At 44.4% G+C, this 72,089-nt stretch overlaps 1 protein-coding gene across 1 annotated transcript; it reads left to right on the top strand.

The window, feature by feature from the left end:
• Positions 1–22,044: 22,044 nt before the first annotated feature.
• CRTAC1 (cartilage acidic protein 1) lies at positions 22,045–63,413 on the top strand. The gene is given in 14 exon segments (XM_061637705.1): positions 22,045–22,265; positions 34,812–35,008; positions 45,824–45,954; positions 46,568–46,724; positions 47,703–47,837; positions 48,475–48,614; positions 49,548–49,684; positions 50,379–50,461; positions 55,669–55,769; positions 55,897–56,065; positions 56,947–57,095; positions 62,240–62,282; positions 62,548–62,691; positions 63,295–63,413. Coding segments are annotated over 14 exon segments (1,926 nt in total).
• Positions 63,414–72,089: the final 8,676 nt, after the last annotated feature.

Raw genomic sequence — 72,089 nt, 5'->3', positions numbered from 1 at the left:
CATTGTTAACAGGAAAACACAACTTGAGCAGGAGGTGTCCAGGCATCGTTCTTCATACTCTGGACTCCAACTCCCAGTGCCTTTTGCCATGCACTGTTCAGCCAGACATGGAGCAGTGATAGGCAATGCCAGCAAAAGAGAAATTCACTGAACCCAGCTGAGGGCCAAGGAAGGGCTCCATGAAGTAGAATGCCTTCTCTGTTAGTCAGGGACCTTGAAAATAAAAACCTTGCCTTAAAATGGCACCCCCTTGTTGATTTCTACACAGAGGTACTATAGTACTGGAGACAATGAGGATCCTTTCAGATGCCTTTTTTATTGTGCATTCATGATGATCTGTGCTCATGATGATATTGGGGCGATTACATAGCATCCTGCTTTCAATACTATTTTCCTGCAAACATTTCACGGCGAACATACCACTTCGTTTTCAATCAGTGCTGCTGAAATCCACTTCCTGCTGAAATCCTGTAACATTTTATATCACAAATGTTCTGGTTTATTTATTTATTTTGTCCTGCTTTTGTTGTGCTATTACACAAGAGTGCTTCTCTAGACAACAATAATGTGGTAACAACGGGGAAGAATCATAGAACAACTAATAAAACAGAATGATTTGCAGGCGGTCCATTGCAAATCCATCACTAATGCACTATTATTGTGTCAATGACATGTTACAGGATACAGCCAGTCACAAAAAAACCCCACCAGTCTGGAGGAGCCATGAGTGCTATTTTTTGCTGGAAACACAAGAGTGATGGCACCTGGGATGGGGAGTGAGAATGTTAGGTAATGCTCAATTTTTATTTGTTTAACAAAATTTATATACAGCTTGCTCGACAGAAGACCTCTAAGCAGCTTACAATTCAAGGAGGAAAAGGTGTGTGTGGGGTGCTTAATGAAATCCGCAAGCACTACCCCTGACTTCTCCCAATTTTAGTCAAATCCCCATCACCTTTTAGAAGCAGTAGCTTGGGAGCCATCACGAAAGGTTAGTTCTGTCTGAGCTCACCTGCATTTCCACGAGTAAACCTGGATAGTTCCAGCAACACAGCCTGACCAAATGAAGAGCTGGAGACCAGACTGTCCTTCTCAGCCAGGATATAGCCACAAAGAGACATGTCAGAGAGATCCATGTGCTAGGTATGTATCTGCGGTGCCTCCCCTTTGAATAGAGGTATGGGGTCAAATCATGCCTCTGGTAGCTTTCTAAAATAGTAGCTAAGGGGGCCATCCCAAAAGGTAAAGGGCCATCCCACCTCTCTCCTTGCCTCCCCTCCCCCTTTATTCATGCACGGATGTTAGGAGTTTGTTTCAAAAGCTTTGTCACCCCTGATACCCTTTATGGTCCTCTGGATGACCCCAGTATCCCCTAATTATAATGGGAGGTCCTTCCTAAATGCACAGTGAGAGCAGGTGACATTGGCAGATGATCTCACAGGCCAATGTGCAAGTGGGTTTCTTTGGGCTTCATCATTTTCTTGTCTGTGAATTGAAAGCTTCAGGATAGGCAGGTGGCAGATGGCAAGAGACAGGGAATGGCAGTGAGGCACTGAAAGACAGTTTGTGTGTGCCACACAGCTTGCCCGGTAAGGAAGCCTGCTGCCCTCAGTTGAGGTAGAGGGCACTGTCCCATCTCCAGTGTTGAAATAAGATTAAACTGCCTGTCCAGCTGGCAGAGGCTGGTCCGCTAGAGTGAATGGGGCACTGCCCCACCAACCTTACTCTGCCCTCAGCCAGCCGCCACCTGCCTGCCTTCTTCCTTACATCCAGTCAGTCCACTGGCTGGATATCACCCGCTGTCAGCCTCTTCCTCCTTAATCTCAGTGTTGCCATTGTAGAACTTGGTAGGGAGGAGGACGGGAGGAAACTGGACATAGGCTACATGCACACTAAACATTGAAAGCACATGGCTTCCCCCAAGGAATCCTGGGAACTATAGTTTGATAAGGGTGCTGGGAACTGTAGCTCTGTGAGAGGCAAACTACAGTTCCCAGGATTATCTGGGGGAAACCATGTGCTTTAAATGTGTGGTATATGTACAGACTGTCAGTTGGCTCTGCCTGTCACTGGCTCTGGCTCCATCTACTGGCATCTCTGTCTTCCACCCTACCAGTCCCAAAGGGCACCAGCCGCTACTGCAGTCGCCTTCTGTACATGGAACAGGAGGGGACATCACCATCTTCTCTTTTGCCTTGCTGATCGAAGAAGCAGGAGTTCATTCTGCTGAATCACATGCTCCTCAGGTGTAGGCATCATCCAACTAAGTGTCCCATTTCTGCTAGCACAGATTTTTCAGTGGATCAGATGAAAGTGCTAAACATGGGGTTTTGAGAAACAGGAAAGTATTGGCCATTATGGTTTCCTGCCAACCTCCAAAGCTAGTGACAAGAGTTCATGCTTATTGCTCCTTCCTCTTCTGTGGAGCTCCACAGCATTCATGCACCTTCTAAACTCTCCTTAGTCACCCCCAGAGGGACATGTTAGTCACAACTTATCTATGAGCCTCTGTTGTCCTCTTACTGAGATGAAACAGCAGTGGAGTCAATCAGAACATCAGAAGAAGTTAATGTGTTCCTGGATGGATGCAGAAAAATGAGTTGAAAATTAGGCAGCAGGGTTTATAGTACTTCAGAGTGTAGTTGTGGATCAGTTTTGAATGACCCCCTGTGCAAACCAATAAGCAGCAGCAGCAGCAACAACTCACTGTAAATAGAAAATTAGGACATTAAGGGAATGGCTGGGCAAGAAACATTCTCCCTGATGTGCTAATTTTCTTCTTGCAGGGAGGTTGGTGATTTTTAAGGTAGAGTGACTCAGAATGTATATTCCCTGTCTTCAATCTTAAATGGCACAGTCAATTCTATTCTACCACCTTATTCTGCTGCATTCATCAATCTAGCCTCTGTCACTGCTTGAGATTGTACAAACACACATACACTCACATGCATATCTGTGGTGGCTGTGGCATAATTATATGTGGAAGTATCTTGCAAAGTGTATGGATTTGTACGCTTCTGTATCTGTATATGTGTCTCAATACACATATTTGTTATTGTGACAATATCTCCTAATTGGTGGCTCTGCATGGTTTTTAGGTATCCTATCAGGCAGGAAAAATGAGGGCTGCTTCACACAAGATTTATTTATTTGTTTGTTTCTAAAACTAATTACTCACATTCTCTACTTTCAAAGTGTGTGAGGTGACACACAAACCAGAGTTTAAAAAGAGAGGAATTTCCTACTCAGAAATCACTGCTGTGTAAGAAATTGTGTGAATCCTACTTGTAGTTTGACAAACATGCCTGTTGCCAGTGTAAATGTGTCACATTCTGCCTATACAAGTGTGTGTGTGGGGGGGGGGGGTTGAGTGTGTGTGTGTACACACTGTCTGCGAGACGAACAATTAACTTTTCCCACTTCTGTTTAGGAACTTTCATCTTATGTGAAGCAACCTTAATTCTCCCAAGAGGATGAGAGGCCATCACTATGCCTGTACTCTGATATGCTTAACTGAGAAGCAGCAGCTCATAAATTTGTCCCCTAAAAGCAGCTGGGAAAATATTCCCTTCTCTAGTAGCTCAACTAAAGCAGAGTGAACCATTATGTTTGCAACTCAGGTGACAGGCACAGAAAACAGGTATAAGTGTTTTCATTTGGCCACCTACTGAATATAATTTATTTATAGCTGTACTTATACTCAAATATCATGTTCATGTTTGCTTTAGTTTTTCTCCAATCTTACCTCAACTGTCACTTTCCAAGAAAGTGAACATTCCAGATATATGCTGCACATCAGAGAATCCACTCAAATCAATGCAATCTTCCATTGTCTCTGAAGGAGTAAAACATTCAGGCTCATAATGCATACTTGTCAATGAAATTCACACAGATTTTATTCATATCGATAATAAAGAGTCCTGTGGCATTAAAGACTAACAGATATATTGTAGCATGAGCTTTTGTGGATTAGAGTTCACTTCATCAGATGCATGAAGTGTTATACTCAGCTGGCAGGTATATAGACATAGATATACATTTTGAGAAAAAATGTAGATTAGAATCAAATGGCAATGACATAACTTTTTTCACTATTTCTATGGATATGATGAACTGAACTCTGGTTCATGAAAGCTTATGCATGGGCACATTTGAAATTTTGAGAAAATGTCATGAGTTCCAGTTACAAAATGGTTGCCATGGAGGCATGGCATAACACAAATGGCTGCTGGTGTGGTGTGGCATAATGGCTGCCACATTTTTAAAAAAAGAAAAAGAGACACGGCCACAAAATGGTGGTGCAGGCATGTCCCCCATTAGCCTTACCATCAATGGGGGAAAAGGCACCAGCATCAGCCACTATCATGCTTACTGTTGCTGTGCACCTCTTGTCTGTGCAGAACACATAGGAGAGTGGGTGTCAAATCCTGGCATCCAATGAATCCCAATGAACGTGGGCAAGGGTTCAATGTAAGAGAGGCTGAGCCAGTGCAAACAATAACTGAGCAGGAAGAGGTCATTGAGGTCTTTCAGGGGAATCATTGTTAGTTGATCCCCCATTGCTTGGATGTACTGGTCATATTCACCAGAATCTGTTCACTGAATATTGTGGGCCCAGTTCTGCAGAATTCCCTTCCAGCTAAGATCAGATAGGCCCCCTCCCTATTGAACTTCCAGTGCTTAGTTTTATTTCAACAGGCATTTTAAGTTTTCTGATGTTATGATTGGCTTTAACTAATTTGTCCTTTTTTTAATCTCACTGTACACTGCTTAAAGACCACAGTGTTGTGGTGTATAAATGATTTAAATAAATAAATAAGCAAACATCCCCTTGTATATTGTGGATTTTTGAGGGGATATTTACTGAGACGTTTGATAGGCATCACAGGAGGTATGGTACTGGCAGGCATATGGGTACCTGCAGGTGCCACATTGGCAATGCCTGACTTATGCCATAGTCTTTAATGTGCCACAAGTCTCTTGAAAATTGTGCTGTCAACAGACTAACATAGGTACTCCTCTGAGTATCCATATCCAGGCCCATGGGGGGGGGGCTGAAGGGCTGCCCCCCTAAAAATCCCTCCCTTAATATCTATATCTATATCTATAATTAACAGAAAAAAATCCCTCCATACTTTTTTGGTCTCCTCTCCTCCCCAAACTTTTAGGATGGCTACAGGCCTGCTTTGATTATGAGATATACCAGTGTGAATTCTTTGGTGGCTGTTTTGTTCTTGGACAAGACCAATAATTGTGCTTGTATTAAAGCGAGGGTAGAAATAGAAGGTTTGATGAGCAAGGATTAAGATCTAGTCTATCTAAATACCTGTTACCTGTACATGTGACTGCCTGCATTTTCCAGTTTTAAAAGAAAAACAAATTATTGACAAATGACAAATTAGAGCAGAATTACTGCTAGGCACAGGTCATTGTAAGCTTGCATAATATATATGCAAAAAAGAAGCAAATATATGCAAATTAGCATTGGCAAGACTGACTCTGCTCTGGTTGGACGGACTTGAAAATGAAATTGCACTATAAAAGAGGTCATTGGGTACATCTCACACAGATGTTTCAAATACTGGATTGCTTTAGAGATGCATATATTACAATTTTCAGTACATGTATTCAACCACTCATACTGCCCGCCTGATCAATGTAGTTGTGAGGCAAAGAAACCTCCACTCATGCCACACTTGAAACGTCAAACACAGAGATATTTGGGGGGAATTATTATACATGAAGCAGCCCTTAGAGTTTCTGACGATATGTGACTTGAACTGAAAAAAGCACCTATTAACTTTGCTTTTTTGTTGACATTAGAGAAGCCGGATGTTATAATTTCCCCTCATTAAACTCAACACTTGCTTCATAAGAACATAAGAACATAAGAAGAGCCTGCTGGATCAGGCCAGTGGCCCATCTAGTCCAGCATCCTGTTCTCACAGTGGCCAACCAGGTGCCTGGGGGAAGCCCGCAAGCAGGACCCGAGTGCAAGAACACTCTCCCCTCCTGAGGCTTCCGGCAACTGGTTTTCAGAAGCATGCTGCCTCTGACTAGGGTGGCAGAGCACAGCCATCATGGCTAGTAGCCATTGATAGCCCTGTCCTCCATGAATTGGTCTAATCTTCTTTTAAAGCCATCCAAGCTGGTGGCCATTACTGCATCTTGTGGGAGCAAATTCCATAGTTTAACTATGCGCTGAGTAAAGAAGTACTTCCTTTTGTCTGTCCTGAATCTTCCAACATTCAGCTTCTTTGAATGTCCACGAGTTCTAGTATTATGAGAGAGGGAGAAGAACTTTTCTCTATCCACTTTCTCAATGCCATGCATAATTTTATACACTTCTATCATGTCTCCTCTGACCCGCCTTTTCTCTAAACTAAAAAGCCCCAAATGCTGCAACCTTTCCTCGTAAGGGAGTCGCTCCATCCCCTTGATCATTCTGGTTGCCCTCTTCTGAACCTTTTCCAACTCTATAATATCCTTTTTGAGATGAGGCGACCAGAACTGTACACAGTATTCCAAATGCGGCCGCACCATAGATTTATACAACGGCATTATGATATCGGCTGTTTTATTTTCAATACCTTTCCTAATTATTGCTAGCATGGAATTTGCCTTTTTCACAGCTGCCGCACACTGGGTCGACATTTTCATCGTGCTGTCCACTACAACCCCGAGGTCTCTCTCCTGGTCGGTCACCGCCAGTTCAGACCCCATGAGCATATATGTGAAATTCAGATTTTTTGCTCCAATATGCATAATTTTACACTTGTTTATACTGAATTGCATTTGCCATTTTTCCGCCCATTCACTCAGTTTGGAGAGGTCTTTTTGGAGCTCTTCGCAATCCCTTTTTGTTTTAACAACCCTGAACAATTTAGTGTCGTCAGCAAACTTGGCCACTTCACTGCTCACTCCTAATTCTAGGTCATTAATGAACAAGTTGAAAAGTACAGGTCCCAATACCGATCCTTGAGGGACTCCACTTTCTACAGCCCTCCATTGGGAGAACTGTCCGTTTATTCCTACTCTCTGCTTTCTGCTTCTTAACCAATTCCTTATCCACAAGAGGACCTCTCCTCTTATTCCATGACTGCTAAGCTTCCTCAGAAGCCTTTGGTGAGGTACCTTGTCAAACGCTTTTTGAAAGTCTAAGTACACTATGTCCACTGGATCACCTCTATCTATATGCTTGTTGACACTCTCAAAGAATTCTAATAGGTTACTGAGACAGGACTTTCCCTTGCAGAAGCCATGCTGGCTCTGCTTCAGCAAGGCTTGTTCTTCTATGTGCTTAGTTAATCTAGCTTTAATAATACTTTCTACCAGTTTTCCAGGGACAGAAGTTAAGCTAACTGGCCTGTAATTTCCGGGATCCCCTCTGGATCCCTTTTTGAAGATTGGCGTTACATTTGCCACTTTCCAGTCCTCAGGCACGGAGGAGGACCCAAGGGACAAGTTACATATTTTAGTTAGCAGATCAGCAATTTCACATTTGAGTTCAAAATTTGAGTTCAAAAGGAGCTGCCACTGTATTGCTAATGTGACTGAGTAGCAAAGCTAAGGATCTCTCTTGCTAGGGGCCTGGGGGTCTTCGTATATCTTGACCATTTTTTTAGCTAATTTGTTTGTAGCCTGCAGTCACAGCACTTTGTGGTTCTTTGCAGAATAGGCAGGATCTTGGATGACATAGAAAATATAAGAACATAAGAAAAGCCCTACTGGATTAAACCACAGTCCTAGTAGAGCATCTTGTTTCCACAGTAGCCAACCAGATGCTTCCCACTGTTGTGGGAGCAAGATCTACAACAGACATGGGATCAGTTAAAGTCATCTCATCATTTCCCTCAAGTCAAAAGGGAAGGAAAACCACTTCAACATGAAACACAATTACAGTACATCAAGCAGTGCAACACTATCAGTTGTGGACTGAACTGAGACAAAGGATTTTTAGCACATTACATATGTTCATTGGCTTACCAATGCCAGGATGTCTGCGTTGCCAACAACTGTTTTGTGAATTACTACTGTTAATTATGTAATTATCACTGTCTGTACTTCTTTTTGCATTTCATTTTCCTCTGACCTCACTGTTTACAATTCCCCTCCCCCTATATATACAGTGGGGACTGGTCCATTAGCACTAATGAGGCACTGCCCCACCAACCCCAGTCTGCCCTCAGCCAGTCCCCATCTGCCTGCCATCTTACGTACAACAATCAGGGAGTGGCTCAGTCTGTTATTGGCTCCGGCTCCACCTACTGCTGGTCTCCCTGCCTTCTGTCCCACCAATTCCAGTGGGCATCAACTGCCTCTGTGTATATACACCCATAACTCAAGACAACCATACATCTGACAAAGTGGACTGTAGTCCATGAAAGCTTATGCCATAATAAATAAATTTACTAGAACAAGACCCTTAGTTCTTTTCGCTGCAACAGACTAAGGCAGCTACCCCTCTGGAAATAAAACAATGTATTAGCCATAATCTGCCTCTTTTATACAGTTCTCAAAGTAATCCAAATGTTTGAAGAGTCCCATTTGCTTCCTTTCTTAGTTTTGTCCCTGCAGATCCTGGCTCAGAAAGGCTGTAGGGATCTTTGCCTGTTCTCAGGCGATCTCTGACAAGAACCATGTCCCACCCCAACATGGCACAAGCAACTGTTGTATATATTCTGGACTGCAGGGATGGAAGGATCTGCCAAATTCTCTCAGTTTCTCATTTTTCTAATCTTAATTTTGGTTCTCCATATTTCTGCAGCAATTTGCAATTAAACTTTTTTCCCCATGAAAATTCTTCAGAATTTGCGTGAATTTCACTTATTTTTTCATGCAGTTTTGAATAATGTACACATTGTTGCAAGCAATTTATCCTAATATAATGCACTTTGTTTATTCTTTTCATGCTTTCTTTGAATATAACATTTTTGTAAACATTGGTTGGAGAACTGCATCACAAAATTCAGAGAAGTGTAAATTTTGAAGGATGGCTGTGGTTTAGTTCTCTAATTGTTTTGGAAAATGTGAATTTGATAGATTCTTCTCCTCAAAATTCCAGCCAACAGCAGAGATAATTCAGGATTGCTCTGTAGCCTCTGTATTCTTTGGCTTCATACAATTGGCTTCATACAAAACCCAGGACTAATCTCCAGGAATGCTTCTATTGGCCTCTCAGGAGATTGTTTCTATCGTAGGAAAATGTCCTGCTAATCAGCTGCAGGAAGCAACTCTCTGACCTTTACCCATTGGGAAGTGGAAACAGGCTCTCCCCTGCAGAATGCCCCCTGCCCCCTCCATCTCCCGTTGCACCAAGCCAAGGGGAGTCCTAGGGAAAAAATCTTCCTGTAACAGCACTCTCACCCTTTTGGGTCATTTATACCTAAGCTTGTCACAACCTGCAACAGTTTCTGAGTCACACATTTTCATTGGGTGGATAGGGGACAGGGGAAAAACATAAACACAATGTAAGATCCAGATTAGCTAGATCAGCATTACCCAACCTTTTTCGACCCAACGCCCCTTTGCAAAATCTTTTTGTGCCCAACGCCCCCCTCAGATTAAGTATATGCCAATGCTTCCTATTATACTTAATATACTTAACAACAAACTCATTCAGTTTACCGGCATTGTTTCATTAAACAAGTTCATTTAAACATCACAGAAACAACGGGTAGCAAGTGTGTCCCATTCCTGAAGAAAACCAGCGAATAACTGACTGTCTGCGTCACCCATTTGCACACGGCACTCATCCGTTGGAAGAATGTGCCCTCCACCAATACACCCAGCTTATCAAACACTCTCTCATGATTGGTTCCAACATCCCTCAAGATAGCATCGGAACATTACCTAGTGCCGGGGCGTGGCTAATGTCACCATTCCTTGATATGACACTGGCCGCTATTCAGAATTTATTTACTAAAGAGTACACAATATTTATAGTGTTATTTCCATGAATTGAGACTATTAAATACATTCTAACTGGGGACAAAACAGTTTAAAAATTAATGATTTGTGTATTAAATAAAATTAAACTTAAATGCTTCAACTGTCGCATCAGACCGCCAAATGTCAGCGCCCCCCTAATGAACCCAAATGCCCCCCTAAAGTTTGTAGTCACACCAACGCCCCCCTGAAAGGCTGTAACGCCCCCCAGGGGGGCACTATTGCCCACACTGGGAATCGATGAGCTAGATCAAGGCAAGGGAACCTTTTTCAGCTCCAGAGCAGCATTCTCTTCTGGGCAACCTTGCACGGGCTACATGCCAGTGGTGGGCTACTAGGCCAGAGGCAAAAGTGGGCAGAACAATGAATGTAAATGTTAACTTTATATAGTAACACTCTCTCTATATGTATATATATATATGAACGTAATTGTGATTAACAAAACAGAGGTTTTTATTGTATTTTAAACAGAGCTTGGAAAAGTTACTTTTTTGAACTACAACTCCCATCAGCCCAATCCAGTGGCCATGCTGGCTGAGGCTGATGGGAGTTGTAGTTCAAAAAAGTAACTTTTCCAAGGTCTGATTTTAAATTGTATTTGTTTTTAGTTATTGTAAACCGCCCAGAGAGCTTCAGCTATGGGGCAGTATACCAGTTTAATAAATAAATTAATTAAATAAATAAATATTAACAAAACATTTCAGCTTCCACCTTCATCAGCTGCCAACATATAAATGCTGTTACCAAGGTGGCAGTTATAGAGCTTTGAGGATGGAATGCTCAGAGGGGCTTCATTTGCAGAAGCTAAGCAGTGGTGGTACTGTCCTCCAGGTTCAGGCCATGTGGTGCCAATGTGTCGAGTATATCCAAAAGTTCTCCCTTTTGGTCAATGCTGCTGGATGTGCTGGCATCTCTATCGCTGTTATGGAAAAGTCCAACAGGCTGTGATCCTCGATGTTAAAATGCTTTGCAACTGGTTGCTCCACTTTTTTTGTTAAGATTGCCAACTTGTGGTTCCTGAAGCGAGTGCATAGGACAGTTGTGGTTTTTCCTACGTACTGGATATGACATCCTGGTCTTTTGTGTTCGATGATGTAAATTATATTGCAGGACCTGCAAGTGATGTTCTGTTTGATGTAATAGGTCCTGACTGTCCTAGTGCTTGTAAAAGTAGCTGTCTCCCTGAGGTACACACAGGTGATACAGCATTTGGAGTGACATGGATGAGACCCAGGATTGGTGACAGGTGTCTTAACTACAGCTCTCACTAACAGTCTGCGCAAATTAGGAGGCTGGGAAATGCTACAACAGGAGGCCTGCTGATGGCTCTAGCAAGATGTTCAGAGTTGACCAGCAATGGGTAGCTCTCCCTGATTGCTCGATGATAGTTAGGAGATGCTGGATGGAAATCTACCACAAATGGAATCCTTTGCTCTCTGCTCTTTGACACCTCAGTATGATGGAAGAGTTTTTCTCTGGACAGAATGGAGGCTCGGTGGATGTTGCAATCGATAATATGTAAAGGATATCCTCTTAAAAGAAGGTGTTCTTTAAGTTCACTGATCCTTCTCTGGTATTTATCTTCAGTATTGCAAATAGGTTTGATTCTCAGAGCTAAGCTATACACAATGTTTTTTTTTATATGCTTAGGATGGCAGGATTTCCAGTTTAAATAGGTGTGGGCATCAGTGGGTTTGCTGTAGAGATCAGTGGCTATTTTGTTGTTTTCAATGGTGAGAAGGACATCCAGAAAAGGGATGTGCGGATTGTCATTTGTATTATTAAATGTAAACTTAATAGATGGATGGATAGAGTTGACGTGATTTTTAAATTGTTCTAAACTCTCTTTACCATTTGCACAGACCATAAAGATGTTGTCAATGTATCACCACCATATAAGTGGTTTGTTGATGGCCTTTTTGAGGATCTCCTGTTCCAGTTTACCCATAAAGAGATTTGCATATGATGGAGCCATGCGAGTCCCCCTACCTGTGCTTCGTAGTTGCAGGTAGTGTTCTCCATTGAATGTAAAGTTGTTACAAGTCAGGACTAGTGTAGCTAAAGTTGTGAGAACCTCTGTTGGAGGATTGTTCATATCTCTGGTGTAAGGAACTCATTTAAAGCCTGAATCCCATCATTATGTGGTATATTGGTGTAAAGAGATTGACATCTAAAGTAGCTAGTATAGTATTGTTTTGGAATTGATACTGCTTGTTTAAAGACTGAATTTTAAGCAAGAAGTCCTTGGTGTCTTTGATATATGATGGGAGGTTTTGCACCATGTTTTGTAAATTTACATCAATGTACAGAGAAATCCTTTCAGTAGCTGTGTTGTTACCTGAGACAATTGGGCGACTAGGATTGTTGGCTTTGTGGATTTTAGACAGTATGTAAAACCTTCCAGGGGTGGGATTTGGATTAACAAGGAGATCAGCAGTTTCCTCTTTAAGAAGTTTCCTACAGGAGGGCCCCGTTTATATGGCAGGTTCCGTTCTGGACTGCTGCCGTAAAGCAGAAATCACCGTAAAGCAGAACCCATTGAGTATAATGGGGCGAGTCGCGCAAAAATGACACCAAAATGCCACAAAATGCCACAAAAGCGCAAAGACGGCTTTAAAATGGGGAATTTCCCCTAATTGAAAGCCGCCGCATTAGCGGAACGCCGGAATGCGAAGCGCCAGTAAGCGGGGCCCTACTGTACTTGTAAGGTTTTGTACGGATGTAATGATACGAGTATTGAGATCTGTGGTGATGTCTTTGTCAAGAAGTCTATATGTTGTTTCATCCTTTAGTTGTCTTTGACCTTCTGCTATATAGTCTGTAGTGTTAAGTACCACAACAGCACCACGTATATACATATATACATGTATATATGTATACATACTTTATATAGTAACACTCTATACATATGTATATAGTAACACTCTGTGTATATGTATATATGTGTATATGTATATGTGTATATATATATATATATATATATATGGATTGTCACCTTGCAGTGGTGGGCTTGCGTGTTCCAATGAACCCTGTGAGCGATGCCGTGGGGAGTCATGTACTCCCAGCAGGGTCACCCATGGCGGTAAGGTCAAGGAAGAGGAACCAAAGAACAATCCAAAAAAGTCTTAAACGGCAGAACACACAGAGGATAACAATGTGTACATTACAACGGCTGTGAAGGCAGATGAAGGCTGCAGCAGATAAAGGACTTCCAATCATCGTGGTACCCATGCCATTGGATCAAAGCCTTTTTCTGTCAAGATTGTGTGTTGATCGTCATGCACCAATCTCCCCACATAAAACAAATTCACGCACAGGCGTCTTCCACGCAAATCCATCTGGAAACCTATGTCCTCACTGTGGGAGGTTGTGTGGATCCAGAATTGGCCTCCACAGTCAGTTACAGACCCACTGTTAAAGACCTTCTCTTGGAAGACAATCTTACTCGGCCACGAGTGATTGCCAATGAATGAATGACACACCCCTCTCTATCCACCATCTAGGAAAGCAAGAAGCATGATCAGTGTTCAAGGGTCTAGTCCAGCCAGGGGAAAACACTCAAGGAGGGTGTGAAGCTGGTGAAAGGTATGGTCTGGGAAGAGAAGGTATGACTGGGGAGAGGATATGGCTTGGGGAGAGTCCCAAGTGCCCCATAGAGGTCTGGATGGCAACATCCCCCCCCACAAGCCTGAGGTTCTCTGCTTGAGCTAGGTCAGGCTCTGACGTCTGGGCCATTCTAAGGTGGCATTGGATGCCTGCGCGCGCACGCACACACACGCACGCAGAAAGAGAGCGAGCGAGCGAGCCTAGATCTTCCCTGGTCCTGTGTGATGATGCTATTGGAGCTGACCTGGCTTCTATCTGGAATGGTGCTACCAAAGGGCTCCTCCCAAACTTCCTCCCCAACACAATACAATAACAACACAACACAAACACACTCGCGCTAGACTACAGAAGTGGAGGGTATACTCTCTGAACAAGACCAAACTGAAATTCCCCAAGTGACAGTGCGCTAAGCCCTTCGCGCCACCCTGATACCGCTCAAGAATTCCGTTGCCAGGACCCGCCCAAAGCAGGCAAGGTCCAGACAGGGGAGGAGCAGTTACCTGCGCGCCCTGTAACTCTCCGCTCAGGCTCAGCCAATGGGATCTCACCTACGTGTTACTAGGAGCCCTTCCATAAGGACAGGAGGGATCTTGTCAAGTTAGAGGCAAAACTTGGTGGGAGTTGAGGGTGGCGGGTGGCGGGGCGGCGGGAACGGCGCTGTGAATAAGCTCCTGCCAGGACCTGCTTGGGTCGCTGCCGTATCTTCACTGCCCTGTGTTACCTCCAGTATCCAAGGCGGCGTTACGTTCATGTCCTGCTTGCGGGTTTCCCAGAGGCATACTGGCTGGCCGCTGTAAGAAAAGGATGTTGGACTAGGTGGTCCTTTGATCTGATCCAACAGGGCTCCTTGTGATGTTGCCCTTGTCTTCCATCTCACCCACAGCACTTACACACGCAAGTTTTGTGAGCAGGGATATCTGCTTTCCCCATCTTCGACCAAAGTTGCGGGACACAGTAGGCTCCTCACCAGGCAAGAGCGTATATGGGCTAATATAGCTGCGACCTACAACAGAGGGTTTTTTTGTTCGTTTTTTTTAAAAAAAAACGGCCTAGGGTGCCAGTCCCGGGGTTGGGGGCGGCATTTAGCACAAGGGAGGGTAGTGAAAAGGGGCGTTGCCTGGAACAGAAGGAGGAGCTAGCGCTGCGTTTTCCAAAGCTACAGCCCAGATTTCCACTTCCCTCCTCTCCGCCTCCCTGGGATAGTTCCCTGCTGCTCCAGTCCATTCATCCTTTGCCCGGATAGGCAGCGCTTCCGTCTTCCAAGCAAAGCCGCCGCCGCTCATCGTATCTTCATAGGAAAGGAACAGTAGGGAGTATGTCACACAGTAGTACATATGCACTCTGCCCGCCAAGATCAGCTTCTGGGAGGCTCAGGGCGAGCTGGGGATGAAGGGGTTCGGGACATCTCAGTCCTTCCCTAGGTTTGCCTCGGGTGCGCTACTGCGCCCATCAACGGGCATCGTGTCGTCGGGGCAACTAGGCTTGATTGAGCAACTAGCCCTTGCTACCCGGATCAGGCAAGTCCCTCTCCCTCCTGAAGGTTACAGGCTCTGCTCTTGAAGAATGCTGCGCGTACCCTCCTCCTCCCCTCGCCCTCTCCAGCTCCCCTCGCCCCCGGCCAACAACATCCCCGCCCGTCACAATTTGGCTCCGTATTGATCGGCGCTGCCTGGCCGCTCATCCCCTGCAATTCCAGGTAGTAAATCAGTGCCAGGCGGCCCAACCTCCCGGCATTGCCATTGGGTGCCCGGCGCTGCTCGGCCCGCACTGATTGGCTGCCTGCGGGGCACAAGGCTTTACATAAAGAGGCGCTCGCGCTCGGCTGGACTTGCCGAAGCAGGAGAGGAACGGAGGAGAGAAGCCGAGAGCGAAAGAGGCAGCGCCAGTGTCAGTGCCAGTGAGTGGGCAGGACCAGCTACGGGCATCGGCACGGGATTAGGGCAGCTCGCCCGCCCTCCCGGGATGCTCCGTAGCCAGCTGGCCGGCATGGCGCATCCCACCTGCTCCCCGGTGAGTAGAGCTGACCCCTGCCCGGCTGCGCCACCTGATGGGGCGAAGTTTCCCAAAGAGGTGGGGAATTTGGGCGGAGAAGAAAAGTTGGGAGCTTGCAGGAGATGCGGCGGGCTTGGGCACAGGAGACGGGTCCCCTCCCTCTTATGCCAAGTGGCATTTGAGAGCCGGGCGGGGAGAAGTATGGACTGAGGAATGTGGGATGGGATTCTGAGGAGAGCGGGAAGGGACTGCGAGAGGTTGCCCGGCAATGGGAGCCTGGAAGGCTGAAGAAGTGGCTTTGGAGCAGGGGCTTTGAAGCAAGCGATGGCTGAGAGAGATGGGATGAAGGGAGCAGGTTCTGGATTTGGGGAGGATTAAGGTGGGGTGGAGGGCGCTGACTCGACTGGACATTGGCACCCTTCCCATTGCAGGTCTGCCCCATCCCTTGCTTGAGGAAGGAGCCTGCCTCTTTGCTTGTTCACCCTATGGCAGTGAGCAGGAAACAGAGGCATCCCAAAGATGCCAAGGTCTGCTTGCTCTTAAGGTGACTGCTTTTGTCCCCACATGACACCTACTGCTGCTGGCGGCTGTGCCTCAGCTTGGGGCTGGCTGGCCACCCTGCAGTGTGGCACAGGGAAAACAATAGTGCCAACTCTGAAGAACAGCTCCATGGGCCCCGAAGGAGGGGAAGTATCTATGGCTGCTTTCTGAACACCCTGAAGGCTGATCCCTATAGCTTTTGCAGGGATCCAGGGACCCAGTTTCCTGCAGCATTAATGCAGGCTCTGGGCTGGTATTAGTAGGCTCAAGGAAGACAGCAGTGCAGCCCAGAACAGAAGCATTTCCCCCCTTCTCAGCAGGAGTTCCAGAAAAAAAGAACCCAAACCAATCCTGAAAGGCTTCACTGGGACCTGAGCCCTAATCTGATGATGATGATGCCACATATTTGTCTTGCTGGATCTGTTTATGCTCAGATTGGTTGCACTATCAGCACTTTGGAGGATAATATGGTGGCTTGGCGGGGTGTGTGTGTCTCGAGATGTTTCCAGGCTATTTTGATGTTTCCACAATTCATTGGCTGTACTGTTGTGATGTCACTGAGGAGGATGTGGAAATGCATTTGGATAATGACATTGTGAGCTAGGGATGTCACTAGTCCACAGTAGGGCAGGGAATATAATGTCACTGTGAGGTTGTTGGAGGGACATGCTTTATAATGGAAGTGGCCATGCCATGGGGGCTGTGATGTCATTTAAGATAAATAGCAGGAGTTATGTGCAACAGCAGTTGTTTGCTGGTGCAGAGCGATATTACAATTAAGTTTTCACTTTTGCTGCACCCTGCCACTGGATGTCCAGAATTCGCCAAAGAAGCTGTCTTGGCCATGCTGCCATGGAGTAAATGGGAGAGAGCTCTGAAGCACCCTTCTCTCCCCCCCTCCCAGCAAGAAATAAAACTGTGCCTTCCCTTGAGAGTTATTGAATGTCCATGTTGGCATGTTATGCAAATCCCACCCTTCCCCCAGCATGTGGAGGCTTGCTGTCACTGACAGGACCAACTGCCTCCTTGCAAACCTCTAGTGACATCTGCCCATTGGGACAGAGTCTAATGGGTTAGGTGCATCTCATTTCATTTGTGCAAACCAGTGTAAATTTCATTGTAATCAACCACACCTTGCAGGAGCATGTAAAGCAAGGAAATGTGCAGCTGCTTACGTGGCCTAAGAGGTGCTTTCTCCTTTGCCTGCATGTGAACCAACACCACCATGAGCACTACAGTTTTAGAAACTTTCCATCTCCTTGGTGCCATATCACCACCTTAAACTCAGAGTCACAAGCTCTGGAGTCAGGCTGGTTACACAGAATGCAGCACAGCATGCTGCCCAGGGCAAATTTGCTGCAGGGAGGGCACCGAGTGGGCATTCTTGTACACACTGCATTCTTTACCCAAGAGCCTATTAGTGGAATAGGAAATGGTGGTGTGCAGGGCACAAAGTCATGGAGAGGACTTCCATCACTGTCCACAGCAGGAACAAGATGGCGACCAACTGCTCTTTTCCCCCCCAGCTGCCAAGGGCATTTCCAAATGCAAATCTATACCTTGGAGCCCCCTAGCAAGCACTTGCCAAGCTGCCTGACTCTGGTTCTGGGCCCTGCTTGGTCCAAGGACAGACTGGATTCAGAGCCAGGAGATGCCTTCTTAACCAGTCTGTACTCTCTCCATTCTCTGAACTGACGAATTATTAAACAACCCAGCATGAGCAGGCCTGGCTGCCATCCCTTGCTTGTTTCCCATGTTCAGAGTGAAGACCTTCTACCTGGTTTTTGGGAGGGTCCTTTTTCCTGCCCAGCTGCCTGAGACTCATGCAGACATTGGCTGCCTTTCCCCTCACCATCCTACATTTAATTCCATGGGCACATCACACTTGGAGGAGTGGGACTCTTGCTGCATCCAAAGCAAGGAGCAGAGACTAGCAGCCTGAGAACAGACGCAGTCACCAGCCACTCTGGGGCTTTATTATTCATGTTTGTCTCCCACCACCAATTCTGCTCCCTTTTGGATACTTTCCAGGCTTCAAGTGGAAGGTGTTAATCAGTTAATCAAATGAAGGGATCAAATAAAAGCTCCTTCTCTCATCACACGATTCATGGCTGGTAAAGACTTTAATGTAGGAATTTCTGGGGAAATAACACATAGGTTGTAATGTGTGATTATTGTACACATGGGGTTTTTCTTTGCTGTGTGTACAACTCCTGGGCAGCTGTGGCCAATTGTGGTTTGCTAGTGTGTACGCATAGTTTGGGGGGTGTTAGAGAATCCAGGACCATAGGTCATTGACAGAGAATCTACTTTGCATGCAGAAAGTCCTTGGCTCAATCCCTAGCATCTCCAGCTAGAGCTGTATGAAATTATGAAGAGGTCCTTCTAGTCAGTGTAGACAGTATGGACCAATATAGAGCCAGATGGACCAACGTCCTGACCAAGTATAAGACAGCTTTCTGTGTTCCATGATATAAAACTGGGATGGGGAATGTGTGGTCCTCCACATGTTGTTGGATTACATCTCCCATCATCACAGATTGTTGGCCATGCTGATGGGAGTCCAACAATATCCAGAAGGCCACAGATTGCCCATCCCTGATCTAAACAGTTGCACCCCTCTCCAGAATTTTATATAGAATACCTTCTGTGTAAGGCTATATAATGTGTTAAGCAACTCTAAGTGGAGACATGATGATGTTAGGAATGTAGGTTGTCCAGGCTCCAGTGGGAAAGCTGAGAGCCCTCAAGAGGAAGAGCAGAGGTTACAAAGATCAAGAGTGTTTGTCTGCTTGACTGCCTGTGCACAGGTGTAAGCTCTGTGTGTATGTGTTTAGGAAGGCAACTTAATTAATGGGCATTTCCCTAATGATCTATCTGGAGCTCACTGATGTATGAGTTTAATTAGCCCAAGCCAAACACTGGGAGCCCAGTGGTGGAACACGTCGTCTTTGTCACCAGGCGCCTGTTACCATCCTGTTTTTATGGAAACTTCTTTAATGACCAGTTAATCTAGGCCTGAACTGGAGGATGGTGCTGGCACCCAGGCTGCCAGCTCTGTGTGATAGATTGCTTTGATGTGGCCCAACACATGGGAGATGCATTCTACTCTTGCAGCTCCTGCCTAATCCCCGAGCCTGAAGGAATCTAATCTGTTCCCTTGTCATTGCCCTCTTCAGACTATTTCCATTGTGATAGGGACAAGACCCTATCTCAGTAACAGGATTGAGCGTGATGGCTCCTGGCACGTTGCCTCACGATTGTGAGCACAATTCTCTGATCCTCCCATATAACAGGTACAAACTGAAGTTTGATCTGAATGGGGCTTTTAAGCCAATGGTATTTATTAGGAAATCTTCTAGCTGCTTGTATGGCAATTTCTTGTTCGCCACATCATGAATCCCACCACCCTAAACACTGCCGTAAAAATGCAACAGATACATAAGTATCAGCCATTCCATCTCCAGAGAGTAATTCTGAGCATATGGTGAGCGAGGCCAGGTTTTAAAGCTAGCAGGATCTGGTTGGCCCTGGACCAAGAGCTGAATGAATTTGGGATGTATCTGGTTCTGGCACCATATGCCTGCTGCTGGCATGGGTGAGTCAGATGCTTCCAGGGATTCTATCCCACCCCCTGAATCATGGGTCCAAGCAGGAAAATTGCTGCAGAACACTGAAACCACACAGAAATGTTTGTTTAGCTAACCACAACTGAGCAGCCAAGAGATAGGGATGGGGGCGTATCTGTAGATCTGCATGCTAGAGTCGGCAACACAACAAGGTGCTGCCAAAAGGGATTGGGGGAGTCTCAAATGGCTAATAATAGAGTTAACAAGGCATTCTCTGTAGGAACGTCTATAAGATATGTAATGTGTCAGAATATGTACGTATTCTGTAATGCACTTTGCCCACCCTTTTGTTCACACTATCAAGGTGGATGCAGTATCTTCTCCACCGCCCTTCCCAACAGACTTTAAAGACATGATTGCTTCTAACCTATGGTAGCAATTATAAGAACTCTCCAAGATGACAGTGTGAGAAAAAAAAGATGCTTATTAACATAAGATGCCAGAGTTTACATATGCACATGCTGACAGAATGAAAAAGTGCTTCCCCTGCCAAGATTTTGAACTACCTTGATTGTGTGTATAAATTTGGAAGGGGGTGGGTTTAACCTGTTTTAAAGATCAGCTAATTTAGTTGTGAAAGTGCATGCTCAAGCACCAGAGGGTGATGAGAGACCTGCTAAACAATGCCTCAAATTGGGAAGGTGTCCTCTTGTGCATTATCTTGTAGGAATGGCAAATGTGCAGCCTGTGGATGTAGTTTAATGCCAAGAAGAACTTGCCTCAAGGAGCAAACTAGATTGTTCTCAAGACCCTTTAGCCTTATTATGATATTCTGAATCCCTAATTATTGTACAGACATGACTGGGCGTGGATTTTCCTAGAATAGAAGTGTGATCTTATTAAAATCCTTGCACAGATCATTGGGTTTCCCCTGATGTGTAGCCTAACTGGTGTGGCCACCCAATATGGACTGAAGGTACCTCTTCCTTCGTTTTGCTTTATACACTTTTTGTGGCAAGTAGGGAAGTCCATTATGAGCTTTAGATGCAGTCCCAGGAATATGATGAAACTGAATAGTATGGTTGTTCATGGCACTCCAGATTGAGCCTCTTTGAGTAGGGGCAGTATACCTCTGATTGCTGAAAGGATTCCATTGCTTATGAGTGTCCCGAAGCATATGGGTGGCCACTGCTGGAGACAAGGCTGAACCAGATGGACCCTTGAACTGAGTTAGAAAGGTAATTCATGCTTATGGTTTTAACAAACTTAGATACCTTTAAGGTTTTTTTCCCACTACGACAGACATTTGGTCTTTTCCCACTGAGAGTCTCAGGGTGGTGAAGGTATTTTCACATTCTTAGCAATTCTAGATTCCTGTCTATTTTGCCCATGCATCACATAGCATGTTAATTTTCTAGTAGTACTAATTTAACTTCACCAGCAAACGTGTGGCTAGAAGGAAGGCTATGCATATACATCTTCCTATAGAAATGACAGAGCTACAGATTGAAGATAAGCAGATTGAAAACAAGTGCTTTGTTGCCTCATGCTCCTTTATAGCTGCTCTCCCTCCCCTTCATCCTTCCAGCCCAGTCCAGGGACAGAATCTTCTGCTCCTCTTTGATGCAGTTAAAGGGAAAAGATGGGTCATTTTGCTTGGAGGAGAAGGCTAACTAAGGATCTCCCTCTTCTATCAAAGTCCTGAGGAGTGAAGAATAACTGTGAGGTCTCATCCAGTGTCATTTTGTTTTTTCCTCTTCAGCAGAGATGTGGAACTCTGGAGCAAGCCTGGTTTTGCATCCCAATGTGAATTCTGTGCAATAGCTGAATTCACTTAAGGTCACAAAATGTAGACATTTTTGTATCAACCCTAGTCCCAACCATTCCTGCTTTTGGCACCAGCTCAAGCCTGCCATAGCTCTTGCATTCCAGAGCTCTCTCCTAACAAGGCCAGAGGACTGAGAAACACAACTTCATTGCTATCAGTTATACATGCTTGCATTGAATGGGAAGAAAAATCACTGGCACTTGACCAATAGGCAACCATCTGACCAATCCTAAACCAAAAGACTCTGGGACTGTTTGCCTAGATCTGAAGCAGGGGGTGACTTTATCCTAGCAATAAGGCAGGCTACATTAGATCCCCTGCCAAACACTAAGTACTAACACCATCTCAGACCAGACCAGAATGAGATGGGATGCATTCTCTTCCATATCCAAATGAGAAGGGCTGAGAGGTCCATCCACTCATGGATCAGTCACACATTATCAAAATCTGGGACCAGGAATTGAAATGGGCACAAGTTTTAGAATTTGGTCCAGAATTCCTACATGGGGGGAACATTCTCCAACTGATGGATGGTGAGGGCAACATGACTGACATAGTCTCATGTCTCCCTCTTTGTAGATGTCAAGGTGGCTGCTGTTGCTGTTGTGGAGCTTGGTTCTGGCTTGGCCTGGAGAAGGATCTCAGCGCAGTGATCCCATGTTCACAGCCATCACAGATCATATCCTCCCACCTGACTATGACAGCAACCCAACCCAGCTCAATTACGGCGTGGCCGTGACGGATGTGGACCAGGATGGAGACTTTGAGATTGTCGTGGCTGGGTGGGTACTATGGATAATGCTAGGTGTTGCCAGATGTATGATAACTGAGATGGCTCCAAGGAGAGAGGGTGCCATGGTTGGGATGAGTAGACTAGGTCTGGCATGATGCTGGCCAGGTGGGTTCATATATGTATTACCATGTCTAGGTTGTGTGTATGCATGTCTTGACACGTCTCATTGGGGGAAAGATTGCATAGCTTCCTAGATTATTCTGGAAATTCTAGACTCGGGGCAAGTGTAGGTTGGGGGAGAAGTCCAATTCAGTTCACATTGAAAGCTGAATCAATCAAATTCTCACCTACCAAAACAAAATGAGGAACAAAACACAGCCATCCTTCAAAATTCATATCTGTTCAAATTTTACAGTGCAGTTCTCCAGCCAGAGTTTACAAAAATGCATATATTGGGGGGAGTTTGCATAAGAATGAACATATTAGTGAAAGTAACATGTAAAATGGCACTATATTAGGAGAAATTTCTTGCAAAAATGTGTACATTAGTTAAAACTGCATACAAAAATGTTTGTTAGGAGAAATTAGCAATAAAATGCTGAGGAATTTTCATGAGAATCTTTTTTTAAATTGCAATTTTCTGCAGAAACCTGGAGAACTGAATTTAAGATCAGAAAAATGAAAACCCAAGAGAGCAAGAACTGACAGATTCTTTCATCCCTAGTTGGAAGTCCAGAATGAGGCAGGCTGCTGCTGGTGGGGGTAGCCTGATTGTGTGTGAGAAAGGAGGGGTAGGGAGGATGGCCCCGCCTTCTTTGACTTTGCCCACACCCATGATAACTTTGGCCACACCCACCACCAGTGTGCAGCTATCAACCACTTTCTCCTCAACCCCAAAAAGCCTGCCCACCTTTGTTCTAGCACAGAGATGAGGAACTTTTTTGGCTCCACAGGCCAAATTTGACAGGTGGATGGGGTTGCCCACCTGTCAATCACTTGGTGTCACAATAATTCTGCCCATCCAGCACTCTTTGGCTCTACTGTGCATTAGTTGATGGGTTGTAGAGCTAAAGTCTGCTTTCCTTTAATGCACAATCAGAAGCACATCTTAAGGCTTTGGATTGTGTACTGGTACCCACATCTGTGCCTGACCCACACCTGACATCACATATTGACATCAAGTGTGGGGCAGGTGGGCATGATTTAGGGGAAATGGCCTTGCAGACCTAATTTGAACTCCTGGCAGTCCCAAGTTTGTCCGTAGGATGGAGGTTCCCCACCCCTGTACTAGAGGGAAGGAAAAGGTATATGTATTTGCTCCCTCATCCTGATGTGACAACAAGCTGGGATCAGACTGTAGCACCTGAAATAAACCTGAAGTAATAGCAGTGCAAAGACTCACATATAGGCTTGAATGTGCATCCACGGTAAAACTTCAACAGCTTTCTCACAGCTTACAACTTAACTGCCTTCCCAAGTCGTTTCTCTGACAAACTGTTTCTGCCTGCAGCTGCCTTAACCCCCCCCCCCGCCTCCTCTTTCACCGCCTGGCCCCTCGGGAGTCGTGAGCTAGTGGATGGGTACCGGAGGGGCCACCAATTGTATACATTGTCCGGCCCATAAAACATCTCTGAATTGCACTGAACTGGGGGAAAGAGCATGTATCTGTTGAAGAACTTTTATGTCTAGCATTTCCTGAATCGTATTTGCCTCTCCAGCTGAGTTCATTTCCACAAGAAATCTCATCTCTTCATAGTCTGTCTCTCCCTGCAACCCTTGAATTCCTGCTTAGGCATTGCTCTGTTCTCTCCATCCCTACCACAGCAGGAACACAGAATAATAACCCTGCTTGTAAAGGCGTGGGAAATTAGTCTCCCAGCATCAAGAGTCCCAGCATTTTCTCTTTTCATCCTCATTTTCACCTCAGCTGTCCAAAACCACACTGTGTGTTTCATGGCCGTTTCACAGTATCCTGCATTAACAATATCCACAGCACCATGGTTCTCAACTCACAGCCATCCACAGCACCGTGGTTAACAACTCACAGCCACACCTTTCTCCTGCCTCCTTGCCCCACCTTGCTCCATACAATCTCACATAGTGTTTGCCTCTGTGGAGCTAAGCACCCCTCAAGCTACCCCAGTCCAGAATGTTTTAGTTCTCTGTGCACCTCATGGACACAAACAGAACAATTTCTTTTACTGTAATAACATTTAGCTGGGAAGGGCTAACTTGCTTTGTGATACGATGCCTGACTTGTTTTCCAGACAGCATTATATAAAGTATTTCCATCTCCTACCAGTTAGAATAATCCTGGACTCTCATTCTTTAACATTACAAACAAGTGGGACCTGCAACAAAATGTTGTAGCATGGAGTGCTGTTGTTTAGCATTCAAGGCACTCATTCCATCCCCCCCAAGTTTAATTTTTTTTTATTTTGCATTTCATCAAGACTTCTAATACCTCCCTCATGTGTGGTTGGTGCCGTTTTTGCTACATAAATAACAGAACTGAGAACCTGAACATCAGAAATAATAGGAATAATGCCATTCACCCTTGTTCTCAATGCCCCGTATCACCTGTGTTAATGCTGAATTATTGTAGTATATGTCTTTACTTGGTCATCCACTCAAAGGCTAGGCAAGCTCTATCTTTTCTCCAAGTCCTCTTGCCTGGCTCCAAGGTCAGCAGCCTTTGATAAAGCCTTCACAGAGGAGCTGACTTCATGCCCAGATAGCCAGCTCCTTTCCTCCTCATGGATGGTTGTCCTTTACAAGAGTGTAGACATCCACATAGCAACACTCAGTATTCTTTATGTCTGTGAAAGCTGCCCTCACCCAATCAGCATTCTCAGTCCAGAGTTTCCAGCTCATTCTTTATGATGAGGCTGCCATATTTTTATTTACTTACTTACTTACAGTGTACCACCCAGTAACAGAAGTTCCCTGGGAGTTTAACTAAAAAATACAATCATATATAAAAATATAATAAAATGTAAGCATAAAACCTAAAACAGAATAAAACCAGAAGCCCCAATTTAAACCAGCAATGTGTAGAAAAGATCTTGCAAGTGCTAAGAAACTTAAGATAGAAATTTTAATTTTGAAAAGCCTAGGAAAATAAAAAGGGTTTCACCTGGTACCAGAATGGTCATTCCCCAACAAAGGTGCCACACTAAGAAGTCCCTCTCTTGCTCTCTGGTAGCCATCTATCAAACCTCATTCAGTGGGGGTACCCAAAGAAATGCCTCAGGAATTGATCTTCAGTTGGGTATATGTGGCAAGAGGCAACCCTTCAAGTATCCTGACCCAAAGCTATTTAGATTAATACCAGTATCTTGGAACCCAAAGTTCCTTAACCCTCTCCCCATAGTCCTTTGGGTTGGGTATCTCAGCTACAGACAAAGCGTGGAGGTCTAAATGGAGGAAAAGACAACATGATGTGGTCTTCATGGTTTGTACCTGAGGAAAAGCAAAGGTTCCCTTGCTCTAACTAGGCACTCTGGCCAGAGGTATGTCATCTGGATGCTACAGTTGCCAGCACTCTCTTGGATGGAGGGGCACCTCTTTCCTGTCTGTCTCTCTGTGTGTCTGTCTGTGCTGACAGGCCTCAGTGTGCACCAACAGACATTGTGTTAATTGGCTGCAGAGTGAGGGAGTGCCCCATCTCATTCTTGGCATATTTGGCTTGGAAAGGTGCACAGGAGTGAGCAAGGCATTCAACTGTATGCTCCCTGCATCCTCAATCTGCCAACAGTTCCAACAGGAAGATGGTTGTGGGGGGCAGGGAGGCAATGGAGTTAATGCTTGGCCAGCTGCTTGAAGAGCCAACCATCCAGCCCATGTCATGTTGCCTTCAGTCTGATGGGGATACAACATTTTGGCATCTGGAAGGAGCACTTGGAGCACGCATTGAGGGACATGCATGTATAAGACAAGGAAATTTTGAGGCATGCACAACAGAAACTGTGTGTATCTGCATCATATATTTAAAGCACTATTTTACTGCTTTAAGCAGTTGTGGCTTCCCCCAAATGTAGTTTGTTAAGGGTGCTGAGAGTTGTTAAGAGACCTGTATTACACTCACAGAGCTACAATTCCCAGAGTTTTCTGGGAAGAAGTAGGCCCGGCGCCAGCGGGCAGCCTGGTCAGGCACTGGCTGAGGGCCCCTGAGGCCCTGAAGGGCCCCTGGGGGACACTACATTAGGCTGGAAGGGTGGAGCATCCACTCCACAATCCACACCAGCATTGGGTTATGGTGCCCAGCAACCCAACACTGCCGTATATCACGGAGTGGGAGCTCAACGCTCCCAGGAAACACCCCTCCTAATGCAGGTGGTACAGGGTTAAATAGGCCCGCCCACCCCCTACCTCCCACATCGCTGCACTAGTGTGCTGTGCTAGCATGCCTACCATTACCCAAGATGGTGGTGGGGACATCCCTAAGTTGTTGACATCCCTGCCACCATCTTGGGTGATGGCAGACATGTGTGCACAATGCACTAGTGCACTGACACACCCACGCAGGAGGTAGGTGGAGTGGGTGGGCTTATTTCAGTCTGTGCCACCTGCATCAGGAGGGGATGTTGGGGAGCATGCATGATTATGTGGATCCGGGACAGTCTGCTGCCCAAGGCCTCAGTCATGCCTGGTGCCGGCCCTGGGAAGAAGGATTGATGATTAAACCACTGGGAATTGTAGCTCTGTGAGGGGAATAGGGGTCTCCTAACAACTCTAAACATCATTAACAAACTACAGTTCCCAAGATACCTTGGGGGGAATCATGACTATTTAAAGTGGTATGATAGTGCCTTAAGTGTATAGTGCAGATTGGGCCTGTGTGTATTCATATGTACATGGGACCATCCTTGAGAGAACAGGCAAGATACAGTACTACACAGGAAAAAGCATGGGCACACATGGACCCAAACTATTTGAACAGTAGTAGGATTTCAGCTGTATCCCAAGGGTCCTCATAACCTGCCCATCAGAGACTATACAGTACTCATACAGCAAAGGAAGTATCAGGCAATGCACTGGTCATCCAGACTGGACAGTCACCTGAAGACCTCTGCACATTTACTAGACAGCAAGGATCTGTGTGGGAAAGAAGCTTTTCAGGAGCTGCATGCCACAATACATTAACATTTTGAGACAGAAAACTAGGTTCCACACCTCATGAGACAGATCTAGGCTGTGGGGATCTGCTACTACTAATAGTATTAACATTCATTGAAGCATTGGTGGATATAATATTGAAGAGCGTTGTCCTCATGACACAAACAATTAGAAGGAACTCTCAGATTTTGCTACTAAATCATGGACTACTGGAATTAGATGGTTTCTTTATAGCAGAGGTAGCCAACATGGCCAATGGTCGGGGACGATGGGACTTAGAGTCCAACAACATCTGGAGGGCTGCAGGAACTGCATTCCTGACCTATAGCATGCCTGACAAATTTATATCTAAACTGGCTTCTTAAAGTTCTAGTAAAGGGAAATTTCTGTACCAACTCAGCAAACTCGCTCATTCACCTGTATTTATTTTTTACCTGAACTCATCCATCCTTTTTGTCTCATCGTCCCATTGACCTTTCTTCATGGACTTGCATTTCATCTCCATCATTCTGTCCTGAACTGTCACCAATTTGTCAATGTTCTTATTAAAGGAGAAACATTAATAATCACTAGTTCTTCAGCAGTGGCTTGAACAGTGCCAAACAGAGCAACTGGAATATGCTTCTTAGATACACAGTAACATTTGTCTGCTTTTGCCATGCTCCCAGCTCACATTTATATTGGGAACCACACTAACTGGAACTCTCTCCCAACTGAGATTAGACAGGCACCCTCCTTGCTGAACCTCACATGCATAACAAATACTTTCTTGTTCCAACAGGCATTTTAAGGTAGGGTTCTGGTTTCTGTTTGGTTTTATGATGAATTTTAGTTTTATTTTCTGTATGGTTATTTTTATGTAAACCACTAGAAATGCAAATGTTTAAGCAGTATATAGATGTCTTTAATAATAAATAATAATAACTCAAAATACTTCTCAGCAGTATTACTACCAAGTTAGCCATCCCTTTTTAAAGTTTAGTTGGCTTTTTAAAATATAATTTAGACTACTTATTTGCTCTTTCATTTCAGCTCACTCATAGCTGGGATTTTGAGTTGTCAAGTTCCTTTTGAATTGGACTCTTATCCCCTTAAATATTTGCAGACCCTGCCAGTTTTTATCACCTGCAAGTTGAATAAATATGTTCTCTAGCTTGAGAATAGAAACATTTAATAGCACCAGTTCCAGTACTGACCTATGTAGAAGAACTTCAGCAGTGTATTAAGTGTTTTCTGGGGAAGAATTCCACCCTTTCTCCACCCATTAGATGGTAGCACTTCCCTTTTCATCTTTTGGTTTTGTCATTAGAGTTGGTTTTATCATTAGAGATTAAAGCCATCTTTTGGTTTTGTCATTAGCTCTCTAATATCCACCAGCTGGTATAACTCCAAGAAGCATCCTGTAGCAAACGGCCCCTCAGATGTCCAGTAACTTCTCCAGTGGGTGCCAGATAAGCTATTGCTGTCCAAGATATGCTCATGCCAGAGACTGGCTGAATCTTGCTCAAGTAAGATCCATCTGATCTGGTGAGTGAGTGTAGTGCAGCAGCCCATCAGGGCTTCTTCTCCTGTACAGGTATTCCTCCCTCTCTCTACCAATGGAGGGTCTGCTTCTCAGCAGACTTTATGTAGCCAAGTCGATTCAGACACCATTTCCATAGAGCTCATGCCTGTATTACTGATACTTGGAGACTATAGTGCTGCCGCTGCTGCTGTGCATGGATACACATTGTTAACAGTGGAGTAGTGCTAAGGAAATCAATGTATCATCTGACGAAAAGTTCAAGCATCAGGAGGCAAGATTCAGGTTTTCTGCTGTTGGTTTCACTTTGATTACTAAGACATGCTAGCTCATGTGTTGACTGCCAGTCCCATAGTAAGTGCCCGTAGTACTCTGAAATGGGATTCTGTCCCTACTCCTTTGCCAAGGCTTCTCTTGTGGTCAACCATCCCATCTATGCACTCTAGTCTTAACAAGGGCAATGCCCTGTACCTACCACTAGGTGTAGTAGTTGCTGCCCTGCTTTTTTTTTTAAAAAAAATCTGCATACCTTGGAGGTCACAATTGTGCAAAAAGACAGGGAAAAAAGAAACTAAGCAAAGAAGGCTTGTATGCAGAACCCCTCATACAGCAATGCCATATAAGCATCTTTCCTGCACTGGATGGGGGACAGGCCCTGTCATAACACACACACACACACACACACACACACACACCCCACCTGATGGAATGCCTCTCCCGACACGAACCCACTTGTACACTACGCTCAACATCTAAGGCCCTCCTCTGGGTGCCTGCTCGGAGGATGGCAACAAGGGAGAGGGCCTTCTCACTGGTGGCCCCCAAATTATGGCATGATTTCCCTGATGAGGTGTGCCTGGTGCCAACACTGTTATCTTTTCAGCGCCAGGTCAAGACTCTCCCAGGCATTTTAGCATGTGTTTTTAAATTGCTTTTTAAAAGATGTGTTTTTAAATTTGTATATTTGTATTTAATGTTTTTGTTGTAAACCGCCCAGAGAGCTTCGGCTATGGGGTGGTATACAAATGCAATAAATAAATAAATAAATAAATATTTGCAGCATCCTGAATCTACACCAAGATAGGCAGCAACTAACGCCAAGACAGCCCAAAAGCCAAACCTCACATCTCCCTGGCTGAAGAATGGGCCAAATGGGAAGGAAGAATTGAAAACTTTTATTGGGAGGTTGACTGCAACCTTCCAGTGAGTTGGGGGGCAATTTTTTGCCTCCTTTCTGTGCTAGGCCACAACCATAAACAGGGATGGGACATTTCATAACCAAATGACTGCTGCTTGTGTAACTTGTTTATCGGAGGCCAGGGCATAGCTCTTGCTGAGTCAGTCTAGTCAGAGAGCCCTAAGATGGAAACTGGTGCTCGCTTGTCTATGAAAGCAGCACCAGACAACTTAAAACATTGGGAAGGGGGTGGGCCAGGAGAACGTCTTTGCAGCACCTCTTATATGCTTTCTACGGAGAATGTTCTCAAAATTCAAGCACCTGTGTTGCACAAGTAACATTGGTGGAGCTCAGGAGACTAGAACAAGAGCTTGGAGCCTGTCACTGCAGTTTTAAGAGCCCTAGAGCAATGAAGCAGTACCTCCTAGCCCTCTGCTCTCGCTTGCCTGGCATTGGGCATGAGGTGGGATAGCCTCTGTTCTAGCTCTGGATCTCTTAAAAGTGACAGACACTGTCTTTAGCACTGGAGTTGGCAGGCATAGCTGGGCAGCAGCAAAATACTTTTTTCAGCTCCGTTGGGAAAGCCTTTAATCAAGGACTATTATGGTTCTACCACCACAAGAGAGACTAGGGCAAGAACTATGCAAACCAATCCACCATCTGCAGACTGGACTTCCATACTTTGCTACTTCTAATTTGCTTTTGCACTTGTTTCTAACATGTCTGGCTTATAAGAAAGGGGAACATTCATCTCATCCAGTAATGTCTCTGGCTGCTCAGATCTAGAAAGCTCTGGATCATAGGCTGTGACCTTTCCAAGCAAGACCTTAATCCTAGCTTTGTCAATACTGCTATGCTTTTTAGCGTGGTGCATTTCCAACCAGGCACAGGCTAAACCAACCACAAAAGTGTCATGTAGAAATAAGACTCTGGAAGGACTCGGAGGAGCTCTTAACCTATTCATATGGCTTTCGTCACATGAAAGCCTCTTTGCCTTTCATGATTGCAGATGGAAAGGACAGGAGATCTTGTAGTCAGTCATGTGATGAAAGCTTCAAATAATCAGGCTATCATGTGTGAATTACAACCGCTGAGCATCTGAGTCCACTTTCTGTCAGTGAATGAAGAAATGGAAAGAGTATAAATTTATCAGAACTCATTGCTTCAAAGATGGTACTGAAGCCAATCTTTTCTACTCTCAAGTTGCACAGGCACTAGCACCAGCTTTCCTGGAGAATTTGGCCAATATATTGATACATTCACTCAGTGCATTCAAGAGAGGAGGCACCTCCAATGTGCCCCAGGATTCAGCTTCTGATGCAGCTGAGGCCCTTTGCATTGATAGCTGTTTTCTACCACGCCCCAGTCCTGATTCCCACTGGGTGCAGGAATATATGTTGGCTCCCATTATTTTATTCAGGGCTTTGTAATATTGTCCTCAAGGTTTGTCCATCCCTCCGCAACCTCCTTCTTCTTTGCTGTATTAATTTTCTCTCTAGACTGTGCATTTTCAGCCTTAGCAAACTCCATGCTAACCACATTAGAGTCACACATCATTAGTTGTCAGATGAAACTGCTCAGGCGTTTCTGCAACTGTGCATTGTGTGAAGTTAGCATGAATGGATGACTAAAAGAATCCAGATCTCATCCTCGATCAAACTAATAGAACTTTGAAACTCTGACTACATGGAGGCTTTGAGTGAGAGGGTGCTGATTGGCTGGAGCCATCTCTAAGATGGGTAGGTGCTGCCTAAAGGCAATGCCATCCCTGTACAAGAACTGCCTGTTGGTGCCTGACAGGGGTTTCAGGCCAAAACAATGCCATTTTGGCACTCCCACTTCTATTGATTCCCAAACTGGCAAGGAGAAATTTCAGCTTGAATCTTGTGGGCATCAGATCTCTGATAATACTGCTCAGTGCTATAAACAAGTGCCTCTCTAATCTGCTTTACTGACTGACCTTTATTTCCTGGGAAGCCTCAGTAGTGCCTCCCTTGATCCCAGAGTCCTTCAGGGGGAGTGAAACAAATTAGAACAGGAACCTTGGTTCCATAAAGATGGGGGCCCTGCCACCAAAAGCCCACCTGCAAATCCTTATCCTTTAGCCATGCAAGGAGACTTGTACTTCAAGGTTGGAAGGATAAGCACCCACCAGACCACTCAGTGGTCTGAAGATCTTACGGTCTTTCCACATGTGAACATATGTCATATAATTTACAATCTCATTTGGATACCTATTTGAACATAAGGGCAGCTTATATTAATGTACATGTTTAAATTAGGTTTGATAGTTTATTCTTATTTTTGATGGATTGATGGACTAATGGATTATTCTTATCGTTAATGGGAGCTGATATTGCTTTTCTTCTTTTTCCCCTTTCCCTCCTCTTGTTAGATTTACAATTTAAAAACACCCCAAAAAACCCACACTATGCAATGTTTCCTACCCAATGACTGAAACTTATTGAGGTTAAGATGGACAGGGTAAGAGAATATAGTATACGGTGCACAATGAAACAAAATGAAGGCAGAGGCTGCTACTAGTCTAAACAGACAAAATTATCTTCTGGAATGCTGACTAACAAGGAGCCTTTCTTCATAACCTGTAGCATTTGCCTAGCTTTGGATCCAAACTGGAAGTCCAAGGGTCACTTCCAGACCACCTGTTAACTGCGCATTCTTCCTGATGTGTTTGCACAAAGTTTGCAAGGAAGTTATATGGTGCCACCTGTTTATTGAGCTTTCATTCTGAATTTGTTTACAGGAAAGCTATACAATGCTACATCAAGCAATTGTTGTCCTACACTTTCTAGTGCATTTCCCCATCACTTGTCTAACTGCAAAAAATCCTGTTTTGGTGAGGGGAGTGGGTTTATTATGCAAGAGTACCAAAGCCACTTTAATAGATATCAATCACTGCTAGATATTGGTCATGGCAACCTTGAAATTATTAACTGTGTGGGTGTGTGGTTATTTTAAAATGTTAGATGGTTCTTCATTGGTTTTAAATGTTTTAGATTATTTTAATTGTTTAAATATTATTTATTTTGTTTTAAATTGTGTTTTAACTTTTTGATGTCTGTCACCCTGGGCTCTTTGGGAGGAAGGGTGGGTTACAAATTTAATAAATGTGTTAATAGTGCAACCAGAATTTGCCAGTATTGGCTGCCTATATGTTTCCGGGCCCGATTCAAGGTGTTGGTTTTAACCTATAAAGCCTTACACGGCACGGGCCCGCAATACCTGATGAAACATCTCTCCCGATATGAACCTACCCGTACACTGCACTCAACAACGAAGGCCCTCCTCCGGGTGCCTACTCAGAAAGATGCCCGGAAGGCAACTACAAGAAAGAGGGCCTTCTCGGTAGTGGCCCCCGAACTATGGAACACCCTTCCTGATGAGGTACGCCTGGAGCCCACATTACTATCTTTTTGGCGCCAGGTGAAAACCTTCCTCTTTTCCCAGGCATTTTAGTATTTTTAGTATTTTTAGTATTGGTATTTTAAAAAAAAAAATAAAACTCAGTTTGTATGCCACACTTTTTTGTAATTATCTATTAACTTGCATTTCTTTATGGGTTTAATTATGTTTTTTAACTTTTTTACTGATGTATATCTATATTGTTGATTATGATGACTAGATTTTAAATTGTATATGAAATGCTTTCTCTGTTGTACACAGCCCTGCGAGCCCAGGCTATGGGCGGTATAAAAATTTAATTAATTAAATAAATAAATAAATAAATAAATAAAATATTGGATTAAATCTCACCCACAAAATAGCAACAGTCTGGAAGCAGCCCAAGATTTCCTCCATATTTTTTTTTAAAAAAAAATTAAGCACATTCCTCATAATTAGGCTCCTTGCCTTTGTGGGTTGTCCCATCAGGGTTTTATTTTTTCATCTTTGGAGAAATCTACTGTGAAATCTTACCAGACTAGTCTATATCCATCTGGCAGGCAAATGCTCCTACTATGGTCCATTCACCAGACTTGAGTTAAGGAATGGCTTTATAACTTGTCTTAGGCTGACTTTTTGCATAGCTTGGGGAAAATTTCCAGAAGGGTAGCCATGTTCACCTGCTTCTGATGTGGCACTTTAAAACATAAATTGCCAGTGTGGTGCCCATGTGCCCACAGTTGCATTTCTTGGTACTCACCAGATACCATTCCTCACTTAAATAAAGCTTGAAAGAAGCCTTCTTTGGTCAAAAGAAGTTTTTTCCCAAGCCTAATCGCAATGTGGAAATGGTGCCTCATTTAAAGGAATCAGTGATATTTTTCATTCTGGTTGTGCCTTTTGCTGTGCTTTTGCTATCTGATCTGGAGCATTCATGATACCAAGTTTTCCAGCAGTGTTATGCATTATAGAAGATGCAGTGCTTTGAATTGGGACCAGGATGGTTTGAGTTTCACCTCAGCCGTGAGACTCACTTTATGACCTTGGGCCTGTGACTGTTCTTGTTGGGGGGGAGGTAAAATGGTAAAATGGTTTGCTACCCTAAACTCCTGGGAGGGTCAGAATACAAGGCAAATAAATAAATAATTTCTGAAGTCCCTCCATATTTGGCTTCAAGCACTTCTCTCTTTGTGATATACCCTTTCTGCCTCTCATTGGAACAGCAGCAATGAGATGTTCCCTTTGCTACCTCACCCAGGAACTTGCATAATGGGAATGGAGGACTCAGATTTGGTAGAGGAAATCTGGCGGGAAGAGCTGCTGCTGCTATCTTAAACTGTTCCCCATATCACATTTTCTGCTCTCTGTTCCTTCAGGTACAATGGTCCCAACCTAGTGCTGACGTATGACAAGATACGCAGCCGGCTGGTGAATCTTGCAGTGGATGAACACAGCTCCCCATATTATGCACTACGGGATCGCCAAGGCAATGCGATTGGTGTGACAGCATGTGACATTGATGGGGATGGACGGGAGGAGATCTACTTCCTCAACACCAATAACGCCTTCTCCGGTGAGCGTCAAAGCCATTCATTCCTGACATTTGCCACTGACCACCAAATTAATGCATCAACCTTCTCCCATGTCCTATGAATTTCCCAGGGATGGGTGAGAATTTTGATTCAGTTCACATTTCAAGCTGAATTTATCAAATTTGGACTTTTCAAAACAATATGAGAACTGAAACACAGCCATCCTTCAAAATTCGCACTTGATCAAATTTTGTGATGCAGTTTGCCAACCAATGTTTACAAAAATGCATATGTTGTGGGAAATGAATAAAAATGAATATATGAGTGAAAATAACATGCAAAATGCACTATATGATGAGAAATGGCTTGCAAAAATGTGTACATCAGTCAAAACTCCCTACAAAAATGTGTTTATTAGGAGACATTTGCACTAAAATGCTACAGAATTTTCATGAGAACTAAAATCCCCACAAATTGCTGCAGAAATGTAGAGAATTGAATCTAAGATAGGAAAAATGAGAAATGGAGAGAACGGAAATTGACAGATCTTTCCATCCCTTGAATTTCCTCACCCATATCCTTGATATGAATCCATAAAGACCCACTCTCAAGAATCATCTTGATTCTTCCACCATTTATTACATTCTTGCAGGTACCCATCATCTACCATGGACCATCCTGACTCACCTATGCTCTGATACATCCATCCCATAACACCCATTGGTTCCCTCCCACCACTTCACATTCACTCTGCGTTGTCAAAACATGCCGCCCTGGGCTCCTGCTGGGAGAAAGGGCGGGATATAAATCTAATAAATACATAAATAATAATGAATAAATAAAACATGACATTTTCTTCACAGACTATCCTACCATAAAAGCACCAACCAGATCTTAGCATTTATCCTGCAAACAGTACACTGAAATTTATTTAGAGTTTAGAAATGGGATGGGAGTGATCTATACAGGGGCCGGTGGTAGGGGTGGGAGATGACCCGTGGTCACTCTATTTTCCTGTTTGATGTGCTGGCAGCACAGGCTCCCCTCCTTCACATAGTTTGCTTTCGGGCTTCACCTGCCAGCCCCAAGCCACTGATTCCAATTCCCTGACCTTCACTGGCCACCAGGGTGGGATATTTCAAGGCTAGAGTTAATTTCCCAGCTGAGTGGTTTTGTTGATTCTCTGGCAGCAGCGGTGGGGCGGTGGGGGGAGGGGAAAAGAGAGACTTAGCTGCTGACTCAGGGCTTTGCTACATCTCTAGTTGCCAGCAGGGACTGCAGCTCAGGGAGCCCTGGAACTGCTGAGGGGTAGGCAAGTGCCTAACACTGGGATACACAAAGGAGAAAGTCATGAAACCCACAAAACATATTCTTTCCCGCCCCATCTGCAATTCTGCAAACTAATGGTAGAGGGTTTTTCCGGAAAGGCGATGCCCTAATTCTTAGGCTAGTATTAAGAGACCCTTTGCTGCTTTAGGAGCAAAGGAGATGTTCAGCATGGTGTTGCAATGTCTAAGTGTGGTCAGCCCCAAAATATACACTGTCAGTTCTGTGCCAAGGCTTAGCCCCTTCCTTGGGGTTAGATAGGAATTGCACTCAACACAACAGGCCCTTTGCTTGGATGGCTTCACATGTGCATGTGGGAATCCTAGGTATATGTTTAATGATCAGATCTGGAGGCCTAACATATAGCTACAACTTGTAGGGTTGCCAGGTGTCCGGTTTTCAGCCAGATACCTGGCTTTTGAGGGTCCTCTCTGGGTCTCCGGGTGAGTCATCTTAATCTCCGCACTCTCACCTTTAATTTTTTTTAAAAAATTTAATTTCTAGGTGGTCTGGTTCACGAGATATACACCAAAATGTCAGCCGCCCCCTACAACTGTTAAATCTGTTTTAACAGATTTGTTAAATCAGCTCGTAGCTCTAACCCCACCCTTTCAGGATTGTAGCCAATAAGTGAAGTCAGGGTTGTGATTTGTTGACCTCCAGGCAGTGCCTAGACCTCATTGCAACAACAGAAAATGGTTGGTTTTTTCCTGTTTATCTGAAAATCTCATAAATTGAGTAAGTATATAGCTTTCAAGATTTTTTTCCCCCTCTTGTGTGCAGGAGTCAAACCCTGGGCTGTTGACGAGGGCAGTGTTTTGAAAACCCTTCTAATATGGAGCTTTAATCCAATACTTGCTTTTCTGGGAGTAAAGCTGCAATGCCAGCTTACATACCTAGAGTAAACCCCATTGAATTTTCAATAGGACTTACTTTTGACTAGACATGGTTAGGATTGTGCTGTAAATTAATGGGACTTTTGAGTGAACATAGCAAAGAATTGTGTTTGTGTTGTAAATCTTTCTCTCCCCCTTCAATCCTATTTTTAAAGCAATTAGGCAGGGCATACTTAGGTTTCACAGTTTTTATTATGTAGGAAACTAATACTGATTTTTAAAAAATATTCTGCAATGACCAACTGGTTTGACAATCAGCTATTATATGGGATGTATGTATTTTTACATCTGCAGTATGTGTGTGTGTGTATATATATGGAGTCTTTCCAACAACCCTGTGAGGTAGGGTTGGTGGTTGGAACCAAAAGCTGCTCACAATAAGAAATAAATCCCTTTAAAATCCAATAACCATAAAACAAGTTTAAACAGTTGCAAAACAGCATAAACTGGCATGATTCTGAATTTTAGGTTGGGTGAATGAAGCTTATTATTTATTTATTTATTATTTATTTAATTTATATCCCACCTTTTCTCCCAGTAGGAGCCCAGGGCTGCAAACAAAAACACTAAAAACACTTTAAAACATCATAAAAACAGACTTTAAAATATATTAAAACAAAACATCTTTAAAAATATTTTTAAAAAGCTTTAAAAACATCTTTTTTAATAAAGAAAATGTTTAAAAACATATTAAATAGCAATTCCAACACAGATGCAGACTGGGATAAGGTCTCAGCTTGTTGACAGAACAAGTTCCTTATCACTTGAGGTTGCAGTTCTCTGCACACTTCCCTGGTTGAGTAAGCCCCATTGAATACATTGGGACTTGCTTAACATAAGAACATAAGAACATAAGAAGAGCCTGCTGGATCAGGCCAGTGGCCCATCTAGTCCAGCATCCTGTTCTCACAGTGGCCAACCAGGTGCCTGGGGGAAGCCCGCAAGCAGGACCCGAGTGCAAGAACACTCTCCCCTCCTGAGGCTTCCGGCAACTGGTTTTCAGAAGCATGCTGCCTCTGACTAGGGTGGCAGAGCACAGCCATCACAGCTAGTAGCCATTGATAGCCCTGTCCTCCATGAATTTGTCTAATCTTCTTTTAAAGCCGTCCAAGCTGGTGGCCATTACTGCATCTTGTGGGAGCAAATTCCATAGTTTAACTATGCGCTGAGTAAAGAAGTACTTCCTTTTGTCTGTCCTGAATCTTCCAACATTCAGCTTCTTTGAATGTCCACGAGTTCTAGTATTATGAGAGAGGGAGAAGAACTTTTCTCTATCCACTTTCTCAATGCCATGCATAATTTTATATACTTCTATCATGCCTCCTCTGACCCGCCTTTTCTCTAAACTAAAAAGCCCCAAATGCTGCAACCTTTCCTCGTAAGGGAGTCGCTCCATCCCCTTGATCATTCTGGTTGCCCTCTTCTGAACCTTTTCCAACTCTATAATATCCTTTTTGAGATGAGGCGACCAGAACTGTACACAGTATTCCAAATGCGGCCGCACCATACATTTATACAATGGTATTATGATATTGGCTGTTTTATTTTCAATACCTTTCCTAATTATCGCTAGCATGGAATTTGCCTTTTTCACAGCTGCCGCACACTGGGTTAACATTTTCATCATGCTGTCCACTACAACCCCGAGGTCTCTCTCCTGGTCGGTCACCGCCAGTTCAGACCCCATGAGCGTATATGTAAAATTAAGATTTTTTGCTCCAATATGCATAATTTTACACTTGTTTATATTGAATTGCATTTGCCATTTTTCCGCCCATTCACTCAGTTTGGAGAGCTCTTTTTGGAGCTCTTCGCAATCCCTTTTTGTTTTAACAACCCTGAACAATTTAGTGTCATTAGCAAACTTGGCCACTTCACTGCTCACTCCTAATTCTAGGTCATTAATGAACAAGTTGAAAAGTACAGGTCCCAATACCGATCCTTGAGGGACTCCACTTTCTACAGCCCTCCATTGGGAGAACTGTCCGTTTATTCCTACTCTCTGCTTTCTGCTTCTTAACCAATTCCTTATCCACAAGAGGACCTCTCCTCTTATTCCATGACTGCTAAGCTTCCTCAGAAGTCTTTGGTGAGGTACCTTGTCACACACTTTTTGAAAGTCTAAGTACACTATGTCCACTGGATCACCTCTATCTATATGCTTGTTGACACTCTCAAAGAATTCTAATAGGTTACTGAGACAGGACTTTTCCTTGCAGAAGCCATGCTGGCTCTGCTTCAGCAAGGCTTGTTCTTCTATGTGCTTAGTTAATCTAGCTTTAATATACTTTCTACCAGTTTTCCAGGGACAGAAGTTAAGCTAACTGGCCTGTAATTTCCGGGATCCGCTCTGGATCCCTTTTTGAGTATTGGCGTTACATTTGCCACTTTCCAGTCCTCAGGCACGGAGGAGGACCCAAGGGACAAGTTACATATTTTAGTTAGCAGATCAGCAATTTCACATTTGAGTTCTTTGAGAACTCTCGGGTGGATGCCATCCGGGCCCGGTGATTTGTCAGTTTTTATATTGTCCATTAAGCCTAGAACTTCCTCTCTCGTTACCACTATTTGTCTCAGTTCCTCAGAATCCCTTCCTGCAAATGTTAGTTCAGGTTCAGGGATCTGCCCTATATCTTCCACTGTGAAGACAGATGCAAAGAATTCATTTAGCTTCTCTGCAATCTCCTTATTGTTCTTTAGTACACCTTTGACTCCCTTATCATCCAAGGGTCCAATCGCCTCCCTGGATGGTCTCCTGCTTTGAATGTATTTATAGAATTTTTTGTTGTTAGTTTTTATGTTCTTAGCAATGTGCTCCTCAAAATCTTTTTTAGCATCCCTTATTGTCTTCTTGCATTTCTTTTGCCAGAGTTTGTGTTCTTTTTTATTTTCTTCATTCGGACCAGACTTCCATTTTCTGAAGGAAGACTTTTTGCCTCTAAGAGCTTCCTTGACTTTGCTCGTTAACCATGCTGGCATCTTCTTGGCCCTGGCAGTACCTTTTCTGATCTGCGGTATGCACTCCAGTTGAGCTTCTAATATAGTGTTTTTAAACAACTTCCAAGCATTTTCGAGTGATGTGACCCTCTGGACTTTGTTTTTCAGCTTTCTTTTTACCAATCCCCTCATTTTTGTGAAGTTTCCTCTTTTGAAGTCAAATGTGACCGTGTTGGATATTCTTGGCAATTGGCCATTTACATGTATGTTTAATTTAATAGCACTGTGGTCACTACCAATCGGTTCAACAACACTTACATCTCGTACCAGGTCCCGGTCCCCACTGAGGATTAAGTCCAGGGTTGCCGTCCCTCTGGTCAGTTCCATGACCAACTGGTCTAGGGAATAGTCATTTAGAATATCTAGAAACTTTGCTTCTTTGTCATGACTGGAACACATATGTGGCCAGTCTATGTCCGGGTAGTTGAAGTCACCCATTACTACCACATTTCCTAGTTTGGATGCTTCCTCAATTTCATATCTCATCTCAAGGTCCCTGAGCATTTTGATCAGGGGGACAATAGATCGTTCCCAGTATTAAGTCCCTCCTGGGGCATGGTATCACCACCCACAATGATTCTGTGGAGGAGTCTGCCTCTTTTGGGGTTTCGAGCTTGCTGGATTCAATGCCTTCTTTCACGTATAGAGTGACTCCGGCACCAATACGTCCTTCCCTGTCCTTCCGATATAGTTTATATCCAGGGATAACCGTATCCCACTGGTTTTCTCCATTCCACCAGGTCTCCGTTATGCTCACTATATCAATGCTCTCCTCTAAGACCAAGCACTCCACTTCTCCCATCTTGGTTTGGAGGCTCCTAGCATTAGCGTACAGGCACTTGTAAGCAGTGTCTCTCTTCAAGTAAACAAACATAGGATTGCACTGTAAATATCTTTACAGGTTGTGTAAATAATAAACATATTTGATAGTCATGCTTATATAAATATTTCTTTATACTATGTCCCAATAACTATTTGATTTCACACTGTGGTTGTAGATTATTTCCTCTGCATTTTAAGTGTGGCCTTCTTCCTTGGGGTGGTCATGGTTCTCCGTTGTTTTCACCAACGAGGGGCAGATAGGCTGAGAGACGGTGAGTAGCCCATAGTCATCCACTACACTTTATAGCTCATTTCCATTTTGAAAAATTAATTAAAACAATTTACATACAGACAACGTTTATTACATAGACAATACATTTAAAGCACATCCAACATTTAAAGTGCATGACTTCCCCTAAAGAATCCTGGGAAGTGTAGTTTCCCCCTCACAGTTATAGTTCTCACCACCCTTAACAAACTATAGTTCCCATGATTCTGTGATGGGATTCATGTGCTTCAAATGTGTGTTGAATGTGCTTTAAATGAATGGTGTGGATCTGCCCTAGGGATGTGCATTCAAGAGTGAATTGAAAAGAACAATTTTAAAAGATACTTTTTTAAACAGGGGAAGGGTTGTAGCTCATTGATAGGGCATATGCTTTGCATGCAAAGGACTAAAATTCAATTTCTGGAAAAAACTATGGCCTGGAATCCTGGAGAACCAATGCTAATCCATGTCATCAGTACTGAGCTGGACAGTTCCAAATGGCCTGAGTCAGTATAAAGCAGATTCCTTTGTTCCTAAAAGTGGGAAGAGACTCAAGGGCCACAGTGACTCCAAAAATTATTTATGTATTTTATTTATATACCAACATTTATATACCACTTTATTGCAAAAAATCTCAAAGCAGTTTACAGAAAGAATTAAAACAATAAAATTATTGACAAAAACAGTTAAAGACAGGTATTTAAAAACATTCAAAATAATAAAACCAACAATGATTTAAAAACTGATTTAAAAACACAATTGCTTCTACATGCCTGGATAGGCTTGCCTAAACAAAAATGATTTTAGCAGGTACTGAAAAGAGGCGTCTGCCTATTGTCAATAGGCAAGGAGTTCCAAAGCGTAGGTGCTGCCACATTAAAGAACTGATTTCTTACAAGAGTGGAACAAGTACTATGTGGCACCCATAGCATAGAAAGCACACCTTGAACTTGGCCTAGTAGCAAATCAGCAACCACTGCAGATTTCAGAGCAGAGGTATTATGTGCTGATAGGATCTCACTCATGTCAGCAATCATGCCGCAGCATTCTGCATTAACTGCAGCCCACAGGTCAGGTTGTGCTGCATGGAGATTTCTGTGACCTTGGCTGACTGGCTGCAAGGATTTTTTTAGTTTTGGTTTTTGGTTAGGAATCCTGACTGGTTGTGGGATGCTCAGTTGTCTGCCTTACTCATAGGAATGTTGTTGTGGTTGGTATGGTATTGCATTTAGAAAAGCATCATTGTCTCTTGTTTTTCTTTTCTATTTGCATTTCACTTATCTTTAACCTCACTCTCTTACATCCCTAGAGGCAACAGCAGTGGTTCCATGCACTCAGCTCAACCCCCTTAAACCCACATGATGTACTTTGTTGGTTGCATGATGGTTTGCTTCTTGTCCAATACTGGTAAAAGAGAATTCACATATTGGGAAGCGTGGCTTCAATTGCTGTTGTTCCCAATCTACTGCCTGTGAAGGTAGACCAGACCATGTGTGTTTTCTCTCTGTCAGTTATTACTCACTGGAATTGGGTTGGCTGTCAAAGTGAGTTTATAGCAGTCCACAGGGTAGACAGAAAGGGTAGAGAATCTTCTTACTCTTACTCATTTCTCAAACATCTTTCTGAAGCGAAGGGTCAAATCTGTAAAGCGTTTGGAGCAGCCATGTTAAAAGATAGGGGCAGGGTGTTCCAGGCAGTGGGCTGCCAACCCTGCTTGGATATGGATGTCTTTCCCTAGTCAAGATTTACCAAGAGCACAATCCAAACTATCTACTCAAAGTAAGTCCTGTTGAGTTCTATGGGACTTAGTCCCTTAGTAAGTGTGTTTAGAATTGCAGCCTTCAGGGGTATCCATCTTTCCTCCCGAGTGCTCCCATCTAACATCTCCACAAGACTAGGCTCCTTTCTTCCTACAATGGCCTTCTGGTGACTGGACTGGCCTGAGGGTACTTAACACCCTTTTTGCCAGAAGCAAGTAGGCTAGATTAAATGTTCCCTACCCAGGCTCCATCTTTTAGCTAAGACTTCTATCTTAATTTCCAATCAGAGAAATGTTTTTGTTTTAATTGTATGCTCCAAGCAACTATGATTGATAAGAACATAAGAACATAAGAAGAGCCTGCTGGATCCGGCCAGTAGCCCATCTAGTCCAGCATCCTGTTCTCATAGTGGCCAATCAGGTGCCTGGGGGAAGCCCGCAAGCAGGACCCAAGTGCCAGAACACTGCTTAATGTATCATGCTTAATGACATCACTAGAGCCCGCCCCTGTGACATCACTCAGGCTCACCCCTGTGACATTACTCAGGTCCACTCCCCTGACATCACTAGGGCCCATCCCTGAAATCTCAGGGTTTGGGATGCTTCTGACTTGGGAACCTTACCCTCCGAGTTCCATGCTGGATTTAGTGGCTCCTGTCTCGTGGGTCTGGATATCTCTGAAATAATTGCCATACCATCACTACTTTGCCTACATGCCTTTGCACCAAACCGCTATTTGGGATCTCTGGCATTCTGCCTAGAAAGGGGATCGGCCTCCCCATAGCATTCATCCAGAGATGGGCTGGTTCCCATACCTGCACCATTGACCTGCTCTTGGCTTCACTTATCCGTCTTCCAGACACACCTAATTACTGCTTTGCAGCTGCCAAAGCCTCCCTAAATCAGCCATTCACATTAGTCCTGCCATCAGGGCCTAGCCAGTGCCTGCCATTGATTTTCCCTTTTCCCTTTATGATGAACATGGATCTGCGCTGCTCTGGCACATTTTACCTTAATAAGTTTATTTTTCTGGGCCTCCCTGACCAGCCCTTAAACTTTGCTGGAGTTGCTGCATTCATTGTAGTACAGCCCCGATCACAACCCTGCAGTACTGGCTAGCAATTAGGCATACAGTAGGGGTGTCAGAGTGGGGGAAGCCCAGAAAGGCTGATAATCAGGAACAAGTGTCTATTGGCAGAGCAGATGAGAGCCAAATGAGACAGCAGTGCGGGTTCAGTCTAGATCAGGATACAGGGGTCATGAATCCCTAACAAACACCTGCATGTATGGGTGCAGTATCTGCAGAGTGTTATGCTGCTGCTCAGGGCTGGGTTTGTACCGAGTGTCTGCACTATGGATGTGCTAGAATTCTGCTTTTAGAATTTTGGATTTGGTACTGAATTTTCCATTAATTTGCTTATTCTCAATAGCTGAAGATCGGATTTTAATGTAGGAAATTTCATCTGCTATTTTTGAAAATGGACTTTAAAAAAAATCCTCCTCTAAAACGTTGATTGTAAGGATGATAATTTATTGATATTTCCTTTTAAAATATTGATATTTTCTTCAAAATATTGATAGTTTTAAAGGAAATATTTATATTTCCTTTTAAAATATTGATATTAATATTGGGGGGGGTTTCTGAGCCCCAAAAAAGCATAGATTGGTAGAAGTAGTGGCTAGCAGATACAGAATTAACTCAAATCAATGCCAGCCCTGTTAGGTCAACATAATGCTTTTGATCCAGCACCGGCCAATGGATCTCATCCCTAGTCTGCACTCACTTACTTCCAGCCCCTGGAGTCTTAGGGTGCCTCCAGACTATCAGTATTTTGCAAGAGGGATTCAAGAACATACTGGAAATTTAGGCTTGTGCAATTAAAGTGACTTAAAGCGTTCTAATGCCCTAGCACAACAAACTCACTGGGGAAGGGGAAGTGTGTGTGTGTGTTGTGATTTGGAAAGTGACAAGGAAATGCACTGAAAAGTGTGGGATGAACAAATGATTAATGAGAAGACATGAAAACACCCCATAAGCAAATCAGAATGAATGCTCACAAGGCCCCTCCAGACATCTTTTATATTGCGTATTCATCATGGTTTGTGCTCATGATGGTATCTGAGTAGTTATATGGGATCCCTCTTTAAGTTCTGTTTGTACCTGCAAACATTTTGGGGCAGACTTACTGTTTTGTTTGTAATAAATGCATATTCTGTCTCTTCCTGCTGAAATTCTATCACTTTTCATACCACAAATGTTCTGGATTTTTTTCCTTTCCTTTTCTTTTTGCTGTTGAACTTCTGTTGTGCAAGAGTGCTCCTCCAGCTGGCAATTATGCAATAACATTTGGGAAACATCGTAGAACAACCAATAAAGCAGAATGATTTGTTGCTGGTCTGATATAAACCCACCACTAATGCATGATTATTGCATCAGTGACATGTTGCAGAATACACCCGTAAAAAAACACCAGTCTGGGAGTGAGCACTGTCATATAACCGCCCCATAAATAAATCAGAATAAATGCTTAATAAAGACTGGACATAATCTAACCACTAGGTAATTTTTGTGCAAGCAAATCAGGATGACTATGAATAAACAGACTGTCTGGAGGAGCGATTAATGACTGCCCATTGCATAATTACATAGTTGGGGCTGTAGAGAAAGTGATGCACAACTCACACTGATTTTGTGTCTTGGTGTTGGGGAAAGTGAGCAAGCGAGCGCTGATTCAGCACATGGCCAAAAGACCCTGAAACATCTTGATACCTTATCTCTCCTTCCCAGGTGTAGCCACCTATACAGATAAACTGTTCAAGTTTCGGAATGGGCGCTGGGAGGACATCTTGAGCGATGAGGTGAACCGGGGTGTGGCAAGCTGGTTTGCTGGGCGCTCCGTGGCATGTGTGGACAGGATGGTGAGTGAGTGGACAGGAGGCGATGACTTGAAGCTATAATTTCAGGATTGTGGGTCAGACTTGAGGAAGGCAGCCAAATGGGAGCGGAAGATGCATCAGTGCAGCTGTACAAAGAGAGGAGATAGGTTTGGAGAGGCCTTGCTCTCCACCAAACTCTTCAGTGGCCAGGCTCTGCCTCCTCCCTCGCAGCTGTCAGGACTCCCATCAGGGGCTGCAGTGCCAGGCGGGTGCCGTGCTGCTGATAAACACAGCCTGTCTAGGTGATTTATGCCCCTGTCACCTGCGCTTTCTTCTCCCTCTACCTCGCATGGTTTATTTTCAAACGATTATTGCTAAATCAGGGTGCCATGTGAAAAACAATGGGGGCAGGGGGTGGTTGGCAGAGATGTCTGAAGCAAACGGGGGCATGAAGGACTGGCATCCCCCTGTTGGAAGTCCACGGCAAGGAAAAATGTCAGGGCTGGACTCGACTGCTTCTGCTCAGATGTCTGGGACTGAGTTTACCTTTATAAACTCACCCTTGTCAGGGCCTGGGACTGTGTCTGCCCTCATGCTGGGAGGCAAGGTCTACTTCAATGGAGAGGAGACTCAGGCCTCGCCTCCCTTCCCACAGGGCTCTGGCCGCTACTCCATCTACATAGCTAACTATGCCAGTGGGAGAGTTGGGCCCCATGCCCTCATTGAGATGGACACAGCTGCCAGTGACCCAGAGAATGGCATTGTGGCACTGAATGATGTGGCTGCAGACGCCGGAGTCAACAAATTCACAGGTATGAGGGCAGAGGGTTTGCTGTTCTTCTGAGGGCTAGCCCGACCAAAGGGGAAGGAAAAGGGCTGTAGCTCAATGGTAGAGCGTTGTGCTTTGCATGCCCCAGGTTCAGTCCCTAGCAGCTTCAGGTAGGGCTAGGGGTTTCTTGTCTGAAATCCTGCAGAGCTGCTGCTAGTCAGTTTAGGCAATACTGAGCTAGGTGGACCAGTGGTCTGGCTCAGTATAAGGCAGCTTCCTATAAGTGCGGGAAGGATCAAGTGAGCCTTCTGTGAATATCTGAATCAGACAAGAGAACCTCTGATCAGCACCAGGTTTGAGTGAGACCTGGTAAAATGCCCCCTTCCTAAAGCAGTGCCCCCCTAAGGTTTGTGAGGAGGCTCACCTTGTACTGCAGCAGGCTTTTCCTTCTTCAGTATTACAAGGTGGCACAGAGCTCCTTTAGCAACAGCCACCTACACCCGCCATTTTGTTTTCCCACAATGCCTCAGATGTTCTATTGGTCCAGGTCATTGTGGGAAAAATATTTGTTTTGGTGGCTGCTATAAAAACATTCCCCCAACCACTGGGGAGACTAAAATGGCAGCCATCAGTCTAGTTGTGGCCACCAGAGTCCAAGCTTCTAATGAGGGGAGGGCTTGCAGGCAGCCTGCTGGGCCCTGCCAGGCTCCTGGCTGCTGCCCATGGATACCCAGTGGTCTTCATCCTGCTCTTACTCTGTGGCAGTGAATTGTCACTAACTAATTTTGCAATAATTGTGGAGACTTGATAATTGCTGATGAAGAGTGAACCCCAACATCAAAGTGAAGTGCAATAACTGTGAGGAGAGGTAGGAGCGAACAGAAGAGTGAACCAACTGGTGGATGTTTTGATGGTCCTGGAAATCTCAGGGGGAACCTTTCCCCAGTGCTAGCACCTGTAGTACTCACACAGGGGACAGCTGGTTGGAGGGTCTTGTGGCTTTCACTGTTCCTCTTCTCAGGGGGTCGGGGCTTGGCTGTGGGGCCTATCCTCAGTGAAGCAGACTCTGACATATTTTGTGACAATGAGAATGGAGCCAACTTCCTCTTCCGGAACCAGGGTGACGGTACCTTCATAGATGTAGCATCCAGTGCTGGTGAGTATGTTGCAAGGGTGAGAGTGGTATCAGAGGCCATTAGATGTAGGATAGGAACCGCCACAGCAGCTGCTTGGCGCTCTTTAATCCTGGTGGTGTCCTGAGATTTTTTTCATCCCTCTCCTTGCCTGCTGCTGTGGTGGGGTGATGATGAGTGCCCGCAGACTCAGCCACCGGTAACTGAGCGTCTGGCTGATCACTGGAGTTTAATGAGGTGTCAGGGTGGCATCCATCACTATGGTGCTGCTGATGACACCTATTCTCTTTAGAAGCACTCCTCCCTTGTCAGCAAAGGAATAGGCACAGGGTGGCTGAAAGAGAGGAGAGGGACTGGTTGGGTAGCAATAGGATTCTGCAGCAGTTCTCCAGCCCCTCTTTCTGCTCAACTAGCCATTGCTGTCCTACCCCACAACCTGCAGTTCTGCTACTGTCCCTGCCTCTGCTGTCCCCTGACAGGCTGAATTTGAGCCATGCAGGGTAAGAGCTGCTTGATAACCCCCTTGCTTCATCTGCCAGTGTGTGGGGTCCAGCTCGTTCGTTGAGCCCCACATCAGCAGAAGGGAAGGCTCCATTGAGTGCAAGGGCCTGTTCGCCTTCAGACACACAGCCCTGGTTACTCCTCTGCTGCCTTCTGTAGGCCTGGATGACCCCTACCAGCACGGGCGTGGCGTGGCACTGGCTGACTTCAACCGTGATGGCAAAGTTGACCTAATCTACGGCAACTGGAATGGACCACACCGGCTCTATCTGCAGATGAGTGCAGGTGGGCGCTTCCGGGTAAGTGCAACATGAATGAGGGAGGGCCAAAAACGGTGAACTGCCAGGATATCCTGGGCTGTGAGCAGGGAAGTGGCGGGAGGTGGGGGGAGGGCGGGCCAGGGATCCAGTAACTGAAGAGTCTAAGAAAGAGTGGAATGTGAAGAAGCCTTATTCAGGCATTCAAAGAGCCAGTAAGGGAATAATGTCTTTTGGGGGTGCAAGGCCATTCGTGCCAGCCCCACCCCTAGTTTCCATGTCCCCACCAGCTCTGCCCCCCCAAACTTTTATGTACAGTATTGAGTCTGAAGGAGGATTCTTTGTGTGTTCAGCTGAATGAGCGTAGATTCCCCCAATGATCAGGAACCTGTGCAATCGAAAGGTCCCAATGGTGGGCACAAAAGTGCATTCTGCTGAATATGTGAACAATCCCTCTTCCACCCTTCCTCAATGTGCAAAGGTCACATTGGTACAGGCAGGGATGAGGACATTGGGGTCAGGGCTGGAGTGTGCTGCCCCCCTTTTGCACTCCCTCATCACTTTATCCCCCCATGCATTCTTGAAAGCCTGAATAGAGCTATAGATTAGATCCATCCACCAAGGAGACTGCAGTTTCTGCCCCCAAATGGGTTGCCAGATGTTTCTTGTTTTTAAAGGATTGCCTCATATTTAGATCCACAGCTTGAGTGTTGCTTATTCCTGCAATGTAGATCTGGCAGCCTTTTCCTCTCCTTGGTTTTGCCCCCAGTCACCACAAGAGCCTGCCTTGCAAGAGTTGATAGGCTCTGACCTATCCCACCTCCTCCAGCAATGTTACCTTCCCCTCCAGCTCATGTGTATACTGGCCCACCAGCCACACCTTCTCCTGCCACTTGATCCTATTCCTATTCTGCACTTCCTCTTGGCCCTGCTCCAGCCCAAGCCCTGCCCCACTAACCCCCGTCCTTCCCCCAGGACATTGCCACGCCCAAACTGTCCATGCCATCACCTGTCCGCACCGTCATCGCTGCTGACTTTGACAATGACCAGGAGTTGGAGGTCTTCTTCAACAACATCGCCTATCGCGGCTCATCCGCCAACCGCCTCTTCCGGTGGGTGAGAGCCACATGGCCACCAGAGAATGGGGCAGTGGGCTCCCCATCTTATTAGGCTCTGGGCACTGCAGGAAGGACTCCCTTACACTAGAGTCTGGAGTAAATCCATTGTGTCTTTAGAAAGTCCTGCATGCAGAACTTGAGAATATGGGGGTGAGGGAGGAGGGAGGGCTGGATTCTTGGTCCGGAATATAGTGCCATTTGGTCCCCCCTGTGCTGTAATCCATGGGAGCTAAGTGGCTTCACCAGGATGGGGAGGGTGTGTCCTGTCCCCACTCCAGTCAGCCGACAGAGCTGTGACTGAGTCCCTTCCTACATCACTTCTAATAAAGCAGTCTGTTCTGCCTAGACCACATCCCTGGAGGTTCTGGCTTCTACTAATTAGCACTTATGCACGGTTCCCATTAATTGTAGGCAATCAATGGCTCGTTAAACAGAGCCGCTTACATTTCTCAGGCTAATAAAGTGATAGCAGCAGCAGCATGTGGCAAATCTGGGGAGTCCATGCAGAAACCTGTTGTTCCATGAGTGGGCAGGGTCCCTTCTGGGAAGAGAAACATTTGACAAGAGAGAGCCATGTGTGTGGACACAGGGTGGTGCCCACTCAGTGGTAGACCTGACCCCATGAAAGGTGCTTTTGCGGGAGGAGACAGCACCTGCTCTGCACTGGCATGATCCCCTTCTTATGCAGGGTTGCCCGCCGAGAGCATGCTGACCCAGCCATTGAAGAACTGAATCCCGGTGATGCATTGGAACCTGAGGGGCGTGGCACAGGTGGGCTGTTGCGGTGTCTGTTGTGGATCATGATTGTGTCGCTTCACTTAGGAAGAGGAGGGTTAATGGACAGAGGGATTACTGTAGCCACTGGAGGGCCCGAGTGGGTGGGTGGGTGGGTAAGGGTTTGTTTCAAAATGTATTTATATTTATATCCCATATTGCATATAAATCCCAGGGCAGGTAACAACAAAATTTAAACCACCAAAAAAACCCAAACAATAAGCATCTAATAAAACCAGTAAAACAGCCAACAGTAAGAACAGATTATCAGCAGCAAATCCAGCATAATCATTACATACACATTACAGCACGGCCAAACTATTCATAAATGCACAGGTAAAGAAGTGGGTCTCAGCCCAGCACTGGAATTCAGCAGAGTTGAGGCCAGGTGCACCTCTTTAAAAGAAAAGCATTCCAAAGTCACGGCACTACCACAGAGAAGGTCCTATCTTGTGCCACCACTTAGTGTATGGTGCCTGGAAGAACCCATACGTCTGGTCTTCTGGCTTTTCATGTAACCATTGTTGTTGTTATATGCCTTCAAGTCGATTACAACTTATGGCAGCCCTATGAAACATTGACCTCCAATAGCATCTGTTATAAACCACCCTGTTCAGATCTTGTAAATTCAGGTCTGTGGCTTCCTTTATGGAATCAATTCATCTCTTGTTTGGTCTTCCTCTTTTTCTACTCCCTTGTTTTCCCAGCATTATTGTCTTTTCTAGTGAATCATGTCTTCTCATTGGGCTCATCCACACAGTGATTTAGTGTGTGTCTGGTGCTACTTGCATTCCCTTGTAGTTTGTATGGTTCAGGTGACATTGGAGGCAAGGAGAAGCTATAATGCAGTTTTCCCCTTTAAATCCATATTAACCTAATCCAATTATAATGCAAAAAAGAAAGGAAAAACCATCTCAGCTGCACAGCGCTCCTACATGTAGGTGCTTTGCTTCAATTTTTTTTAGTGGGCAGGGTCTCTTTTAATGCCCCATCACCCACTCCCTGTCTCTCTGCCACCAGGAAAAGCTGCCCCAGCCGCTGCATATTTTGCCTTTTCACTCACTCCCCCCCTCCATCTAGGCTGGGACAATGGAGAAGGGGTTGTCAGTTTCATTTTTTCTTGTCAATTTCATACCAACACGCTCTCCTGGCTTCAGCTTTGAACCAGAGGGAGTAAACATGTAAAATTAGAGGGTGGAGCCACAAGGAAGCAGCGACACTGATCCTTCACAGAGGAATGCCTACCAGTGTGAATGGAAAACAGCGGATTTGAAGCTGCCAAGTGTGGACCTTGCAAATCTATCATGACTGTAAAAGCAGTGTCTTTAATATGAAGGTATGCTCCCGTGTGGATAAGCCCATTATGTGCCCAAAGTATGATAACCTCAGTTTCATCATTTTAGCTTCTAATGATAATTCTAGCTTAATTTGTTCTAACACCCAATTATTTGACTTTTTCACAGTCCATGGTATGCGCAAAGCGCTCCTCCAACACCACATTTCAAATGAGTTGATTTTTCTCTTATCTGCCTTTTTCACTGTCCAACTTTCACAGCCATACATAGAGATCGGGAATACCATGGTCTGAATGATCCTGACTTTAGTTTTCAGTGGTACATCTCTGCATTTGAGGACCTTTTCTAGTTCTCTGATAGCTGCCCTCCCCAGTCCTAGCCTTCTTCTAATTTCTTGAGTATTGTCTCCATTTTGGTTAATGACTATGCCAAGGTATTGATAATCCTTGACAAGTTCAATGTCCTCATTGTCAACTTCAACGTTACATAAATCTTCTGTTGTCATTACTTTAGTCTTCTTGACATTCAGCTGTAGACCTGCTTTTGTGCTTTCCCCTTTAACTTTCAACAGCATTCATTTCAAATCACTACTGGTTTCTGCTAGTAATATGGTATCGTTTGTTAAATTATTGATATTTCTCCCTCCAATTTTCACACCTGCTTCATCTTGGTCCAATCCTGCTTTCTGTATGATATGTTCTGCAAATAGATTAAACATATAGGGTGATAACATACACCCCTGTCTCATACCCTTTCCAATTGGGAACTAATCGGTTTCTCCATATTCTGTCTTTACAGTAGCCTCTTGTCCAGAGTATAGGTTGCACATCAGGACAATCAGATGCTGTGACACCCCCATTTCTTTTAAAGCATTCCATAGTTTTTCATGATCTACACAATCAAAGGCTTTGATTTAATCTATAACGCACAGGGTAGTTTTCTTTTGAAATTCCTTGGTCCATTCTATTATCCAACGTATGTTTGCGATATGATCTCTTGTACCTCTTTCTTTTCCAAATCCACCTTGGACATCTGGCATTTCTTGCTCCATATATGGTAAGAGCCTTTGCTGTAGAATCTTGAGCATTACTTTACTTGCATGGGATATTAAGGCAATAGATAATTACTGCATTCCCTGGGATCCCCTTTCTTTGGAATTAGGATATATATTGAACACTTCCAGTCTGTGGACCATTGTTTAGTTTTCCATATTTCTTGACATATTTTTGTGAAAATTTGGACAGATTCAGTCTCAGTAGCTTGTAGCAACTCTATTGGTATGCCATCTGTTCCTGGTGATTTGTTTCTTCCAAGTATTTTAAGAGCAACTTTCACCTCACATTCTAAAATTTCTGGTTCTTCATCATACAGTTCCTCCATGAATGAATCTGTCATTCTGTCATCTCTTTTATAGAGTTCTTCAGTGTATTGCTTTCATCTTCCTTTTATTTCATCTCGGTCAGTCAGTGTGTTCCTCTGTTGATTTTTCAACATCCATTAAATTTGGTTTAAATTTCCCTTTAATTTCGCTAATCTTTTGGAATAGGGCTCTTGTTCTACCTTTTTTCTTGTCCTCTTCTATTTCTTTACAATAACTTAATAGTTCTCTTTGTCCCTATGTACTAGTCACTGTGTTATTGCATTTAGGATTCTGACCGGGTTTCTATCTCCTTTTGCTTTTGCTTTCCTTCTTTCCTTAACCATTTTAAGAGTTTCTTCAGTCATCCATTGAGGTCTTTCTTTTTAACTAGAGGTCTTTTTGCATTCTTTCCTGATAATGTTTCTGACTTCAATCCACAGTTCTTCTAGTTCTCTATCAACTATGTTTAAAGCCTCAAATCTTTCCTTATTTGATCTTTATATTCTTCTGGGATGTTATTTAAATTGTATTTTGGCATTATGATTGCTTTGTTGTTGTTCTGTAGCTTTACTCTGATTTTTGATATTACCTGTTCATGATCTGTTCCGCAGTCTGCTCCTGGTCTTGTTTTCACAGAAAGTATGGAACTTCTCTATCTTCTGCTACCAATTATATAATCAATTTGATTCCTATATTGACCATTTGGTGATGTCCACATGTACAGTCGTCTTTTCGGTTGCTCAAAAAATGTGCTTGCAAGAAACAAATTATTGGCTTCACAGAATTCAATAAGTCTTTCTTCTGCCTCATTTCTATCTCCTAAGCCCCATTTCCCCACAATTTCTAGTTCTTCTTTGTTCCCTATGTTTGCATTCCAGTCCCCCATGATTATCAGCACATCTTGTTTTGGTGTGTGATCAATTTCTTCCTGTACTTCTATGCAAAATCTCTCCAATTCCTCTTCTGTATTTGCCGTTGGAGCATAGACTTGGATGATGGTTATGTTAATAGGTTTCCTGTTTAATCTTATTGATATCACTCACTCAGACCTTGCGTTATAGCTCCTAATTGCTTTTGTTACATCACTATTAAAGCGACCCTGTTTCTTCTTAATTTCTCATTTCCTGCATAAAATATTTTGTAGTTGCCTGATTGAAAGTGTCTCATTCCCATCTATTTTAATTCACTCACTCCAAGTATTGTAATGTTGATGCATTCCATTTCTTACTTCACAATTTCTAACTTTCCCTGGTTCATGCTTCTCACATTCCATGTTCCTATTGTGTACATCGTACAACTCCAGACTCTTCTTCCGCACCTGTGTGCATCAGCCTCCAGGCTTCCTTTTGGCTTTGACCTGGTTGCATCATTAGTCACAATGCTTGTCCATTGTTCTTCCCCAGTAGCTTTCTGAGTGCCATCTGACCTGGGGGTCTCATCTTCCAGCACTATCTCATGTTGCATTTTGGATACTCTGTTCATAGGGTTTTCGTGGTAAGAGATATTCAGAGGTGGTTTACCATTGCCTTCCTCTGAGTTTGGATGCATCTTAGTCTGGTGTCTCAGCTTTGACCATTCCACCTTCGGTGACTCTGCTAGGAGTCTAGCCTCTTGGTCTAGACTCCTGACAGCATTGTTCTCAGCTTCTTCGACACTCTCAAACCCCCTCACCATGTTAAGATGTGCATCCTAGAGGAGGCACATAAGCTTTAGCAGATCTAAAGGCTGGTCCTTAAGTTCCAGACACTCATTATGTCCCAACACTCACATCAAGGTCTGAAGAAGGGATCATCACTGTGGCAATGGATACAGGGAGCATCTACTCACCATATATACAACAGACATTCAAATGAAACAGGGGTTGTTAAAGCTGGAGGCCTTGATGTACAATAACAAGATCAGAACTTTATTATTTGTTTGGGGTAGGCCGAGGGACAGAACATTCACATGTCCTGAGCCAGAAGCTGGTGGTTTGGTCACTCACGCTTGACTTCCTCTTAGAGCAAAACATGGAAGATGATGATGATAGCACTTTTTAGAAAACATCTCAGAGACTTAGAAAATATTAATATACAGAACAACTTATCAAACATTAAAAATCCATAGCAGAATAAACCATAAGAATAATAAAAATGTACATCCATCAGAAAGAAAGAAAGAAAAGGAAGAATCCTACCCCATAAAAGGAGAATGTCAAGCCAGGCCAGAATTATACTACATTATGATTAAATTAAGATCCAGAGGATGGTCTATCTGTGTGATTCCCATCTGTAACCCGGATGCTGAAATTTTGAGTAAAATTGGCAGCAAGTATAAAAGATGCTCTTATTCACAAAGCATTTGGCACCAGGAGCAGAAGCAACAGAAGCAGGCACAGAGATAGAGAATGTTACTACAGGCAATTTGTGTGGAATCAGGGGGCAAAGAGGTAAGAAATCCTATTCCTTGACTCTCCTACTGGGTCTTATACCAGCCATGATTGTGGAATGGAAAGATGTCCCTATGTGTGCTAAACAAGACCTTTGTTTACTAAAATTGTGTCATTCCAGGGGGAACAGTGGTGGATATTGATGGCGATGGGAGGCTGGACCTGATCCTGTCACATGGCGAGTCCATGGCACAGCCACTCTCAGTCTTCAAGGTCAATGAGGTGGGTCCGGAGAGGTGCTTCTCATAATGCATTCAGACCTCAACCCATGTGTCAGCAGCATGGTCCCCCTTCCTCAATTTTGTGTCCCCCTCATCCCTTGGCTGAGTCTGTCTGTCCATCTCCACAGGGTGCTGGCAACAACTGGCTGCGAGTGATTCCACGTACACGCTTTGGGGCATTTGCTCGCGGTGCTAAGGTGGTGCTGTTCACACGTCACAGTGGTGCCCATCTGCGTATCATTGATGGAGGGTCTGGGTACTTGTGCGAGATGGAGCCCGTTGCCCATTTTGGCTTGGGTGAGTGAGGAGGAGTGGAGACAAGGCTTACAAATTACGAGTAGTATGTGTCATCCCAGATCTCTTCTTGTCCTATCCACCTTTACAACCATCCCAATAATTCACAGCTTCTGAGCTTCCTGGATCCCCTCTGCCTCTCTTTCCTGAAAATACCTGCCAAACACTGCCAGAACACGTTGCAAGCTATGCAGACATTTGTTTCTGACCTTTTTCTAACTCACATCCTTAACTCCCTTCAGTCCGAAACCTCCACCTCTATTCATATTGCCCCATCTTTGAATTCCACCAATTCTGCTAATGTCCCTCAAAAATACTGTAGTTTCTGCTTAATAAGGAAGTCTATCTAACCCCAGTGCACAGCCCTCTTCTTTCCAAACATTTGGAAAGTCTGTTTCCTGTCCTCATATATAATTAAGTGATGGGAGCATGCAGTTCCAAAGAGCAGAGTGAGCATGCATGGCAGAGAAGCCCTGCCTGCTCCCTCCAGCTGTTCCCACAGAAGAGATGGTATGTCTCCACACCTCATTACTCTTCCACAGGCCTGAGGTGGCCCAGCTTAGTGGGGCATGGCCAGGTTAGACTGGGCTGTGAGTCAAGAAGCCAAGTGGCCAGAAAGTCAGCGGGTCCATGCACCAGAATGCCCACAGCCGGCCTTGTGCCTGGGAGCCGTGCTGGTGTTGGCTTAGAGTGGCTGATGGGAAGACATGACCCTCATTGCATCTCAAGTTCTTTAATCTCTGCAGGGAGAAATTGTTAAAATTGGGAAGGGGGAAAGGAAAGCACTGCATGGGAGATAGTTCTCCAAAGCAATTCAGCTTGTTGCAAGGGATGCAGGTTTTTCTCTCTCTGGCTCAACTCTTCCCTGCTCTTCTTCCCTGTAGGACAGGATGAGCCCAGCAGCCTGGAGGTGACCTGGCCAGATGGCAGAGTTATCAGCCGCACTGTAGTGAGCAGTGAGACCAATTCTGTGCTGGAGATTCCCTATCCCCGGGACACTGCGGGGTCACCCCCTATCATACTCCCTCTTGAGGTGAGCTCTGCCTTTGTTAACTATGTGTAAGCTGCTTGGAGTTTGGAGTGGATCCCTCCTGAATTTCCCCCTTCCCTCTTTAAACTATGTTTCTTTTTCCTCATCTTGCTGAGAGACATGTAAAATCCTAGTGAAGGCTCTGTGCTGACTGATTTTTGCCCCTTACTAAGGTAAATTGCAAACCTAAGATGTGTTTCCTGCATAAAGCATGTCTAGAACCATCATAATTTTTACCTCCTCTAATGCCTCGTGCTGAAAGGAAAGCAAAACAGAGCCACTGAGAAACAAGAGAGTGTATCGTTTAAACAGAAATACTTGTACATCTCACCATAATGGGGAAGACTATGACCTGGTGTCCTGTGTGCCCACTTAGCCTGCTGTTTAGATGCTCATTGTGGATGGGCAGTTTCAAGGCCCATGCTCACTCGCCCTTCTTAGGATTCTTCATCTTTAAACTGGACTTGGACCAAATAGATCTTTTAACAGAGGATTGTCCTCTAACAATCCTTCACATACAGGACTGTGCTCTGTAAAGCAGAACACCTGGCCACCTTACTTCCCAGAGAGATCGCCTGGCCCCATCCTTGTGGTCTTTCCAATGCAAAATGAAGTCCTTTTTGTTTACTCAGAGCCTTTAAATAATTCATGCTGTTTGGTATTCTCTGTTTTTAAATCTGTGTTTTAGCTTTCCAATTGTGGTGAGTTGTAGTTGTCGTTGCTCTTGTATTTATATTACTTTTTATGGTGTTCTATTTTATTTAGTATTTAAATTGTTTTCATACTTATTTATCTTAAGTTGCCCAGACAACTTTATGCTATGGCAGCAGTAGGGAATCTCTACCTTGCAGGCCAAATGAGGCCTGTCAGAGGTCTTGATTTGGCCCACAAGGATATTTTCCCTAAGTCACACCGACCTGCTCCACACCTTACATCATCCATGGCATCAGGTGTGGATCAGGTAAAGATGCAGCTACAGAAGAATGTTCAGGAGCCTTAATATGCTCCTGATTGTTCCTTGGCAAACAAGACTTGGATCTAGCACCAAATACAAGTCCTGCTTAAATTGGTTTCACCCAGGAGCTCCTGAGTACAGCAGGTCCCTGCCAAAAGTGGGGGCTGCAATCAGTGCCCATCAGCTGACCCAGTTGAATCCAGTTCTCCACCCCTGTGTTATGGGGTGGCGTGCAAATGTCATTGATAACATCAATACATAATAAATCTTTATTTATATTTTGGAAGCTGGAAGGCCTCTAACACTATATACCACAGCAGGGGAAAATCTTGAAAGAAGGGAAGTGTCCTTTATCCCTTTCCCACTCCTAAACAAGCACTACAAGGCTCCTGATCTAGGCTGTCTGGATGTCTGCAGCAATAAGCAGAAGCATTCCTCTTAGAAAGTGGGGGTGTACTACAGCATTTTGTTGCACATCCATAATATATAAAAATCAACAAGGGCACTGCCTGCAGATTTTTTTAGAAGGGGGGAAATGAAAAGTTCCTCAGATCCAGGATGAAAATAAAAATGAGAAAATAAAAGACCTATCAAGATAAGTGCGGGGTGGGGAAGTGTTTTAAGATAAATTGTGTGGGTTTTTTAAAAGATAAAAGAGATGATGTCAGGCACATATATAAGGGTTGCATCCAGAAACTCATTTCCCCATATAATTTTAGAATAAATTGCTTGCTTTTGTTAAAACTACTCACACACTAAACTCTGAATAGTGTTGGATGTCAGTTGTATGTAACTGCAGTATCTTTCTAGGAAGAGTGCATGGCAGTTGAAGAGATTCCTCAACAAGAATAGCCAGGTTCAGTTAAGACATAGTAAAACCCAAACCAGAGTCCCTGCTTTTGTCTTTTTTGCTCCATGTCAGTTCCCTTTTCTACATCTCTTCAAGTCTGTTCCCTTCAAGCAGCCTGTTTTCTCTGTTCTGGAGCTCCTTGAATTATGACAGCAACATTTAAACTGATCAGAGGCAAGAAGCTGTGAAACAGTTAAAGGGGCCTGAGTGTGTTAGGCAGATAAAAAATGAAGTGATGTTTTTACAAAATGTGCTTCCGTCAGCACAGTGAATTTCAACATTAGAGTTGCAGTGGCAGGAGGCAAAGAATGGCCAGACCATCAGTGTCAAAAAGTTCTGCAATGCTACTTCTTCAGCTCTGGCTTCAATGGGAATTACTAGAGTTATTTCTAGTAAAGTTCTCCAAAGCAGACTTTGTCCTTCCACTGCTCCAGTTCCTCGGCTGCTTACCACTGAGTTGACCAATAAGAGGCTGCTGAAATTTGCAAACAGAACTTGAATATTCACTTCCTTTGATGAAAGACTGGAAGTGAATTTGTATACCATCTTCAAATAGTTTGACTGCTGGCCTTTACATGGAACACTCCCTATGATGTGCAGCCAGAAATGTGTGATAACTATGTAAGTTATATAATGTTCCTGTTTTGTGAACACTGAATTGTGAATTCTTTGCTAGGTTCAATGGCAAATTCTGCAGATATATAGAGTTTTGCATTTGTACTATGGAAATGAATGAGACTTGCGTGTTTATTTATTATATTTATATCCTGCCCTTCCTCCCAAAGGAGCTCAGTGTGGCAAATATGAATTTGTTCTGGTTGTTCATTTTTGTCCCTATCCAGATATCTGATGTGGGGGCTCTAATGTACATTATATGAAGAGCTGCTCCTGCAATGAGTGCCTTATTTAGTTCTTTAGAAGAAGCAACTCTGCATGTGCATCCATTTGCATGTGTCGATTTGTCCCTTCCACTGACGTAAATGGGAAACGTCACATGTACAAGGACTCCATGTATGAATTGCCGAGCTCTGGGTCTAGCTGATTTTCATGTATTTTTATTCCCACTGGTGCAAAGCCATGGCTTATTTGTTTGTTTAAAATAGTAATATATCATCTTTCATTTGAAATCACAAGGCACTGTGCAGTTAAAAAACAAAACAAAACATTACAATACAAATAAAATAGCATCAATAGGCCAGGGCAGATATAAAATTAATTAATACAACTAGCTGGTACTAATAGCTAGTCAAAGCTGGTAAAAAGATGCTCCTAACCACTGTGGCCTTCAGTGACAAAGGTGAATCAAGGACTACTCCCAGTCTATGCACCACTCCTTATACTCCACCTGTTCTTCTCTTGATAAAGGTCATCCAGCAGGGCGACCAAAGCCGATTCAATCCCCAAACATGGCCTAAATCCAGAAGGAAATGGATGTAGAAAATCAGTTTATTTCAAGTGCCCCTGGAGCTGAGCCACCACTACTGCCTTCTCAAGCACCTTGCTTAGGAAAGAGCATATTTCTGAATGGGCGATAGTTGTCGTATATGTCTATGTCCAGGGTGGGTTTTTTAAGGAGCAGTCCTTCTGTTAAGGTGGCAGACACCACCTCCTCACATAAAGATGTGTTCACCACACCCTGGACCCACCTGGTCATCCCTCCCCAGCTACCTCAGGTTAGCCACAATGGGCAAGGACTGGGAGGTCATGTAGTTGGCTGAATGGCTGCAAACACCTTGTCCTCATCCTCAGGCCTTAGAAAATGAAAATGATCCCACAGAACCAGACTAGACAGCACATTGGACACCTCAGTGGGACCTGTCACACAATGGAGTATAAGTCATTGTGGAGGTGACCAATTTCATCCTCAAAGTGCCTAGCAAATCTGTCACAAAAGGCTGCAACATCTTGTTCACTGGGTTAGACATGAAACAGTGCCAGAGAGGGCACTTGGAAGTGATTGTATCAATGGCCATATCTTCTCGCCACTCCACAATGAGACTAAGCCTAGACAGAATTGCTAGCTGTATCTGTTGGAAAATCTCCCAGAACATTTACGAATCTATTGGATTCCATCAGTCTCTGGATGGAGGTGGACTATCTTCATGGGTCCCCTACCACTGCAGGGAGGAATTGCCATTGAGAGACCAAAGCCCATCAGGAAATGGTCTGACCATGAGAACAGAGTTATCTCATCTGCCAGACCATCCTCCTCATACCCTGAGGAAAAGACCAAATTGAGGGTATTTTTCCCCAGTCTGTGCATTTGGCCAATAACAAACTGAGATGGTTGTAATGGAGGCCATGAAGTCCAGCATCAACTCATCAAAATCCACCTCAACGTGAATGTTGAAGTCCCACAAGACAATTGTCCTGGGGCTGTCCAACACCACGCTCAAGATCATAACAGTCAAGAAGACTGCTGGGCAGCAGGGTGGGTGGCACACCAGCAGATCCCCAGTCTGTCACTTTGGCCCACCACAAGTTGCAGGCCCTCATAGCCTGCCCCAGGACAGAGAGGTCTCCTGGTAAGACCAGTGGAATCGCTGTCGATCAAGGCAACCAATCCCTCACCACCACAACAACCTTCCAGCCTATCTTGGTACTGTACTGAGTACCTGGGCAGGCACAACTGAGCCAGATCACTGGGTCAGATGTTAGTAATCCTAGAAGGCTGCATACCCATAGGCAATGAGAATGATAGTCTACTGGAGCAATAAATGATGGACAGAATGGCAGACAAAAAAGAGTTAATTAATTCTCTAACCAATCTCACCCTCCCCAATTTCAGGTAGAGTAAATTATGTAAATAAAATGTTGCTATAATACAATATAACATAATCAACTCACATTTTAGAGAAATATTGTATCAAAATAGGTCACATTAACTAAAAAGAGAGAGTCCCTACCCTCAGGTTTACAAACCATGTTAAAAAAGACATGGCGACAGGCTGGTACACCATGATGTTCTTCTTGGGAGACAAAGGGGTACAATCTCTGAGTGGCCCTTGGATGATCCCCTGGGTGATGTCAGAGGGCAAAGTGTGACTGGGGGAAATTATCACATCCTCTGACTGCTGAGAAAGCCCTGCCTAGATTCCCCTGTAGTTTTAAGCATTGAGCAGAAACTTTCCATACTGTTTTTCAGAACTGAGGCTGTGACAAAAAGATTAAACTGGGAGCTACCACATTAGCTGCCATATGATATGAGGCACAAGTTGCAGCCACACAGACTCCTAGATTTCCTGGAAATAGCATCTCAGAGGAGGCAAGGTAGAGAGGGAAATGAGCTTGAGAGTAAATTAAGTAGCACACTGATGACAAATTTCTCTCTTTCCCTTACAGTGTGGCCAAGGCTTCTCTCAGCATGAGAACGGGCGATGTGTCGGTGAGTCACCTGACAAGGGCAGATCAGTGAATGGTACTAGGGTGCAATTTCCTCTGCCCACAGCTGGACTCAATGGGGTACAATGTGGGCTCTTTCTGGTATCCAGTGGCAATAGCATGGCTGTATTCTGGGGATAAAGCAACAGCCCAACTGTGGTAAAAGGCTGTCATTCGCTTCTGTGCTGTCCTGGGCCTTTGTCATGCTATCTTTCTCTCTTTCTCTTTCCCCCCATCCCCTCCACCCACCCACTGCCCCTTCTTCTTAGATATGGATGAGTGTGCTGAATTTCCGTTTGTCTGCCCCAGGGGCAGGCCCATCTGTATCAACACATATGGCGGGTACCGTTGCCGCAGCAACAGGCGCTGCCATCGGGGCTTTGAGCCCAATGAGGACGGCACAGCTTGTGTTGGTGAGTGATGGCCTGGGCAGAACAGAGAGATACATTCCTCTCAGGGGCAGTGCTTGGGGCTAAACCCTCCTGAAGTCAGCCAAGCAGTGACAAGTTTACCTGGGGCTGGAGTTTTGCTTATGACACTATCCAAAGAAGGGTGGGAGCAAGGAGGAGGAAAAAGCAACATAGCTAGTGAGGTCCTGAGTTTGGAAAGGTAGGTTTTTTATGTTGACCAATGAGAAGCAATGGGAGCAAAGTGGGTAGCTGTGGGGAAGTGGTGGAGTATACCTCCTGGCCAAATTCGATATTTGGCATCAGGCAAGGGGCTGGAAAACCATAATAGTTGCCAAGTGGCTGCAGAGCAGTGGGAAAAGGGTGCAGTTTGCAGGGGAAGGTGGCAGGTGCAGGAAAGGGTGCTGAAACCTTTCTCCCCATCTGTTGCTTTCCCCTGTATGTTCAATGTCAGGTGGGGTTTCCAGGCCCTTGTCTGCCACCAAACAAATGGTTCAGCTCCCTACTGCACCCTGATGACTTCCCTCTTTGCCAGCTGCCACTAACTCTAGCCCTGTCTTTCTTTCTCCTTGTGTCTGTCCTTCTCTTTCTGTTTCCCTCTTTATGCAGCTCAAGTGGCCTTTTTTGGTGGATACCCTTCCTCAGGGAGTTGGTTGGGCTCCAACTTGCCCTCAGCCTCTCTTCTTCCACTTTGCCTCGGACTCTGCTTTCATTCCTATGCACTTTAAGCCTTGCCAATAAAGGATGAAAGTAGCCTTTATGAAAGAACTGGCTTTCCCTGTACTCCTCCCTTCCAATTTCTCTCATCCAGTCTTCTCATGGTGGTCCCTGGGAACATGGACTGAGGGGGGGGCAGCCATCTTTGCAAAGGGCACTACGCAGCCCAGCAGATGACACTGTCACTAGTGTCACACCCCTTGCATGTTTTCTGAGAAAACAAGACAGGGCAGAGGCCCCACCAATGCTTTGTCTCCTCAGTGTGGCTGCCATCTTCTTAGGAGCTTGCCTTTAACCAAGATGGCGGCTCCTGCTGGTAGTTGCTTACTTGGTTAAAATTGATCACAGTTACTCTGTGCCTGCTGGTTTGGCCTGTGACATGATTGCTTCCCATCCCTCCTTCTCTTCCTCCCCCAGCCCAACTGGACCGGGATTCACCTCTGATCTTGTTTTACCAATATGTGTCTGCAGTTTGAACCCGCTCGGTCTTCCAGCTGGAGAATCACCCTCCCCACTCCACCCAATAAACTCTACACTGTCTATAAGCACCTGCTTGCAGCTATGTTTGGGATGTGGCTGGGAATGGGAACAAGAGTTCATATTCGGAAGATGAGAGTAGGCTTAATGAGGTGATGCCAAACTGTATGCCAGTTTCCTTTTGTGAGAGACTTCTGAACTTTTCAGGGAAGTGGGCAGCCAACACGCTAGCAGGACAGATGACTGCAGACACTTCCATGAAAACTTGGCTACATAGAAGGAGGTTTCACTTTTTAAGATAGTGGCACATTGCCTATTTGCCTCCCAGCAAGACCATGTAATGTTGCTATTTAGTAGAGCAAGTGTCCGGGCTTCTTCCATATGCAAATAGCTCTAACAGAATTCCTAAACCTGTATAATTTAGATTAGGGATGGGGAACTTGTGGCTTCCCTAATGTAGTTGGACTCCAACTCCCATTAGCCAGTAGTCAGGCACAATGGGAGTTGTAGTCCAACAACTTATAAAGGGCCACAGTTTCCCACTCCTAATTTGTTTAGATCATTATAATGTATCACAAGTACAAAATAGGAGTGAACAAAATCCTCCTTGCTAAAGATTACTGCAAGGCAAAGGGCTGCTTCATACATCACATGGCAAACACATTTCTGGCACAGCCACTGCCTCTTATATAATGAACAACACCATAACTGTGTAACTATACAACGGGCACTACCCAGAGAGTCTTTATTGGCCATGGTTTCCACATTGTGTTTATGGCTGTATGTTTCCCATTCAAAAGTTATTGTGTTCCAGCCTTGGACACACTGAAAACATGAAATGGCCTTTGAAATGGCCCTTGGTTAACTGCAAAAAATATGAAATGGCCCTTGCTTTAGTAAAGGAAGCCTAGAAGGCTCAAGAAAATGATTTGTGCCACACAAAAGAAGCAGAAAGAAGGGGAAGGCAGAAATTCACCAATCAATGTGACTTGATAGAAAATTCCTTCTCATACCCTAATATAATCTGTTAGTCCTTTTTCTTCCTTTAAATAAAATGAGTAGTGATGGATCATAACATTATCCTTGGAATATAAATCCAGATGGGCTCATATTGCAATACGAAGCAAGCATTTTGACCCTAAAAGTTCTTCTCTGGCTCAGTTTAAAATCCAAACCAGAGAAGAACGAAAACCCTTCCTATGTCCCTGAACCCTTCCATTGATAGACCATGACTTCATCTTCCTGCTTTCCCTTATGTTTTTTGTACTCCAGCAGCAAAAGGGAGGGATATAGCTGGCATGCTGTGAGCCAGATGCAAGAATGTGATTTTCCCAGTGCAAGTGATCCAGTTCAGTAGTTCTGGAAAACTACATTTCCCAGTACATCTTGCATCTCACACACAGTCATAGCAGCATGCAGGCATTAGAGCAGCAGGAAGAGACCTCCCTCTTTTTTTCTGCTCCTGGAGGAGCAACAAAGATAAATTCAGGGGAGGAACAAGTTTGAGGGGAGGACATAAAAAGGTGTGTGGGTACTGGTGCTGTTGTAAGGATCAGGGAAATTTTTGGATCCTGACATGTTGGGGCACAACAGGGTCTGAGAAATGCTTGGAAATGAGTTACACGCACACATGCACACACACACACAATTTTCTGAATTGGATGTGTGGGATAGTTCTCCATCCCCAGCTCAATTATAAGCCTAACAGCAAGGAGTTCATCCATCACTACAAATTAGTTAGTATTTTTTGTTATTAAGGAAAGAGGAGAAACTCAATATCTTTGGGCAGGGTTAATTATTTCTTGATACACCTGGCTGTTGCTGAGACACGAGATGATGCTTCTCATTCAATGCCCTTCATAAGTGTATCTGCCTGTCCTTTGAGTAATGACATTACAGCTCCTGCTTCTAGAGATACAGTTTTAGAATTTCATTCCTTTAGTGCTTATAAATCTTTGTCTTTTTTCTAGCATAAATGTGTTACTTGTGAAGAACACTAATCCATTTGCTTTTTTACTCATCAAATCATAGAGTTTGAGGGGCCTTATAGGCCAGCTTCTAGGCCAGCCCATTACTTGATGCAGGGAATCCAAAGCTAGAGCATCCCCAACAGCTGGCTGTTCAGCCTCTGCTCAGAAGACATCTAGGGAGGGAGAGCCTAATCACCTCTGTACATATCTGGTTCCATTGTCAAACTGCACTGAGCATTAAGAAATTTCTCCTGATATTCAACCAAAACCTACCATCTTATAATTTCAGCCCATCAGATCTAGTTTTGTCGTCTGGGTTGCACAGTTTTTGCCTGCCTTCGACAGAAACAACTCTCTCTCTCCAGTATAATGCAGAATCAAATCAAAGTATTTTAGCATCTTTTGGGGCACCTGTGGATGATTCTGTTTCTTGCACTTTTTTTTTTTTGCTTGAAGTCCTGCCACATCTCTGGCATTGTCTCCAGGCTCCACATCTTCTTGATGGGAAATTCATTTGGCCTCACAATGCTACGGAGCCTACATCCTCCTGAAAATGAGAGCTGTTTTTGTTCTCTGCAGCTATTTCAGGTGTACAGAAGGAGCTGACAGGCTTAGCCGGAGCAAGCAGCATTACAATAAGCCTGCAAGTGTGGTGTCACCAAGAAGAAACAAGAGTCTTTGCACCATTGCCATGGCACACTGCTCCTTGCTACTTTCACAGAGCAGCCTCCATGTTATCCATGCTTTCAGTGCTAAGGCCCACATATTATTTATTGATTTATAATCACACTTTTCATGAGAAGGTGGTATATAACATATAAAAATAAAATCAGCAAAACCATTAAAAACATTGTTAACAACCTTAAAATGGCTTTAAAAGAAAGTAGGACAAATTCATGGAGGGTAAGGCTACCAGTGGCTACTAGCCATGATTTGCCACCACAGTCAGATGTGATATGCTGACTATGGTTGCCACAGTTGCTGGTAGCCACAGGAGGGGAGAGTGCTCTTCCACTCAGGTCCTGCCTGTGGGCTTCCCATGGACATCTAGTTGGCCACTGTAAGAACAGGATGCTGGACTAGATGGGCCACTAGCCTGATCCAGCAGGCTCTTCTTGTGTCCTTATCACTCAAACCCTCAAACATTTCTGCTTCTCATTCAAGCCCAATTCAAAGGGCAATTTTGCAAGGAGACATAATGCATTGAGTACACAACTCTTTCACAGTTTATACATACTGATGAATCTATCCCATCCTAAGCTCTTCCTATCCCAGCCCATCCCTATCACTGCCATTAGTGAATATTGGAGATGATGTCTGTCTGGCATATCTAGATGGGGTAGGGAAAGTCTCTTGTCAGACCTCAGTGCACTGATCCCCTGTACATATGGGATGGGGACATCACTATTCAACAGATGTTGGATTCCAGTTGCCATCAGCCCCAGCCAGCTTGGCTAGCTGTCAGGCATTATGGTATTTGCAGCAACATCCAGAGGGCATCAGGTTGCCCATCCCTGATGTAGACAATGCTGAATTAGATGGGTCAATGATTTGACTTGGTATAATGCAGTCTGCTATGTGTCTAGGAGTTGTATGATGAGTTTACAACAAAGAAAAAAGGTGCCTGCAGTTTAAGGCATCCACTTCTTCAGTTTCCTGTTTAATACACAAGTACCAAGCCAACTATATAGGAAGTTATCATCTGAATGGGGTTTTAGGACCACTCAGCCATAATTTCGGACTTACAGTTTCTCCCATGTGATTGAGCACCGTTGTTATTTCACAGCCTTTTTAAGATGGGAGTGGAAAGGATGAATCTGTTGTAAATCTTGGCCAAGGCCAGAAACCAAGACAAGAGACAGAGACAGAGAGGAAACAAAGTGAAGACAGGGGAGCAAGAGCTCCAGATCATGGCTGATTCAAAAGATTTCCCCCATCTTCTACACTAGGTATGGATTTAACAAGCCTAAAGACTGAATTCAAAATTCATCTTGGGCAGGAAAGAAAAGATGACACAAGTTTTTAGGATATCCTGGTTTATGGAGGCAGGGAGTTGGTTTAGATCAACTAGCAGCCTGTGGATTGTATCCTGCATCTCCCTATAGCAAGTGGGGAGCAGACCGTTGTGGCAATATGATGTGCACATATATGCTTAAGTCACATGTTAGCACGTGTTCTTGAATGAACCAAAATATGATTGAATGTTGGTGTGCACACAAAGTGCTGGCATGTATTTGCCACAAAAGGGGAGTCTGTTGTATCATTCTTAGCCATGTATGCCTATTTGTGCTCAAATGTGTATGTAGGTGTTGCATGTGTGATGTGTCTGGATTGTGTGACTTGCTCAGTTCTAGGGAAGGGAACTGTTGAGGGTCTTTTGCAGTGTATTACCCTGGCCTAGGAATGGAACTGAGATACCTAAAACTGGAGTGGAGGCTGGAATCCTGATCTGCTGAATCAGCCCCTGCTCTGTTATGAAAGAGACATACTCTAGGCATCCAGGCTGTGGTCCTCCCCTAAATGATTTTCATTCATCAATTAATGCCACTTGGCTGACTAGGTTCAAGAGCACAACCTGAGAAGTGACAAAGCCTTTTCTTATTTGGCTACTACATGCGATCATCAGTGAGATGGCAACAATCAAATATGGCACCAGTGCCCTCTAGAGGACAAAAGAAAAAGAGGGTGACTTTAAGCTGCAAGCTTCACTGCATAGAGTAGGGATGTGGGAGAAAACACTACAGACTGACACTAGGAGAAGGGGTGAGGGGAAAATAGATGGGGGAATTGCAATAGGAGTAGGAGCAGGAAACAGTGGTCCTGTGGAGTTATGTAGGCAATGACCTAGCACCAGGGCTGTGCTGAAGGGGTGAGCAGGAAGTTTATCTTCTGCTTAAAGAACAGGAGCAGGTGCCATGCAACTGGTGAGGGTTTGCTGCCCAAATTAGGTGTGCATATAGTAACAGCCCTGGCCAGGTCCTCCCCCCCAGCTAGAGGAGACTGATAGCTCTGATGTCAGTGGGGCAGTGAATCCGCTCCAGGTTTTAGCCTGAACTTTCTAGGAACTGTCCAAGGTGCTTTGCACTGCCCCACTGACATGGGAGCTACCTGTCTCCACTGCCCCAGGCAATTTGGGGGCAGTGATGGTAGTAGGATTTGGGGGCACATTTTTACAATACTGACCCTCAGGATACCAGGAGTGAAAATCTAACCATGTTTCTCCCAACAGGGCAGTGAGGCCAGTATAGATAGTAGGCTGAAGGGTGCCATGGGGTTTCCTCATGAGGTTGGAGGTATGTGTGTGAACAAGAGCACTTTAAGCTACTGTGCTCTTTGTGATCATTCCTCCTCTCTGCTCAGACATAAATGAGTGAGCCAATGGTCTGTATAACTACAGCCACGTCTGTGTCAAAACGCAGTGTGGATACTCCTGCTGCTGCCACCCTGGATTCAAGACTGATCCCCATGATGCCAGCAAGTGCCTGGTATAACCATATCACTCCTCAGTTCAGCCCAAAAAGAATTCTTTGCTCCACAAAATGTAATAAATACTACCTAAGGGTATTATGCCATAGGAAAGTCCTGCATAATCCTATACAGGTAACACAAGGTGAGATACCTGTCAGTGGCAAGAACAGGTGGAATCTATAGAAGCGCTGGCTGGACAAAAATCCTATGTGACCCTGACCTTGTTACATATTACTTATTCACTAAGGCAAAAAAACCCTTGCAGTTTATGAACGTACCTATAGCCCACAGATATTTCTATCAAACTTGAAAAAGCAAGGAAATTTGGCAGTTATAGTGAATGCACCAGGGGAGCAGGAGATCTGACCTCCTCTCTGAGATATTGTACTGCCCTACAAATCTGTCAAAATGCAACCAAAATTTGGGTTAGTCTTTCACTGTCCAATCCACTTTCTGTGTAGTTTGGAAGAATTTGGTAACATGTGCCTCTGAGCATATGGTGAGCATAAGGAAGGGGGAGGGGAGAGGAGGAGGGGAGGGAGGCTTGATTATTTGCATGCTTATTGGGTTCAATGGGATTTACTCCTGTGCAATCATGCTTAGGATAAGTGAAACTGACCTGGGGAAGGGGGGGAGAAGTAGAGGAAAGAGAGTGGGTGGGTGGGCACTGGGCAGAGGGAAAGCTCATTTCGTTTCCAAAAGGAAACCATTGTGAACAGTATCATTATTTCTCAGTGTTTGCCCCACCTTTTTATTTGTAGCAGACACATATAGTCTCCTACCCAAATCTAAACCAAAGCTGTCCCTGGCCACATCCACACCAGATATTTACTCCACTTTAAACAGTCATGGCTTGCCCCAAGGAATCCTGGGAAGTGTAGTTTGTGAAGGGTGCTGAGAGTTGCTAGGAGATGCCCTATTCCCCTCACAGAGCTACAATCCCCAGAAGAGGGGCTGACTGTTAAACCACTCTGGCCACTGGAGCTCTGTCAGGGGAATAGGAGTCTCCTATGGGGCAAGGTCAGTAATAGGATTGCAGGTATTCTGTATGGCTGGTTTTTAATTAATTTCAACAAATTGTGAGACCACTGACAGAAAGAAGTCCAACCGGGGTCTGTTTTTCCCCCCTCTAGTTTTACACTTTGAACTCTAGATTCTCTGTGAGTGTTTTGTGTATCGCAATGAATACTTACAGGGTTGTTAAGCAAGTGTTTCTAAGTTCAGTACTATAAGTTTTGTAAGGTTTTGTTTTGAAATGAGGCTATGGGGAGTAGCAGAAAGACATGGGGGTATTTTCAATTTAACATTGCGGAATGCGAAAAAGCCATGTCGGCTATAGTATACAGGCACTCTCATGGCTGCATAATCAGAATTTCACCATCATGGACTGGGAGTCCAAGCTCAGGAAAGTTATCTCCACTTTAACTCAAAACTCTAACCTTTAAAACAACAACACTGGACTAGAAAGAAATTGGCTCTTGAACATTAGTGCTACACTCATATCCCATGTTTAAACACTGCCATCACATTACTGCTTGTTTTCTAATCAGACAAGTAATAATACTTCAATTAACATGAAACCAGGAGAAATCTGCTGTTTGGTGCAGATTCTCTCATTGTTACTCACTAGAACCAGAACTTCCCAATTTCTTCCAGGCAGCTCTTGCATATTTTACTGCAGTCAGTTAATTTATAGTGCAGTCAATTGGTTAATCAATAGATAAGACCAGATGCAAATATCAGTTTGCAGGGATCTATGGCAGAATAAGCCAAATATGAAAGTATATTTGCTTAAATGTGGATTTATTTAAACGAATGCAGAGAAGCAGAATGGATAGACAAGGAAAGAAAATTTGCAATTTCTAGCCATAAACCCAGTCAGCAGTAGATATTTAAATTATATAGCACTTGTTGATGTTCACATCACTTCACATACAGTACAGTTCCTTAGGTATACAAATAAAGCCTACATTCTGAGACAGATCAATCTCTAGGATGGGTTCTCCAGGGAGTTCTTATTGGGTAAATGAACATCAGCTGCTGGAGAAGAGTTAGGGCTCTTGGGGGCTTTCCTGGCTGCAGCAGTGGTTGGCAGTGCTCCAAGCAGCACTGGGCAGCTGGGCCTAGCTGCCATTTTAACTCCCCATGGTGCCCCAGAGTGATGCTACATCAGTAACACTGCAGGAAATTTAAATGGGAGCTGCTTAGAGCTCTTTTAAGTGAAGCCAGGGGAAGAAGTCAGCAGTGGTCCCTGCTGGGGCAATGGGACCCCGGTAGGTACCCAAGGATGCTGGATGCTGATGCCAACCCTGTATGGACCACTAGGCCCCTTTGGCTAATTGTCTGACTTCAGCCTGCTTCAAGCTTCCTGCCATTTTGCCCAACTGACTTCGTTCCGTCCAGCCACAGCTCCCCCACATTCATTTGATTGATTGCCACTGCTTTCTGCTTATGAATTTGGCAGACCTTGATATCCATGTCCACCACCATGTAGCCTGACTGCATGACTGATCACACCAGCAGTAACTGGAGGGACTGTGGTAGGAGTGACCACAAGATGGATAAGGCGCAGATGCTGAGTCCTGGTGGGGGTGTGGTAGTGGAATAGCGCCTAAACTACTGAGACCCCTTGCGGTGAATGGCCAATCATGAATACAACTGAGAAACTAACGGGAGAAAGAGATCCCTATTCACCAACTATCATTAGCACAGAAACACAACTATTATTAATCATAATAATTAAATGTATATCTCATACCTTCGTCCAAAGGA

The sequence above is a fragment of the Rhineura floridana genome, chromosome 7 (assembly GCF_030035675.1).
Source record: "Rhineura floridana isolate rRhiFlo1 chromosome 7, rRhiFlo1.hap2, whole genome shotgun sequence".
Lineage (NCBI taxonomy): Eukaryota > Metazoa > Chordata > Lepidosauria > Squamata > Rhineuridae > Rhineura > Rhineura floridana.
This window is presented reverse-complemented; position numbering and strand designations above follow the sequence as displayed.